The sequence below is a fragment of the Haemaphysalis longicornis genome, unplaced genomic scaffold (assembly GCF_048455015.1).
Source record: "Haemaphysalis longicornis isolate Haplotype H1 unplaced genomic scaffold, Haemaphysalis longicornis Haplotype H1 scaffold_4, whole genome shotgun sequence".
Taxonomy (NCBI): domain Eukaryota; kingdom Metazoa; phylum Arthropoda; class Arachnida; order Ixodida; family Ixodidae; genus Haemaphysalis; species Haemaphysalis longicornis.
This window is the reverse complement of record NW_027526361.1, coordinates 134,254,121-134,326,209: the sequence shown is the minus strand read 5'-3', so window position 1 is coordinate 134,326,209 and position 72,089 is coordinate 134,254,121. Positions and strand designations below refer to the sequence as shown.

At 47.8% G+C, this 72,089-nt stretch overlaps 1 protein-coding gene and 1 long non-coding RNA gene across 2 annotated transcripts; both read right to left on the bottom strand.

Moving 5' to 3' along the window:
* Positions 1–33,419: 33,419 nt before the first annotated feature.
* Positions 33,420–62,623, bottom strand: LOC144180583 (uncharacterized). Its single transcript, XR_013324460.1, has 3 exons — positions 62,476–62,623; positions 45,545–45,734; positions 33,420–33,687 (listed from the first exon to the last, which is right to left on the bottom strand). It is a non-coding gene; the product is annotated as an uncharacterized LOC144180583 (long non-coding RNA).
* LOC144178853 (uncharacterized) lies at positions 60,003–61,308 on the bottom strand. The gene has a single exon (XM_077706987.1). The coding sequence runs from the start codon at positions 61,188–61,190 to the stop codon at positions 60,003–60,005; it is 1,188 nt and encodes a 395-aa protein (XP_077563113.1). The 5' UTR covers positions 61,191–61,308.
* Positions 62,624–72,089: the final 9,466 nt, after the last annotated feature.

The window sequence follows — 72,089 nt, the reverse complement described above, 5'->3', positions numbered from 1 at the left end:
CCTTCACTTGCAGTTCACCGGTCGCAAGCATCTTTTTCGTCGCTTCGGGGCTGTTAAACGTTACCGCCCAGATGTGGTTTATCTGATATGCCCCCAAGGCAATTACCTCGGAAAGCATACCAGGCTTGACCAGCGTGTCCCCTAAATGTTCTACTCGAAAAGGTCGAGCGCGCACGTCACCATAAAGAAAAACTGTATTTAAAACGATACGCCCGGTATAGAGATGGCAAAATAATCTGATACTCTTCGTTATCATTTGCGTCGATCCTGTTTCCGCGGCTAGGATGCGCCGCAATTGCCGCCCCTTGGGAGCACATGACCATACGTCCTTTCACTACGGTGGCCGGAAGTAGAATGATTGGGCTTCGACCGTGAGTTACTACCCGGGAGTCAAACGGCTGACTCCCTCGCCTGTAACGGTTCGGAGTACCTTAGGACCTCCCAATGTCCGTCCGCGTCCATCCGCGCGCACACCCCCATCACGCGAAAATCAAGCGAAATTCGATTTCAGCCGTGAGTTGCTCTTTCATTTAGGGAATAACCAAGGTGGAACTCACGGCTCAAATCGAATGACGGTCGGGGCGCAAATCGGGTGCCACTCGGGGCGCAACTTGGATGTCATTTCGAGTCCCCGTACTCCGCACCCTCGCCATCATCCACGGAGTGGAGATGCTGCCATTTTTGAGTATATGAGGACAGACTTTAAATCGAAGCTTTAGTGTCCTTACTAATGCCGTTGTACGTCAATACGCCCTGCAGGAAAGCCAACTTTGTCTGACAATGATGATGAATGCATCGTGGATGAAGTGAAAGAAATAAAACGCTTCCTGTTGGCGGTATCGAACCTGGGTCCCTCTGGCCATTATGGAGCCCGCGTGTATCCGATTTCGACATGGTCAAAGCGAACGCCAAGCAGCAGGTGCCGATTTGCGCCGTACACCCCATCCCCAAACGTTAGGCCTACGGAGTGCACACCCGATAGTTGCTATGGGTATTCTAGAAAATTGGTGCGTACCTACAGAGTAGCACATACTGGCAGTATGGGATTGGCAACCAAACAATCCATCACGAGAAAGCTTTGTGTTCAGCCATCGTCGTCGTTAGACGGAGGAGTGCAAGATTTTTATTTTCTGTTCTGCATCCAGGTTTTCATATAAAAAAAAGCAAATTGTTAATCCCGATCGCTTATGTCGTCCTGTACACTGAAATAGATATGTAATTACGTAGGCTTCACCTAGTTCTGAGATTTTTTCTAACGCCTTCGCGCACACTGGTCGCAGGTATAACTTAACTGGTATATTTTGTGTCTGGTACCTCGCACAATGTCGACGTAGCGCAACATGAACTAGGCAAACGTAAAAACGGCATTTTTAGGCGCTAAAAAGCCGGCATGGGATTCAACCTTGAAATAGGCATTTATAAGCACAATTCGTTCGTGCTTATTTGGTAAATAGTCTTGACATGGTCGCAAGAAAAAAAGTAGCCATTTTTCCTTGAGGTCCGCTCTCTAGTTATCAGTGTGTTAAATGCACGCCATCGTTCAAGTGATACGAGAAACCGGAACAACAGGCACCACTAAATCGCCCAGTGTTGTTTCTTCCCAGTGGATTTGGTCAGCGGCCACCAATCGTACGAACAAAATTCTGTGACCTCATAAAGAACCCGCCAGAAAGTGGCTCGAGAGTCGGCACAATTCATCTGCTTTTCCTTATATGTAGATATATCATCTTTGGTTCGCAATAAAATTGGCACAACTGCTGTTTGGAAAAACTGATTGATTGATTGTGGGGTTTAACGCGCTGACGCAACGCAGGCGATGAGGCGCGCCGTAGTGGAGGGCTCAGGATTAATTTTGACCACCTGCTCTTAACACCTTTGCCGGGGCCCGGAGTATGTTCAATCTCTCGACCCGCTGCCTTCTCCGACCACGAAGACGACGAGGCAGTAGTAAAAGAAAGGAGAGCTCGTGCATCGAATCTGTCGGGGAACGGTTCGGAAACTGGCCGCATCGCCAATAAACAGTTTTCTTACGGCTTGAGTTTCGCTTTTCGGCACTCGTGCACGCTCAACAGGGGATCTTTAACGTGCGCCGAAATCTCGTACACACGGGCGTTTTTTGCTTTTCGTCTCCATCGGAAAAGCGGCCGCTGCGGCCGGAAATGGAACCCGCATCCTCGTGCTCAGCAGCGAAACGCCTTAGCCACTTAGCCACCGCAGCGGGTATTAGATGCAGAGCATCTGATTCACTCGCCTTGTCCCTCCGGCGTCGTCGTCGTTGTTGTCGGCGTTGTCCACCCCTCCCCCATTCTCCTCGCCGCGCCAGCTGCGCTCTCCGCCGCTCACCCCCTCTTCTCTCCGATAGCGAACACTCTCTCGCGAGGGGCATTGGATTGAATTCGATTGGATTGGATTGGATTGGATTGGATTGGCTTGGCTTGGCTTGGCTTGGCTTGGCTTGGATTGGATTTGGATTGGATTGGATTAAAGTGGATTGTGTTGGATTGTGTTGCGTCATAGCCGCGGCACGTTGCGTCATAGCCGCGGCAGACGCGCTGGGGCCGGCGCATGTGCAGTACTCTCTCCTCCGCGGTTTCCTCTCCTTCGGGCGTGCTGCGCATATAACCGGTGTGCCCTTCTCCGGCGAAGCAACATCCACGCTTGGCTCAAACACCTAGAGTCCACGCCGCTTTACAAGTAGGCAAACGTCGTCATCGACTGGGACCGGCTTACGCAATCCCCTCAACGTTATGCGCGCTTTAAAACGCGGTCCCTTCGCCGCTCCGCCAATGCGTCGCATCTACACAGGGGTTCCCGCGAGGGGAGGTGGGAGTTTTTGGAAAAAAGCAGCCTTTTAAATCAACTAAACTTGTATTTCGCCTTCATTGCCTTTTTTAAGGACTGTGCAACAGTTATTTACGGGGCCGGGCTGCCCATAATACGAGCTGGATCTTTGAGGCATAAAGGATGTGTGGGTGTGATGGACAATCTCTTTTGTCCCCATCCTGAGATATTTGTTTGGGTTTCTGAACATCCCTGATTGTAGCCGAACCTCGCGTCACCTAGTCATGTGTAGAACGTTTGTCGCAGCCACGCGCAGCACCGCGCTTCCGTGTGCCTACAAAGGTGCAGTCGGCGCTGTTGGTACTGGACGGAGTGGGATTTTCGAGCGCGATAGGTGGCACTCGTATGGCGCCGGCCAAGAAGGTACACATCACAAAATAGCATACGCTAGCAATTGCAGCGTAACGGAGATGGAAACAGACACTATGCAATCCAGCGAAGTGACTACTTGGAGGTTCGGATGGAGAGAAAAGATGCGACTATGGCATTGCAATGATCACTAGCTGTCGAAATACAATAGTTGCTGACGATGTGGCCACCCCGGTTCGTGACAGCGCGCAGTCACGACGTGAGAGTAACATTGCAGATTTGGGTTTGATATATTTAAAACTGCCGTCTTATATCTTTAGCGTGAGCGTGTCAGGAGTAAATCTGTGGCTGATAGCGGTAACCTTGCTACGAATAGATGTCGCTTCTCGCGTAGGTGTCGCCTTTTATAGTTTACATAGTATATAAAATATACGCAACTTGCTTGCTCTTAAATACTTATTTTTTATTACCAGGGGACAACATAGTAAAATATTTCCGAGATATAACAAGTGTGATATTTTATTTTCGGCAGTTGCGCAAATGTCTAGGAATGCTCATATTTCACTTTAGCGAAAAAGCGCAGATCCGCGCAATTAGTTGCGTTCTTTTGCCTTCGGTTTACAGCCACCTGCCTTAGGGACCATGGTGACGTATATGAGCGTTGCATTGCTTGTCAGCTGGTGTCCTCGTTAGTCCCAACCTAGAAACCTAGGGTGAAACCACATAAAAACAGAAAGCGCGAATAATGATAACAGCGCAGGCGTTATGGATTACTGCTGTGGATGCCAAAAACCTAAAATGGTAGGGAATATCACTGCTTTTCGGTTTTCCCACTTTCAAGAAACAGCTGAAGAACATAATTTTATACAAATAACTACTCCCTGAGCTTTCTCCATCCGCCACTTTTGAAATAATTTGTTTATTTCTGCTAGATTGGCCATGTGCAGCGTAACACTGTACAGCGTAAAATTGCGTTGCCTACTCGGCGTGGAGTATTTTCAAAAAAAAAAAAAAAAAGGTACATCGAATAAGCCTGCGTGCGTAACTACTATGGCAAAGTAAATATATGCTTGTGTCAATACCACCATTCCTTGCCACAACATACATAGCGATCTTCCGAGAGGAGCGCATGTAAATAGGGGGGGTGGAGGTGCTGCACGAATACAGATGTCGTGGCTAGCTTCGTTGGCCTGCGTATGTCGCCAAAAGTAAGTTCACGCCAGGAGCATGTGCAACCTGAGGTGTAAAAAAATATGGGGCCATCCCTTTTTCAAGGGCTTTACCTCCCTCACTTCCACGAGATGGGGTGTCCTTGAAGGGGTAATGTAGGCAACATGCAAGTTTCTTGTTTTCAAAGGCTCGGTGTTTTATTATACCCCCAGTGCGTTTTCGGCGGCAAATGATGCTTCATTCACTGAGAAATTTATTAATTGCTGATGTCGACAACTATCTGGTAGAAGGAAGTATCCAAAACAAAAAAAAAATAGTACGTTGACTGCGGCAGCCGCAATCCCAAAAACGTGCGTGTGGTTACTTTGGGTTACTGTAACGTTTTTAGATTAGGTTACTGTCCCCTTTCTTAGGTGCTGCAGCGATACCGGTAATCGCGCTCGGTATGCTGATGACTGGATCGGCACCAGCCGTATCGCTTGGTTTCTGCTCCAAAACATGCAAGCAGAATTAAATTCGCGACGAAATTTTTTCTCACTCTATGGCAAAAAAAAAAAAATGATGTTGCCCATCAACAGGTAGCACATACGCACGTGTTGAATACGTAAATAATGAGTAAAATGTACGAGCGCCGTGCTAGGAACACCAGTTTTCTTACATCCGCCCTTAATTCCGTTAAAGTTTGCTTACTAGGTCAAACAGTTCCTTTTCGCAGTTGGCGTTGTTTAAAGCTTCAATTGGAAATGTCAACTGTCAGTCTTTATGCAAAAGCAAGTTGCAAAGGTAAACCTGTTATCCACATTCTAGCCTAAACAGGTCATATTACAAGATATGTGCCGCAATGTGGAGGCTACATGTTGTCAACATTCCGCCCACTAAGCAGGCCTTGAAAGGACATTTCCTTCTCCCATCTCTGAAGGTGGAACCGCAGGTCCCCGGCGCCTTTTGTCGCTTCCTTGACGTTGAGTTAGGCGCCCTCAGTGGCCGGACTGTTGACACCAATGTAGACTCCACAGTGCTGCTCGTAGCTTGCGGTATGAACTACAGAATCTCGGTAAACAAATCAAATCAAATCACAGCAAAGCAAATCGTTTTTACTCAACATCGTTCTCCGTGATGTTGGGAGCACGGACGAAAAAACTGCACAGGAACGGCTTGACTGGGTCCACACCCCCTCAGGAAACTAAAAATCCTATAAATTCAACCAAAGTTGACTACGCAGCAGCGGACACAGCGGTAAATCATTTTACAGTGGTAATAATAGAAAAAGAAGAGGAAAAAAACACAGAAAAGACGAAGAAAAGAAAAAAAAAAGAAAAAAGAAATCGCTTAAATTGAATTAAGTCTTGAGAAGAATAAAAGCTTCGCGGTTGGTTGGTTTAGTATTTTAACGACTTAAAGAAAAGCTCTCGTTAATCGGAAATAAATTTTCTGACCGCTGCCTTACCGGAACAAAAAACGCAATCGAAAACGCGACTGCTTTGGAAACGTAGCGGTGCAGCGGTTTTCGTCATCCGTGGTTTCGGGTTTTCTCCTGCGCTCGGACCTCTGCTCCGGTGTGCTTGCCCTTGTGTTGAGGTGGCCTACAGCTTAGAACATTTGCTCGGTGCTGTATGTGACCATTCGTCGTTAAGTTACCATCCGATGACAGTGCGAAACGGCCGAACAATGCCCTTGCGTTGTAAGGTATATGCAGATCATCGACGAGTTCAGCTGACGCTGTTCGCTTAATGAAAACAGCGCTTTCGACTAAGTGCGTCGTCCCCAAGAACGTCATGAGTGTTTCTGCACAACCTGTGGAGTATGGGTGGCGCTATTGCGAAGATGGCCGTGAGGGTTAAAACAAGAAACCACAACGACGTTTCCCCCAATCAATCGCAGTTGCCGCTGTATTTGACAGGCAGAGTAAGTGAGTCATTGACATTTTTTAAATGTCCTGTAGTACTTCGAAAAACCATCCTCTGCTTACTTTTCCACAGTACAGTTTGTGCCCATAGTGTACTGCGGTACCGGGTATACCTAGGTATCGCATCGTGCGTTGCTGAACCTATTGGCCCCGCAAACGGAACTCCTGATAAGCGGAAAATATTTTCGCATTCCCGTGAAGTTCCGTTTATTGAGAGCCCACTTCACACATTTCTCCGAGTTAGTTCCGAACGCTGCTCTAAATACCGTAAAAAGTTTAGGCGTCCGCCTTCACATGACCCCCGGATTCTCATGAAGTTTACAGAACAAATTTTGCTGCAGCCTTTTTGGTAGAAATCGCGTCTTGTGTAGCACATAACGGTGTATGCTCTACTTTATTGACAGCCTTGTCGCAGTTAGGGTATGCTACTAGGCACACTGTAATAAACCATAACGAGCCCGCTCCAGCAAGCCACTCACCAGCAGCAGAAATGGCATCCCCAGTAATCACCGTAGCCTCTTTTTACGCACTTCTCTTTGACGGCAATGGCTTCGCACTCGAAGGTCTCTGTATTGTACAAATACCGTGGGAGCCCGGCTGTGTTTTTCTCCTCCTCGCACTCTTTCCTTGTATCTTCGCACCCGCAGCCAGAGGACAGGGTCAGGAGACCTTAATAATACGAGGAAAAAGCGGAGAGAGAGACCAATTAATAATATGCTAAAATGAAAGAACGTAAGTAACCCCAGCTTACTTTTATTACACGGAGCGGCAACGTTCTAGTACGTAACATCAGCAATGTGGCGCCTCTCAGTAGGTAAAAAGAACGTCGTTTGGTTATTTGCATGCTGACTGGTTACCATACCGCGTGACCGTGCCTTGCCCTATTTGTGATTGTATGCCCTCCACGACATGCGTGGGCTTGTACTGCTTGTGTACACTTCCTGACGAAGACGCCTGTCAGAGATTTCCAGCTGCCTCTGTCATGAGTTGGTCAAGTCCATTCTTCACATCCCAGTTTTCTTTGTTCAACCGCACACCGGATCGTTGCTCTTCCCCAGTTGGGTCTGCCATATCGGTGTAACCGCTCTTTTGAGCGGATACGCTTGTCTTTCATCCTCATTTCATGACGGGCCAACCCCATTTCTCTTGCTTAATTGAAACTAGGATATCTTCTCCGCCAGTTTCTTCCTTAATACACGATGCTATTTTTTTATCTCGAAGTTCTACACCTAGCGTTTTCCTTTTAATGGCTCGTCGTTCCAATCTCAGTTTGATTTCAGGGCGCTTAGTGAGACCCCATGTTTCCGCCCCATATATGTTATCACCGGACGTGCACATTCCTCGTATACCAAGCTTTTAGGGGAGAGGGTGGGTGACTGCAGTTTGTATATTAGCTAGCGAGGTTCCTGAAAAGTGTCTTATCGCAATCTGAAAAATGGCGAAGTGGGATAGGTAAATCCACGTATTACACGCGATGTGCATTTCTTGTGGCCGGGACTGTAGACTTTCAGCAGTGTCAGCAATGAACATGTACAGAATACAAGGCCAAGTTACCACTTCTTGTCCAAAGAGCCTTTGGAAATCGGTTGTGTGACTGGCACGGATGGTACCTTGGCTCTTAAGCGCTGTTGCATGCAGGACATCAGAACAACTGGGTCCGTGATCAAATACATTAGGTCGCACGTCGTGTTTACGACATTCTTCTGGGAACAGCACCCTGGCTGATAGGACACTTTTCGCATTTCAGAACTTCTTTTCTGTTTGTTCGGTTTACGATGCGGTCTCTGATAATACTTGGATACGAATAGACCGAACCACCCATTGGAAGAGATCCGTCTTGAGCTGTATAGGCCCTGACGTTCTCGACTGCTGCGCCAGCTGTTGAAGCTTTGCCGCAGCGCGAGCTAGGACATCACAGGGTATATTTCGCATCCATTAATGGTGTGTATGGGCTTTCTCTTGTCTTTTGTCTTCGCGCACTTACAGAAGTTGTAACGGCCTGTCTGTACACAAATAATACATTTCAGGCATGCCAAGGCTTGGTAGGGCGATCGAAAGCCAACAAAGGTTCTCCGAACGTGCGTTTGGCGGCTTTAATCTTCACCAGAGTTACTTACGATACTGGTAGATCATCGCAGTCCGGAGTGACTCGGCAGTGGCTTTATCGCCTTGTTTACAATATTTGGCTGTGGTGACCAGTTGGTTTAGAACAAGCATTTTTTTAGTTGTGAGGATAGGGGCCTCGTACAGGACATAGACGACCTAAACAATTTCACTGTGTGGAGCAGATGGCTCATTAAATGACCTGTGCTTTTTAAAGCCAAGCTTTTTTGGTTTTCTCCATACTTTGCCCACGCTTCGGCTACTGCCGAAGTCTTGCTGCGAGCTTGGGTATCTCACAACAGCAGATTACGTTTGCTTCCGTGTTTCACGGCCTCTAGGTGATCCCACGGCGCCGTTCCAAAAACACTGCCACGCATTGCGCTGCCAGCCAAAAAAAAAAAGGCCGAGCAAATTCTCGCTGACGCGTGGATGACGCGTGCGTTGCGCGAGTCAAGTGCTGGGATGTGGAGGTTGCTTTGGCCACCCTTGACATGAGTCCGGCAGCCTTACTAACGTGGAATAAAGACTTTCTCGCCCTGCGCTTTATGCAGCATGAACCGGGGACCGCGATTCCTGTTTTGTAATCAGCCACGAAACGGTGACACCGTTGTTTCTCACCCGAAACTCTGACGCCGAGTTTCAAAAACCCGCAAATAGGGTTACCGGCCTTCATAAAAAGTTATCTAATACGTAAGTCCTCTTAGATTTCACCCTTCCCACTGATGACTGCCAGCGTCCATAACGTACTGCGCGACCAGCCACGTGTTTGGCAAGGAATGGGTGGAGATCTTAAGTGTTTTTTCCTCCGCTGCGTATCTACCGGCGCACCGGCCAATGCTTCGGATTACGCCAAGTCCTACCTCTGTGTGCGTTAATAAATTTTGTTCTAAAGGTAAGCCACCATAAAAGCTAGATGCAGTGCAGGGATCTGCATCCTAATTATATGCACCCTCAGCTAAATATACCGATACCCACGTTCCAAATAATGAACGAAGGAAAGTTTCGAAAGTCTTAAAAGAGTGAAGAGTGTTCAATTCATGTCGACGTGACGCTCCAAATGAAGAAGGAACGAAAGTCAAGAAATCCACAAAATCTTAAAGCATGTAGAAAATTTTGTAAAGGAAAAGGAGACAAAACGTCATGCAGCGTCAAAAATGCTGGTGCCGCTTCGTGTCCTCTAAAGTCAAGCAATACTAATTAGAACGAAATATATGCTAAACCACTGTAAATCCAAAGTATCACCGGAAGCTTGAAATCATCCGCGTAAAACGGTACGTTCATTACTGAATCAACATTTTCGAAGGCACAGTCTACTGCTGCTTTCAATGAACCGCCGATTTCCAGGAGAGCAGTGTACACGTACAGGTGATCACACGCGGGTATTTGTTGGTGGGGTGACCGGCGTCACCTGTCGGCAGATTTTTTCAGGCCAAAATAGCTACGGGCAATTCCAAGGGCTCTCATTTTAGTCCGAGCCGTCTGTTTGTGCCATCCTCACATTTTTCCAAGAGGCTGTAAGACACGGATGGTGAACATTCACTGGCGCTACTGTGAGGTTAAGTCATCATGGAACAAAGCTCTCGCAATGTGCTCTTAAAGCATATATTCGTCTTGTTCAACTGAAAATTTCCGTAACACCTAGGAGAGCCTTGTATTATACTGTCGTTTTAACGATAGGGGAAAAAGTGAAGCAAGCCCACACTAACGCGTAAAACTTGAAAGTAGTGAAGCTGTACGCAACCTACACGACCATCACGAAGGTTTAAGTCCCCCATTGCAGCCGATTTGCTTCTTCATCGCTGCCGCAACGACCTTACCTCCATCGCTGTTGTGTGTACGAGATTTCGGCGCACGTTAAAGATCCCCAGGTGGTCAAAATTAATCCGGAGCCCTCCACTACGGCGCGCCTCATAGCCTGCGTTGCGTCGGTGCGTTAAACCCTACAATCAATCAATCTATCGCTGTTGCTATAAGTGTGTGCTTTCTTCCTTTTTCTGGAAGTGATAATCACTGGACATCACCTTGGAGGGGCAAACGCTATGACGTGTCTTTCTTGTTCCGACAAAGTGTTGCCACGATTACAACGAACGCTGAAGTTTTTTTTTGCCAATCTTAGCCAAGCTCCCTAAGTTGGTGTGCTTGGATTGAGTTTTTTGTAGTATTTGATTTTTACGTTTTGGCAAAACCAAGGGGAGGCTGAGACTAAAGGCGGACATGGCCTGACAGCGGCCTCAGCCACCCGATTTACAGCGTACATAATAACACGTCTGTTCACAAATTTCAGCATAATAACACAATCGTAATAGAGAAATAGCAGAAAGCAAAGTCATTACTACATTTTCTATGTATTATACAAAGCATAATTCTAAGATTGTGTAAGATTGTCCATAGGTCTAAGATAGGTCTAATTGACAAACGCGCTCAGGGAACCCTGGGCGGTAGTCGCGAGGCACGCACACACGAGCGCTAGGCATTTTATTGGTTTTGTTTTAACTGCCGGGCGGTGACCGCGAGACCCGCGCTGACGTGCACGCGCTCGTCAATTTCGTGGTATTTTTAACTCGGGGCACGAAAAATTACGATTGCCTAGACAGCTTCGCTGTTAGAAAGTGTCGGACATTATATGTAGGTTGAAACTGGCAATGAGTGCACTTGATAATGTACTCGAAAATATAATGTAGTGTACTCTGGTGGTCTAAAAAATACTGTTTAGTTATGCATTGCTAGCAAGATCAGAGACTGAGGAATCGCTGTCAGTTTCACATGTTATGCCAGCTTCATGAAACTCGCTTCGGCTGACGCCTAGCCCGTATGCAGGCAAAGTGGGCAGTTATAAATTGAGGAAAAATAATTCTATTCTCCCAAAAATAGCTTTTTTGGGGAGCAATGTCCCTACCCACATAAATGATATTTACCCAATCATACAAGTGATAAATCGCTACTATCCAGCATTCCATGTCCCATAAAACCACAATAAGAAAGAATAATGCCGCAGAAAAGCCGAATGTCACCAATAACAAAGACGGGACAAACCACTCACGTACACGAAAAAACGCCGTGAAATACCTGGAACGCCAATACTATGCCTTATGCGTGGTCGATAGTCACGTTGATCAGAGGAAGTTATCATCTATTTAAGCACCCACGTCCACGGGAGTTGAGAGGCTGGCTGCTCCGCTGGCAGTGACCACTATCACTGAGCTGGTGAAAAGCGTAACAGAATTGCAACAATTGTACCATAGTTTGTAACCAGCAACGCCGCACTATACGTATTCAGCACGTATCACCAACGGTTACAAGACATCAGGAACCCTGGAAACACGGCGGTACAAAAAAAACGGTCAAGCTTGCACTAAGTCGCCCAAGGCTTGAACCATAGCGAAGCCGAAGGATTTCTTTCTATGTAAGCACCGAAGAACACACCACCACGCATTGCACTAGGTTTGAAATTGTTGACTTGCATGTTCCGTCGTCGCTTTTCAGGGTGGTAGTAGTAGTCATCGTCATATCCACCTATATCGTCGTCTTCCTCCTGCATGACTTGCGGGCCCGGAACGTTTTGTCCACAGCCTTTCACATTTCTCTCAAAGTGGAACGCGTCAGCAAACGCTAGAACCGGCGGCAACCGGCTTCACGAACTGGGCGTCTGTATAGCGCGAGCTGTCTTCTGCAGTCCAGTCGACTACCATCTTTCGCCGACATTTGCTACGAGAGGAGCAGATACGTGGCCATTTTTTTATGACGCCGCTCACCGCAAACCTTACGGCCAGCAACAACAGCTCCGCCGTTAAATCAAAGTTGCTTACACCGCAGTCCGCGGGAATTTCCCGCAACCCCTTTTACCAGCCTCTGACATCGAAGACACTTAGAGGGAATGCCCGACACATTTCAGGACCTCCTAGAACACAACCGGAAGGAACGCCAAGAATACTCGACCCCACATCACAAGCTTGAGTGTGAAATATCCACCACTAGGCATCGCTTACAGAGAAGCCCGTTTCAGCATGCACTGTGCTACATGTAATTCTTCATGGACTCTACCAAATGTGATGCCATCAGAAACTATACCACAGCCAATGCCAATATAATGTCAAGGCCAGCGAAATAATCTCCAACACTTGTTGCAGAAGTGTCCCGACATGCCCAGAGCAGCCCGTGGTCACTACAGTCGTCTCAGCCACCCTACAGGCCGTCTGCCCAATCTTGCTTCATCCATGTACTGAATACTAAATTCTAATGCTCTCTGTGCATCAGAAATCCAGGTTTTGACAACAATGCACGGGAAAGCACTCGCAAACTGGGCAAGACTTTCAGAATTATAATAACTGCCTAATTAACCTTGAATAAACTTCCATTGAGGGAGGCTTTGACAAATGGTCACGACCACCGCTGTCAGTTTCTATCTCCGTCTGTGGCACCGTCATTTTGTGCGCTGTAACAACGAAAGAATGCCCATTCTTCAGGCGAGGTATCTGGCGGGGCGGCGGCGCTGAACAAAAATTGAAGTACTTTAGGCGGCGCCTAGACGAACTTGCTGACAGCGCAAGGAGTTGCTTGCCTTGAGCGCTCGTATCTCATCGACCTGCATTGCGTAACTCAGACAAAATAAATTGTGGCCTTTTTCTTCAGTATTCTACAGCTAGCGGCTTGCCGTAACCGCTATTTGTTGAATGTCGGCATCCTAGAAATGTCATGAATTACGTGGTAGTCTTGGATAAGAGGTGTGTATAACTGAATCAATCGATATAAATCAATCAATCAAGAACGTACACATTCTTGCTGACATCTTCAGAGTAGTGAAACAGCTGCTGAATCAGCTTAATAACCACCAAGCGGTCATTCTTACGTCACAAAGCACATGTGGTATACGTGTGCGTACTTTACGATAATCTGCAAGATACCGTGGTCTACCGAGTCGTTGCAAGCTTTTTTGTTTATAGCAAACGTATGGTACGGGGCTGTTATGCGAATTTTTTGCCATTCCTAAAATTTCCTCTCGTGTCGTCAAACCACCGCACGTAGCGCATCAAAGTACAAAAAGAAATGGTAGAAACGAAACGGCCTCATCCCAGAAAACATCGAACATTCGAAAATACTCTGATTGTTCGAGAAAAAAAAAGAACCACATGTCGCATTCTATATGGACGAACATCATGATGCTCTGATATTGGTTTTTATGGCTTCTGAATAAAATTAGTGTTCACTTCTCTTTGTGCAGTTCACTTTTTTACAGACACTTGCAAAACAAATGGCTTTAGGTTTCGTATCGCATGGATGTAAGGTACGATTACTTTGAAGGCGATAGCTCATCTTGGGCCACCTGAATGACGGATGTTTGGCTTCTGTGTCTGTCTATCCGTAACCCGAAGCAGTCAGAAATATTGGTGAGCCGGCTAAAAATGGGTGTCTGACTGAATGTGAATTATCGGGGGTTTTAGGGAGATAACTTGCGTGGAGGTCGTGAGGGGAAGCGGAAAAATGAGATACAGAAAGTGATGCGAATCGAGAAGGAAGACGGAGAATCGAGACAGAATTTTTTCGAAAAAATGTTAATCGGGAAGGGGGCGGGGAGGGTTGACTAGGAACAGGGAAGGAGTGTGATTGGAGGGAGTAACGAGGTGTGAGAAAAAGACGAGAAAGAGAATTTACTACGGGCATGGGATTCAAGAGACAGTGACGCGAACGTCACCATGATCCCCAACTTACAAACAGCCTGCCGACGGTTTGCATCCGGAGACATCACCGGCCTTGCAGCTACCGTCTTCCAACAACGACCACAACTGCCCCAGAAACCCAATTTATGAACCCCTTGGCGGGCTCGTAAAGCGAACCACTTGCACGAAACACACTTCGGCCATCCGTCTCTGCACACCCTGTTACAAAACTACTCCTAAATCCTCAATCGCATTCTCAAGCTGCCGGTCCCCATTAGGCTGCCGACCGAATTCCACCCCTAGCCCGTCGCATCCTACAATCAATCCCTAACCACCTGACCTCTACAATCTTTGAAACCCGGGAAATGCGTCTCTGGAGAAGAATGAGGCAAGTCATGGTGCTTCCCGCGCGCATATCTACCGGGAATTCCCCTCCAGCACCACGCGTTCACCGTCGGAACAACACCATGCCGTGCCTCAGACACATTAATACGTACTGCAATAAGACCGCCTCGAACGCCGTATTCTACCACCGGCCCACGATAAGCTGACTGAATGAGCTGACCACTACCTTCCGCCGCTCGAATGAACGTATACGCACACGGCACCCTTATCCGCGCCATCCGCCCTACCTCCTACTCCGCCACGTGCAAGTTCTGTCCCCAACGCTGCACACTATACCAAATGATCTGGCAGAGTTCCCTTACTCGTTCCATCACCCTCATCTTCTCTCCCATCCATGAGCAGTGGAAGGGCATGCCAGCCAGCCTGGACCTCGGAGACCAGATTCGACTGGTCGAAAGAGCCCGCCACGCAGCGACCTCCCAAGGACTTCTGGACTGTGAACACCCCCTATCGCCGTGGGTCCAGAAATTAGCTATTTTTTGGTGCACAGAAAATCTATTCCTCCTCCCCCTTCTCTATCCTCAAACGCAACCTAGTGTCGCGAAGGGCGCTGCCGTCCCCACATCCATCCCATGGTGTGGCAGATGCGCACATTTGGCGGCGACTTCAGGCCACCGTTTACTAGAACCACACCCTCCTCCAATGGGTTTCCCCTACGGTATACTCCTAAACTGCCCATTCTTCCCCGACACTCCAAATACAAAAACCCATTTGGTTTATTCTTTATTCTTTATTCGGTGAGTGCCCCGCTTTGCCAAAAAAGACGTTACAGCAGGGGGGTTACAGACTGGAATAAAACAATTCTTCGTTCATACAGCACACTTGCTTGTCTTGCAGCCGGTTCCAATCTCTAATGGTCATCACAAAAAAGGAATTGTAAAACATGGTTGTTCTAGCACGATACTCTTCTACTTTGTGTCGGTGGTCATGTCGACTAGATATGTAACTGGGTTCACTGAAATAGTTATGACGGTCAATTCCAGTGTTCCCATGAAAGACAGGAAAGAAAAACTTCAAACGCAGTTTTTTCCTGCGCAAAGAAAACAATTCCCAACCCAATTCAGCTTTCATAGCACTGCAGCTGTCTCTCCGCTTGTACCGCCCTAAAACAAACCGCGCAGCTCTGTTCTGTATTTTTTCGAGCTTATCAATCAAGTTCGCCTGCATCGGGTCCCACACAGGACATGCGTATTCCAAAATCGGTCTAATACATGTGAGGTAGGCTGTATTTTTTAATGTTTGGGGTGCCCATCTTAGGTTCCTCTGAATAAAGTTTAGAGCCCTTGCCGCTTTACCAACAACGTGATCAACATTGGCATTCCATGAGCAGTCATGCGACAAAACAACGCCAAGATAGTTGCGTGTTGGTTCGGTAGTAACAGTATGCGTATCTATGCTGTACGCCGTTACTATTGGTTTCTTTTTTTTTTTTTTTTTGGAAACACGCATGTGAACGCACTTTTAGGGGTTCAACGTCATTTGCCACTTTTGGCACCACCGTATAATGCAATCTAAATCGTTCTGCAAAGAAGCACCATCACCTTCGTTCCGAACCTGTCGATATAAAACACAATCGTCGGCAAATAAACGTATGCGCGACGAAATACCCACAGAAATATCATTTACAAAAATAAGAAATAAGAGCGGCCCAAGGACAGAGCCTTGGGGCACGCCTGATGTAACGTTAACATAGGATGAACGCTTCCCATTTAAAAGCACGCATTGACGCCTGTTCAGCAAGTAATTGGATATCCAGATGAGCACATTTTAGTCAAAATTTAGAGTCTGTAATTTAGCGAGGAGAAGAGAGTGCGACACGGTATCGAAGGCCTTTCGAAAATCTAAAAACACACAATCGGTTTGCCCACCTTCATCAACGTTGGAAGCCAGCTCGTGAAAGAACTCTACAAGTTGCGTCGTACAAGAAAAACCTTTACGAAAACCGTGCTGCTCATTTATCAATACATTATTAGCAGTAAGATGGATCAATATGTGCTAGAATAAAATGTGTTCGAAAATTTCGCATGACACTGACGTCAATGAAATGGGTCGGTAATTTGTTACATCTTTTTTTTGAGCCACACTTATGAACCGGAGCAACATGGGAAATTTTCCAATCTTCGGGTAGAGTTCCCGTTGAAAGGGATTTTGAATAAATTATATAAAGATATAGGGAAATTGGCGGTGCACATCGCTTTAGAATACGAGGAGAGATGCCATCAGGGCCAACTACTTTGGATTCATCTTGATCTTCTAGAAGAGAACATATGCCACGGACACTCAGTTCTACCGGGGGCATCGGCGGAATCGTGGTTGGGAGCGGTTTTGAAGGAACGTCAAGCTTGGGCAAGAACACGGATTGGAAATATTTGTTTAAACAAGTGGCTTTAGCTTCCTCATCAACTACAACCATATTATCAAATTTTAGTTCAGCCACTCCAACATGATCAGATTTACACTCTTTGATGTAATGCCAGAAAATCTTTGAATCAGTTTTCATTTTATTGCTGAGCCCTTCGAAATATTTCGCTTTTGCGCTTTCCACACATGATTTATACTGCTCCGTTAACGCTTTTAAAGCCTTCACGTGGTCATTGCTTCCAGATTTTTGTAATTTACCGAAAACCCGTCGTCTTTTCCGGGTTAATCTCAAAATACTGGACGTCATCCATGGCTTCTTGCGTTTACGAAGCTTTCCGGCTTGTTTCCTAGGTATATACTTATCTACGAGGGCTAAAAACTTGTCCTTACAGTTAAGCCATAAATAATTCACACTATAGTTTCCTGCTAGGCATTCAAACGCAGGCAAATGATCTTCTAGCTTTTCGACTATTCTTGTGTAGTCACCCCTACTGAACAGAAAAACCTTTCTTGCCGCACTATTTGAGGTGTTTTACTTTCTTTTTTGATTTCTGCAACAACAGCCATATGGTCACTGATTCCTGGAATAACATTGACATTATTCACCAAACTGGGTGAATTTGAGAACACAAGGTCAAGAACGTTATTTTTTCTAGTTGGGCAAGTAACAAACTGGGTAAGGCCGTAGTTGTCTATTATATTTTTCATTTCTATGTTTACGCGGCACCCAGCGCCTCGTACGCATATTCCATCACGCCATTCTAAGTCTGGCAGATTAAAATCACCAGCAAGAAGGAATGTTCGGCTTGAAACTTCCGAGATAATCTCATTTAACGACTGAAGTGTATTGTTGTCCGAGTTTGGGGGTCGATAAAATTCACCTACAGCGAATGAAGAATTATCATCTAGGGTAATCGTGCACCAAACAGATTCAATTTCGCACTAAATGTCTAGGGCAGCAGATTTCAAAGAACTTCGCACAAGTAAAAATACACCGCCCCCATGAATTGGTCTATCTTTGCGGTACGCGACAAAGTCGCTTGGAAACACCTCACAGTCGCTGATATAACAGTGCAGCCACGATTCCGTTCCGATAACTACGTCAGCTTTAACAGACTCGATAAGCCCCGCCAATTCGTCCGTCTTATTCGTTACGCTTCTACAATTCATTAAAACAGAGACAAAGCTGTGTCGGGTGACCCCAAACCATCCACCGCCGGCGGCGGCGGCGGCGGCGGCGTCCGCAGTGCTCCTCTACATTTAAAAAAGAAACAGCATCCGGCGCCAGGTTTCGATCCGAGGACTTTGCGGCCGCAGCGCGACGCTCTACCGACCAAGCCCCGGACGCGACGCTGATATCAGTGTTAGTGACGCGCCTTATATCTTTAACGCACTCAAACTACGTCGTCAGCGGCGTGCGTTGGCGACTCAGCGGCGTTATAGCGGCTTGATAACTGCGTGGTGTACACGTGATACTACAAACCCGATGGAAGAGATGGAAGAGAAGGCGGCGAGGCGGTGGGCTGCGGGGGCCGAGCGCAAGCGCCGCAAGCGGGCCGACAACCGTGCATTCGCACTTTCACATTCTCCCCCTCGGGGAAATGCGGGGGAATTTTTTTTTTCAGGCGTGCGTCATTTTTTTCGCAATGGAACGACTTCCATTGTTCATGGCTGTGGCCTGCCGTTGTTCGCCTCACCCTATGTAAAAATTGTACATGCTGATCGAGCGGCACAGTGTCACTTCATGAGCAAGCTTAAAAATGTGACGTGTTCGTTTAAATTACAAAGATTCGTATATATCGATGCCGAAAAGCCTGCCACACCTTAACGTGATCATTGAGCGGGCGAGTAGGTCACCATTATGGTAATGCAAGACAGGTACTCCGTATTCGCAGAAAGCCAGTTTGCATAAGGGAGAGAATGGGAAAGGACAAGGTTGTATTTAGCATAGCAGTGACATACTTGGAGCGTTAGATGCATGACAACTATGCGATGGACGCTAACATAAAGCTTCCAATGCGGAATTCAGCTTTTTACCATTACGGCTGCCAAAAAGAGTTAATTTCGAAATACACCAATGACCACACCTACGATCTAATATCACCGTCTTTATAAAATAGACTTTCAGAAACACGTGGCACCAACAATCTGTGTCCTACTGCCTTAAACTACTTTACGCACCTGCCAGAGAGCACATGAAGATGAGGTATGCACAAAACGGCCGCATAAGTAGTTGTGACGGGTTTCAAACTGTAGGTTGTCTGCAACATTCCTCATGATGCAAAACATTAAAGGTGTGGTCTATATTTTATACTACATTTACACTAAAACCCTTTCCTTTCTTGGCAGACACGGTTGATTTATACAGATGTGTGGGTTTCATTATTTTTTTGCTGGCATGTTTTCTCTTATCCATGTTCTAATTGGAGTGTTCGCGTGTGCTTATTTTTCATGACGAAGAGTTAACCTTCAATAAACAAGCCCAAAGAGATGTAGACACGCAACTATAAATAATAACAGTTCCTTTGACACCTTCGTCACATTCCAAAGTTGCTTATACCGAGAATGGTGCTTTTTTAATCGAACCGGAGGGTATAGAAATAAGAATTTCTGGCCAGAAATTATCTTCTGCGATTCATCCTGCACTTTTGGTTCCCTGTTTTCGTTGTTTACACTTTAAAGGAATGTGGCCTATTTTAAAATCGATCAAAAACCCTTTCCGTAACAATTTCCTTATTCTAAATATTCGTATTTATATTTTTTGATAAAGACAACACCAACGATCGTAAAACAAACTCCAGTGCTAATAATAATAACTGCAAAGGCTCAAAGGCTCCGATATGGAGGACCTAATTTTCCCGAAGGGGCCTGCCTCCATCCTACGGGAAGTTTTCGGCCAGCTGCTCCACTACGTTATTCCGTTTTACGTTCTTATACCAGGCCGCAACTTTATGTTAGATGTAAAACGTTTACCAAACGTGTTAATATGCCGCGCCCCACCTCTAAGCCTACCTAAACGATATGAAATCACCCTTATTTGCGAAAGTAACGATGCGCATACTTCAGCAAAGACAACATTTTACAATAAAATCAAATCAAGGGTCTCGGAAAAATCTTGGCAATGCTGCGGCTGAAACCCCGGGCGTTCGTTCCTACACCCGCGATTGTACCCCTAAACTTCTAAGGCAGAACTGCGGAGCCTCTTAGCGTTCGCAAAAAAATGTCGCAACCGAAGTAGATGGCACTGTGTGCGCACAGGAAATGCCAGGCTTCTACCCACGAGGAAACGGAATATCACTTCTACACTGCACACAATAACCTTTTACACCTTTATTTGCTGAAAAGGGTGTTTCTGTTCTTTCTTTTTAAAATTGTGAAGAACCCACTCAAAAGCGATACTCATCAATACTTAACGTATTTTTCTTCAGGTCATTCATCCCGCCACCGTCACTCGCTGAACTTAACCCCATTCCAGCCGAAAAACAATGTCTTTAAGTATTCTTGTTTTCCAAGAACAGTGAATGAATGGAATAGCCTTGAAAGTCATGTTGTCGAACAGACTGATATTAACAAATTTGAAAGCCTACTTGACTTTTAAACTTTTCTTTCTCGTTGTTCACAACTGATATGCGCATAACTTGTTCTGGTTCTCGGTGTATATTGTGTACGCGGGGTATTGATGTGTACTCTTCTTTTTGCAGTGTGTTGTTTCAATGCTTGTATCGGTTTCTTTTTTCTTTTTTGTGCCCTTCGCCAGATCTTATCAACGCACCACTGTGAATTGGCAACCAGTTCAATCTTGTTTTTCGCTTATGTTATGCTTTTTTTGCCTGTTTTATTGCGAAATGTATCACACTTTTCTTTCCACCCTGCTACGACCCCTTAACTGGGGTCAGCAGTATTGTAAATAAATAAATAAAAAAAAACATCTTGTCCCATGGCATGCACCTTTTAAAAGGTGTTTTGAATAAAAACGGGAGCGCTTGTGAACACCTAGAAATGAGGGTGTGGTAATGTGGATGGCCTGAGCGCGAAGCTCAATATATACATACATTCAACACGCACAAGTCACACTTAGACCCCAAATGAAGTGTAGTGCATACACTGAAGTGATGCGTGAAAAGAGCCAGCTATACTTACATTGCAGTACCCCTGCTCTTCTTGCTTTATAATAAAAGCCCAGACGAGGGATGACATTTCCAATGGTCGGTGGGCTTGTCGCAAAAAAAATAATATTTTGGCGCTAATTTTGAAATTATGTATTTATGTCAGCTTATACAACTCAGAGTGCAGATTATCAAAAACTTTTTAATCGTGATGATGAGGTGTGGGAAAAGCACTGTAGTTATTGTGTTCGAGAAATCATAATTTTTTTAACTACCACGCACCTATTCCACATGCTTTCCACACCCTCCAACAAGGTGTTCATGATTTCACCACCTATTTCTCTGTAAAACGATGTTGCCACAACAAAACGAAAGGTGTGGTCGCCTTGCAACAGTTTTCACTGCTTTTGGAAAGGACTAGAATTCAAAATGTTTATTGTGTGTATTCGGGGTATACATTTTTCAATATGCCCAGGCGTTCCAGTGCTATTCCTCGTCGCGCTTGTAGCACTGGCTCCGGTATTCACGTCCCTGTTAAGTTACCTGACGGCATCGAACGCCAAAACTTACTGTACCGCGCTGAACTGCCAGGCCTTCGCACTACTACGGAAATCAATCAACGCGACGGTGGCGCCGTCATTGCCGCTGTCATTTGCGGCGGCCGGCACAGGGAACAGCCCTACTCGGTGCTCGAACAGATCTATTGCAACGGCCTCGACTACATGGCCCGCCTTACCTGGGTAGTCAGGGTTCCGCGGGAAGGCCAGAGCGCGGTGCAGCAGGTGGCCGCCTTCTACCGCAGCTGCGACCAGCTCTACGAGACGGGGCGAGACGACACGCCGTTGGGGATGGAGGCCAAAGCCTGAGTCAAGTGGTCCACGTGGCTCGCCAACCCCAACGTCGTTCACATGCTCGTCGCGTTAAGGCTGCACCTGGGCTAGCGTCCTGGACATTGACGTCGAGACAGCTTCAGGGTGCGACCACACCACCTTGTCTTTCATGACTGCGCCCAGCTTTTATTTTCCTAATAGCACAAAACTGCCGACTGGCGAGCGGCTGGAGCACTTCAACCGTCTGCGGGATGATTTCGAGGATGGAGGCAATGGAACAGAAGTGTCGTACCACGACATCGAGCTTCTCGAGCAGGCCACGCTGGTCAAGCTCACAGGGCAGCTTTCATGCGGGACACGCGAATCTGCGGGGGCCGGCCGTTCTGCATCGGAGCCCAGCCGAATGGAGCGGCAGCATCACTCGCTTCCTCAGGGCCGGTCAGGAGGTAACATTCCAGACCACACGACCTGCTTACGCCAAAGCGTTCGCAGATGTCTGGAAGGCACACGGCGAGAAAGCCGCGCACCTGCTCGTGTCGTGGTACGCGGTGCGATTCGCCACCCACTTCGCCCGCTGAGACTTGGTGGATCCCACTACGGTGAAGCATGGCGACGATGCGTACAGCCGGCGAAGCATCTGCCTAGTGGCGCTTTACATGATGGCCTTCGGTGACATGGTGTTCGCTTCGAACAATGCCTACGCATTCACGGACAGGGCCCGAGACGACGAGGCGCACGGGGGGGAATACGTTATTGGCGCGCAGTTCTGTGGACGTTCGAGTTCTTCGGACCACTCCCAAGCGCTTCCTCCTTTCCGGAACGCTGTCCCGCTCTCGCATGTTCCAGATCAGTCACGGATCGATGGACTTCGTGGAGGTGCAGATGGCCCTTGCGTACACCATGTACGACAAGGCAGCCACGGTGGCAGTCAAGTACGGGGGCCTGGGCAGGCACGTCTTCCTGGCCTCGGCCCGCACAGTGCTGGGGCGCTTTAAGGGCGACAGCGACGACAAGGCACCGCACTTCCGCCAGCTTACCATGGCCACCTTCCCCGCGTGCATCGAGGTGGATGTGGATGGCCGCACTGAGACGCCACTCTACGACGTGGCGCAGGAGCTCGCTGGGCTGGTCGTACTCCTCGACACGTTTTTTGCAGTCGACTTGCAAGACTGACGCCGGCTAAGAGAGCTCCCAGAGTTCTCTTCCGTGCTGGTTTTCTTCGCCACGTGGTGCTTTATGCGGTGCACAGGACTGCTGTCCGAACCCGACGAGGTGGACCCTTGCTCGGCTGAACTGCGGCACGTGCAGGCCTTCGCCGAAGCGTTCCGGTGCGACAAAAGAACGCAACTGGATCCAGAGCGCAACTGCCGCCTCCTGTGATGGTGTGCGCATTGCGCATGGCTGGCTTGCAGTGGCGAGCGCGTCGATGACGCATCATCACATTTATATGATGATTACTTTCTAACCGCTATTTTAAACCCAATTTAATGGTGTTTTAATTTTTAAGGTATGTTTCTCGTATTTAGCTTGTGTGCATATTCACTTCAGTTCTCGTCTGCCCGTCTCTTGCATTGTTTACTCGACAAACGTGACTGTATTGCCTCTCGGGCAGTTATAAACAATACAACCAGTTTTATCGTTTATTTCTAAATGCCAGAGTTTGTTCACACTCTGGCATTTAAAAATAACGTAGAAAAACGAGCGCGAGCGGCGCGCATTGCATGGAAGCTCAAATTCTCTCACTGGACAAGAAAGGTGCGTAGCCTGAAACCTTGTACAAGAATTATGCATTCAATCTAATCCATCAGTAGTGGAAGGCGTTATAGGCTGACTCCTAATGGTGCAGGTAGGTGACGCCACGGACTACGTGCTCGTGAAGGCTGAAGCAGCTGGCACGCCATAAGGTTTGCAACATCGCCTTCGAGTCCTTGAATATAGCCCATTCTGCTTGTGGCTGACGAAGAATGTGTCGTAGGGCTTGTTTAAGGGCATGGAGCTCGGCAGACGTGGATGAGGTCGATCGTTGAAGGCAGTAGGACAGCGCTTGGCTGGTTGATGAAAGGAAAACGCCTGATGAACTACCCTGAGGCGTAGATGAGCCGTCAGTAAAAATGCGGGCCATATGTGAATATCGGGAATTGATGTGGGCAAGCGCGAGTAGCAGGAGGCAAATTTGTAGCAGAGTTTTCTTTGAGTCTAATTTTTACGCACAGGGGTGCGAGAGTCCAGAGAGGGAAATCGGACGGCGTGGTTTGTCGTGCTTTAGAGGGTATAGTTATGTTTGTGAGTTTATCGTTTCTGCGAAGCTGGAATTTTCATTGCGGTGTACAATACGAGTGAAGAAATCGGTTTTTGTAAGCAAACGATGCCTCATGAATATTCGAACTGTTTCCTGCAGCCGAAGCGCATCTAAGGGCGAGCAAGGGTAACTGCGCTGTCTTGCCACAATCCGCACTCACTCGCGAAACTAGGGTGCCAAGAGCTAAAAATGTCAGCCGTCTGCATCCTGTCAGCGTTCCAGCAGTGGGGGTTGTGTTTGGGTCGCCAATGCGAAGCCTCAATGTTTTCACTCACATACCCTCTGGAACTCGATAATTCCAATTGAGGGAAGGGCCATAACAGGAATGGTGCAGCTTATCTGAGCAAACGCCGGCGTTATTGCAGAGCATGCAAAATAGGATGCGAACTGGTTTTTTGAAATGGCGAGCACAAGGTGGCTGCGTCAAAGACTGGTGAAATAGCGCCTCAATAATGTTTGAGGACTATGATATAGCATTGTCTTCGACAGTGAGCACGTAGTGCGTAAGACCACGCTTGCTGTGATTTCCAGGCCCGCGTTGCTAGAACTGCTGCAATCGAGTCCGTTGCGGCACTCCGCGCCTACTACGGACAGAGGGAGCTCCACATCCAGACGTCGTCTGCGTAGAGGCAGATGTCGCGATACTGCAGCAACCTAATCTGGAGGCCTATAATGAAGACGATAAACATCGTAGGGGCTTAGCACCCCATTCACTCTGTGTAGGAGTGAGTCGCCTATGTCTGTAGACCTGTACACAGGCCTGCCGGTGACATTCCACCAGAAATCTAATTTTCAAGTTGTGACAAGTACCCATGCCAGCTACACCTGATCTATGTTCAGGTTGTTTGTCAAACTTAGAATTGCCTACCATGCAGTGGACTGCACAACACGGTAATATGGCGGGAGTTCCAACTTGCGCTTCTTACGCGCCGCGAAGATGAGTCTTATTCTTCGGAGCACCTGGGAACAGCGCTACCAATATTCGGTCCACAATATGATTGATTGGAAGGTTTAACGCGCCGACGCGGCGCAAGCGATTAGGCGCGCCGTAGTGGAGGGCTCCGGATTAATTTTGACCTCCTGGTAATCTTTAACGTGTGCCGAAACTCGAACACACTGGCGTTTTAGAGCGCAGCCCTTTGGCGCCCGTCCCTGGGCTGAGCAGCGCCGCCGACGTCGTTACCGAGAGAACGATGGCAAGTCCGAAGAGTGAAAGAAAGCAAAAGTGGAGGCTGTCGCGAGATTGGGAGGGGAGGGCGGTTCGCCGTGGCGGCGCGAGACGCTTCTCCGAAAGTGTGCCGGGGTGGGGAGGGAAGGGGGCAGTATGCTGTGCCCGCACGAGGCGCTCAACTGCGCGGTGCTTGGCGAAAACGTGAGGGCAGATCGCAGTTCGCGGTCTCTTCCTGAGCCGCACTTCGCGCCGCCGACACAGAGGCTCACCATAGCTGCCTTGGAGAGAATACACGAGCGAGTGCTGCGTCAGCGCACTGCTGCCACCAGGAGTGAGTGCTGAACGGCGAGTGAAGCAACCGGTCGTGCGTTTCGTCAGACGCTGCAGTTAACCAGAGCGGAGGCCCAGCACCACTGACGCCGGAAACACGAGTGAGTGGGGAACAATGAGCGAGGCAAGCGGTGCATGTGCGTCGTCAGCCACTGCAAATACAAGTTTTCGGTGACCATAAAAATATGTCCGTCTGACAATCTCCGCCCCAACATATTTTGAACAGTCAAAACGGCTAAACAGCTGCGCCCAAATATCACATTAGGCAGTATCCGAATTGCCAGCCAATTTTTCTGCTTTTCGCTTCTATCAGAGAAGCGGCCACAGTGGCCGGAAATCGAACCCGCGACCTCGTGCTCAAGCAGCACAACACCTTAGCCACTGAGCCGGCGGGTGGGGCCACAATCCGTATGACACCGGCTCCCGCTGCGCAGAGCACGAAACCTGGCGCCGAAGTGTATTCCCGCTTCAAAGACAGCGCTGTAAACACGCAGCAGATGGAATTAAAGATGCCGTTTTTTTTTTCTTCAGGCAGATTCAATAGAATGATGTATGACTCTTACCACGTGCGAAAATGGAACAGGCTCGAACCGCGCACAGCACAGTAGTAGATACCTATCTTGGTCGTCCATAATTAAACTGATGTAGCTCGGGCAGGTTCATGTGCGCCATGGATTTCCTGTCCAAATACCTCATGTGTTTATATATATAAGAAAACGCGAATCATGACATGTGTTAGTGCCAGTTAAAGTTAGGTCCCCAAGGAAGCGCTGCAGAACTTGTGGCGTGGTTGAACTCGGTTATAGGGAGTACTTTTCAACTACTAATTTCCAGAGCACTAGCGGATAAGTATCAGAACATACCTTTTTTTTTGGTTGAAACGCAACATGTCATGTAAGAAGATAAATTACGTTTCTTGTGTTATAACTAGGGTGTCGCACCGGAACCGAACGCGAAACGAAAACCGCAACCGAACCGGTATTTTTGCGCAAGTGAACCCAAACCCGAATCGACATTTTTTGAGCACGCTGAACCCGAACGGGAACTGAACTGAAAAAAATAACAGTTGCCGGTTCCGGACGAGGCGCTTTTTTCAAATCAAATCAAATCAGTTTATTTGCATCACAGTGATGCGGGCAGGGTCGGGCAAAAAGCGAACAGCTTTCAGTTGATGAAACCAGAGCCCCCCTTGGGTACAAGGCATACATCAAGGGCACATCTCCCACCTTCAGCAATACAGGCGCTTCATGTGACAAGGGCTTCATGCACTCAATTGGTAAAACAGATTGGTTAAAGACACTGTATTTATAAAGTAACTCCTATCACACAACTACTGAGACACCATGGACACTCATACATGATCTGAGTCAACCAAGAAATAGAACCTAATATATCATAATATATAGCAATGCACAACAGCAATATCTATGAAAACAAAATCTACATAAGAAGTGGCAGTTTTAAAACAGTAAAAGAAATGTTACAGGAAGTGCTCTCATGTAGCGCGAACACTAGCTCCTTCTAGGGAGAAACCGTCTGAAATGAAATCATTTAGCAGCCTCGGTGAGGCATATCTCATCATCTGCCGTCCATGCTCAGCACGGCAAAATGGAAGGTACCAAAATTGTTGCTTTCGAAACGTGTAACTTACGGCGTTTGGTTTAAAAGATAGCATTTGTAAGAAACTTTCTTAACAATTAGCAACACATTTTTTTATAACGCGTCGCCAGACGAAATTTATATAACCATCCGTTGTTGATATTGCGCGCAGTCAATACCATTCGGGCCTTTTTCTTACACGTACCATCAACTTCGTACCCTTTCACGCACTCTCGCCTCCAGGCCAATAAAAAAACTATTGCTCTTTTTGTGGTCGTAATGGGAGAAAGGAATGCGCACCAAGTTAACAATGACGCGTTGCTGCTGGTAGCTCGAGCAGAGTGGTGAAAGGCTGACCAAACGAAATGTCATTCTTGGCAGTTTGCAGACGTTATGAAACGCCTTTACCCTTCCCTTGCTGCTCCTTAATAGAAGTAATCGGGCTGCAGGAGCGCTCCACTGCGCATGGCCCACACCCGAATTGTGCAAACGTTTTTCATTCCATATTTTGTATAAAAAGGTCGGCACCTGGAAAGTGCAAACACTTGACAACTGTAACCCGCGGAGTTCCTCAGTGGCTGAGCCGTTTTCTGCTGTCCACAAGGATCTGGGTTCGATTGCTGTGGGTTCTCTGGGTTCTCTGCCGCTATGCAACATATGCTGCACCTCTAAGCAGAGGCATGAGACTCGCATATTTCGCAGCGTAAGCTACACTGGCCGAGGTTGAGCAGTTTCGCGTGGACCTTGAAGGGCCGTGTTGCGCAAGTGCGAGGAGCATTGGATTGGATTGGATTGGATTGCATTTGGATTGGATTGGATTAAATAGGATTGCGTTGGAAATCCAATCCATTTGGAGTACGGGTGTGTAGAGAATTCGGTCTGCACATTTGCCGGTCTGCGCATTCCAGGGGAGTGACGTCATAGCCGCAGCAGACGCACTGTCGCCGGCGCGTGCCCAGCTGTGCGCCTTCCTTGCGCAGTATCCAAGTCTGACGGTGCACCGGAGCCTCTTGATAGCCGTTTCGCGTGGCTCCTGGAGAGCCGTGCTCCGCATGCGCGAGGAGCAGTGATTGGACTGGACTGGACTGGACTGGACAGGACTGAAATGAATTGGCTTGGATTGAATTGTAAATCCTATTAGCAGCAGTGAGCATGATAATCAGCTAATCCTAGACAACCAGGAAACCTAAGAATAACCAGCTGAACCTTAGCTCACGGTACGTACAGTCAAACCCGATTATAACGAACCCGGATAGAGCGAATTATGCTATATATCGAACCAAAGCAAATCTGTTACGAAAATGCGCGTGAAGCATATTCCTTATAACGAAGTTCACATCGGATATATCGCACTCGGCGCGCCTACAATTTCCACCGAAATGTATGGTCTCGAAGTGGCAATTGATATGCTGATTTGGTATGCTGATATGACGATTGAGATGTTGAGCCTCGCATGGAGCGACGTGACGCCTGACACCTTCCGTAACTGTTTCCGACGCACGGTATTCCCGACGGAGCACATCCAGTCAGCGAGTACGGACCAAGACAGCATCATCGGCGCAGTGGCGTCCTTATGTTGAGGCCGGGGAGGCCCTGGGCCCCGGGTACCAGCCTCTTGGCCGACTGTACAGACCAGCGCTATAACGTGACCTCAGTCACTCCTGAAGAGGGAATCGAGATGGTTCCCAAATGACCTGTTTTTGGTTATTACTTTTGGTTGGAGAGTCCGATATTATTTCCTCAGCTACTGCGAAAAGGTTGATTCATCTAGGAGTCGTCTTGAGCTTGTCGACTGCACAACGACGTCAATGAAATCGTTGTCACCAACATATCGGGATGGGCGCGTCCGAACGGTTGTGAGCCAGTGCGTGGCGCCGATACACTCAGGCCCGATATTAAGTGCAGAGCACTTTAGGCGCTCGCCTTGTCGTCCTAGCTCGCTCGCTCGACGCAAGTACATAGACTACCAAGGCGGCGTCCCGGGGTTACGCTATTTTTCGTGGCGTACCCCAGACGCTTCGATAGCCAAATAGTCATAAGCGTTCGAAACGCGTGAAACGCTGGCGCTTGTCATACATCTTCCCATTGTTTAGCGCAAAGAAAACTATAGGTACATTTGAGGAAAAATATACGTAATTAATCGGCAGCGCCCGCCTTCCTTTAGTTAGGGACGCCCGTTGGGTTGGTTTTTACGATAGTAAACGCAAAATATGGCGTGCAACGCCGGCACGTGCGGGGAGAAAAGCACAAAGAGAACAGAACTTATGGCAGCAGCTTACTAAAAATGAACTGGAGGAATTTGTCGGTACCGGCTTAGATATTTTGATTACGTACATATACGGAGCCGTATATGAGTAATTTCAGCATGATAATATTTCATAAGTAACTTTAGCGTGAGTAATTTTGACAACTAAGTGAGGAAAAGTATGTTAAAAAGTATCTTGTTCTTATTTGGCGTTTGAAAATAGCGTCATCGCTGGCATTTACTAAACTTCTCATGGTATAGCGCTGCCATAACAGAGGGCGCGGTAGCAGTATCAAGTTATACGCAATGCGAATGCGCGTATATATCTTTACCAGATGCACCTGCCAACTTTGTTACGGGACACAACCACCACGACTTGGCTGATCCTAAACACGCAGACAGTTACTTTCTGAAAATATTGCATCACCTCTTAGTCTCGACGCGACCACCAAATCTCCGTGAACGTCGCCGACTGCGGCAGTGCCAGCTCCCAGATGGCGCATCAAATGTTTTGATGACGACGAAACCGTAGGCCACCTTGTATTTCAGAACACCTATGACCACGTTGGAGGTCCCTTTTCGGCCAGACTTTTTTACCAGTGTCGGGAAGTACGTCAGATCATAAGCACCCTGACTTTCGAAGGGTCTGATTCTTCTAGCCTGTTTTGTCCAAGCTAGCCAATTCACGTGGTTACTATTGATTAGTGTGGTCTCCTACTAGCGACAGCAACCGAGAACCTGGCGTTCTCCTAAAGCACCGCTGCAAAACCCTTTTATAGATCCGTGACGACGTTCTTTTTGCATTTAATACCTTGCATAAATTGCGAACAGCCTCACCGAACGCTGTCACCGGAGTTTTTATAACGTAATATGGATGCATCTACTAATTGGCCGCCAGCGCCGGCCACTGTCTACGCAGCACGACACAGCTTCCTTTCTCTCGCGAGGACAGTTGTGCCCTTAGCTCTCGAACTGGGGGGACATAGAAAATGTCGAAGTGGCCGGTCCCTCGTAGTAGATATCAACCTCTGCATGCCATTGACCCTCCCTGCGAATTCCGTTTTGTACCCTACAAACACAAAAGGCCTGAATGAATTGTGCATCGCCTGCGCTTCAACGTGGCTTACGCCCTAAGCTTCAATATATAATTGGGGGGGTGGGGGGTGGGGGTTCACCACTGTGCCTCGCGTGCACTGTGCGCAAGACTACGGATAACTTGTGCATTTTCCCGTGATTTGCCGCTGCATGAGTAATAGCGGCTGGCTTTCTGTCTCGTGTACAACGTGGAGCAAGGTTTCAGTTGTGTCACTTGCTTATACTCTGGTCGAACAATGATGATTCATCTTTATAGACGGCAATTTCGCTTCGTTTATTTCGGGACTATGTACTAGAAAAACTTGTCGCAGCTTGCACTTGTGGCGCAAGGCTGGAGAAACAGCACAGCTGGCGGCCCCTCTCTCTTCATTGAAAACCCGGCTGTTGAATTTCACATGGATTTCGGAACTTGCCGCTGAAAGTTCTCCATGACTGGCAGGCCCGGATCGTTTTGTCCACGCGCTTTCACATATTTCTCAAAGCAGACTGCGTTATCACGCGCTAGAACCAGCGGCAACTAGCTTTGCGAACTCGGCGTCTGTAGGATGAGCAGTTTTGTGCTCTCCACTTGAGGCGCGAACGTGCGTGAACTGGCGAGAGGACCACCACGGGAGACGTCACGCCACGAACGCTGGGAAGAGTGTTCTCGATGGTCGAGCTGGCCCGTCGCTTGTCCAATCCCAATGTTTTCCCAGGGCATAGGACGGGCCTGCTGACCAACTCCCATCATGCTGACCACATCTTTCTAGTCACCCGTGCCAGGGTCTACAGGCGTCGATAATCCATTTGCTGCTCACTTTTATGAAACAGGCAGCAGCGTATCTTATGGTTGAAGAGGAAGAAACAAAAAGTAAACATTTAATGGCTCTCGCAGGTCAAAACGCTGAGCAATGTGTATTTCCCCAGAACCAGTACGTAACCCTCCGCATGACACAGAACGGCGGCTAGAAAAGAGACTAGAACGTCCCTGACACCAGCTGCTTGCTGGCCAAATGAACAGGCTTATCTAACCTCACCCCTTCAGCATTACAATACATGACAGAGGTACATTATCTCAGACTGGATAACTTATTTTGTAGCCATTTATCATTACCGTGAACCCGTAATATCGCCACAACTTTATTCGTGCCTGTGCATTCATGTATCAAGAAACCTCTAGACCGCGCGAGACAGTGCTCGCCTGTAAAGCAAACATTTTGCAAAAACGAATTGACGAAATAAAAAAATACGCATATTTTACATCAACGGCGATTGAACTAAAGAAGCCCAGGAAAGTAGGTTGGAAATACGAATAAAAAATACTGCAAACGAGCCAACCTTAACGCCCTGAATATTAACAAAAACGACCAATTGGCGGAAGTAACCCATTTATTTGTTATAGTAGTGCGAATGGCTATAGTTCGTCTAACGGAATTTTGAAGAAACAAAAAACCAAAAATAGAAAAATGAAAATTTTGCAAAAATCAACTGACGAAATCAAAAATGTGTAACGCATACAAGCATACGTCTTCAAAAAAGGATTACAGAACTAAACAAACACCAGAGAAGAACCATGGAAATACGAATAAAAGAACAGTGAAAATGAGCTAAAACGTGTAACGCCCTGCGTTTCCACAGAAATGCACAATTGTCCGAAGTAACATGTTTATTCCTTATAATAGTGTAAATGGAGGTAATCGGTCGAACGGAATTTTGAAACACCAGACAGTACAGAAATACAAAAAATTGCAAAAGTGAACCAACAAAATCAAAAATTAACTTCAAAACAATATGTTATCCATAAAACGGAAACTAAAATAAAAGCCTAGAAAAAAACGACAAAAAGCCGACTAAAAATATCGCAAAGACGGACCTACGCTGCACTGGGCTTCAAACAAGTGGAAAAATGCATACTTGGCGAACTAATGGCACTCAAATGCTGTGATCGGGGAAATTACATCATTGAAGAAAAGGAAGTAAGTAGAGCCTAAAAACAACAAAAGTATTAAGACTATTTGTGCACTAATAGCCAAATCTGTCCGTATAAAACGCATGACGTAGATAAGCGGCGTAAAAATGTTAAGCGTTAGAAGATAATTCTCCGAGTTTCTGCCGACTTTTTAGGCATAAAGGCTGTGTGAATACGATAGACAATCTGTGTGATTCACTCCCTGATATACTTCATTTGTGTCCTAGAAAACCCAGATTACAGCCGGTCCTCTCGTCCACGGAGCAAGAACAAGATATGAGGAGAAACGACGTTTTCTAGGCCGATCAGATAACGTCATAAGCCCTTGGTTTAGGTTAAGGTAGCGGCAGCTGTTTGGACATTTAATTGTGCACCCCCAGATAAGTTGTCGCTATTGTCACATCGTGCATCATGTGCTGCTTCCCTCTCGCTCGGCGTCACAGCCACGAAACATCGTAGTTCATTGTTACGTCATGTGGTCGCTCGCACGCGCCCGCCGCAATGGTCCATTTCGCCCCCATTACATAATCTTGCTTGCTCCGTGCTCACGTCACCCCGCCTTACAAAAAACATGTATCGAAGCCACGCACAGCACCCCGCTTTAAACTACCCGCGACACTCCGAGGGTGCAGTTGGTGCTGTTTGAACTGAATGCAGTCGAAGTTGCGAGCACGATAGGTGGCACGCCCATAGCCCACGGCCAACGCGGCCGTTTGAGGCTTGTACGTCATAAACAGACACGATACATTTCAGCGGAGTGACTACTGGCAGGTTCGGAGGGAAATAAATGCTGCGTCTATAAAATTTATATAATCATTTAATGTTTAACTACGATTTGTGAAGGTACGACCACCCGCGTGTCGTATGTGAAAGTAGCATGCCGTGTGAGTATCCTTTTGGATTTGATTTTACTTAGTTAAAAACTGCCGCTTTACCTTAAGCATGATAACTCCAGGAGTAACGCTGTGGCTGATAGTGGCAATCGTAATACGAACTGAACTGGCTTTAGACGAATATGCCACACAATAAATCTCACGGCAAAGAAAATTTGGGCAATATGGTTGAAGCAATTTATTTTTATTTCCAGGTGAACACATCTAAGGAGGTATAATTGGTGTAAAGACGTGAGATATGTTATTTTATGGGTTAGAATGACGCGGATGTTGACATTTTATTTTAGGAAAAAAGCGTAACACCGCGCAGTCAGTTGTGTTCTTCCGTCATCGATTGCCAGCCGCCAGGTTTCACGACCATGGTGATGTACTTCATCATTGCACTGCTTGCCGGCTAGCCTCCTTGTAGGTCTCAACCCAGACTGAAACAACATAAAACAAGAATCGCAGATAGTAATAAGAACGCAGAAATGATGCATGACTTCTCTGAATGTCGAACACTAAATATGCAAGGAGTTATGCCAGGTTTCGGGTTGTTGCAAGTTTTTACACTGTCAGCTATTCACCTGGCGCTCTCCGACCGCCATCTTAGAAGTAGTCTACCCATTTTTTTTTATTTAGAATAGGATTTATACTTTAAGTGTCATCTCCTACTTCGCTCGGGATAATTTCAAAAACAAAAAAAGGAAAATTAAATCTAATGCAGCTAATACGTACGCCCTGCATTGTTGCTAGGGAAAGTGATGCAATATACGTTTGTCCATATCAACACGAATTTATCCCAGGAGTTTTGCAATCTCCAGAGAGGCAGCACGTCGAGAATGGAGGGTGTAGCGTTCATACAGATGTTTTCTGCTATTTGAAAGCCTTGTCGGTCCGATCGCATCGCCTGTAAGTAATTCCCCGCCGTGGTTATGTGCAAATCCTTCTCAAGGGTGTTTATCCTCTTCCCTTCGACTAAATGGAGTGTCCTTACAAAACATACGCGTATTTATTGATGCACTACAATTTTAAACACCGACTAAGCTAGATTGCTTGGGCTCCCTGAAAAAGTGGCAGCATTGTTAGCATGCCACACGAGCTTGTCATTCGGGTCCTCGCGGTACAGAAGAGGCGATGCAGTCAGAAGGCCAACGGTTGGCGTTCCTAATGCTTCAACGTGATTATTGTTCTTTTTTCAGGCTTTATATACCGTGCAAACAACTATGACCGGGCAACAGTCAGGTACAAATCAAACAGGCTGTTTTTACTGAAATCTACATACTTGGTTAGCACGCAGTTGTCAATTGAAGACTTCGGAAAAACGATATTATTGGCAACGTCATTACTGACACGTGGGCTGGCAGCCGTGATCTCAGCAACAAGAAAAAACAGTGTTACCGCGCATGATAAAGTTAAACTCACGTCGCTTACAAACCATGGTCACCGGGGGAAGTTTTTTATCGGGTTTCAGAGCAAGTTCGGTGGAACATACGGTTGCACGTAAAGGAACATGCCAACCAAAAATACCCTAGGTCATTTTTCCTAAGCACGAAGACTTGTGATAGCCCTCTACCTTTAAACCCCTAAAATTTATGTTTCTCGCACAAAAACATAAAAAAAACAATTGGGAAAAGTCTCAGGCACCGACACGGGCTGCTAATTACCCCGGGAGTGTCCGTGAGTATAAACAGTTCAACCACATCACCTCTCAGCAGCGTTTAGGTCTAACCTAGCTCCTCTTCGGGCGGAGTGTGCCGTACCGCAAAAGGGTTTCTAGGGTTCCGCAAAAAGGATTTCCTTAAACATAACCTGCTAGAGCAAATGGACCCGGCGTCGCACATGGTGTTCGACCTTGCTCTTCAAAAGTCTCTACCTCTGACGCCCAAGGGTGACGGCAGCTATCTTATTGATGCTAGCAACGACTCTCCTATGCCGCAAAAGCCCAAAAAAATGTCACCGGTGAGTTTATAGGACCTCCATGCAAACGCCTCCTCACCCAGACTTCTCGCTTTCAAAACGGTGCAATCTCCTAGCTCCCAAAGATGACCACGATGATATTGCAGATCCGGCTTCTGTCACACCACTTATGAGTTCGACTTCAAACATCCAGATCATGCGAATGCGTCATCCTCGTCTGCTCTCCTGTGTTCAAGAGACCCAACAGAATTTACCTGACCTAGAAGAGATTGATCTGCGTCTGCAGGCATTACAAACGGAGCGCGAAAATTTGGTCAACCGTCGCGCTTGGTTGCTACCATGCAGGCGCTCAAAGCAGGTTTCTGAAAAAGAGAAATTATGTGGGGCTACAGCTGCTGTGTCAACGTCTTCATTGCCTCCAACTCTTGCAGCATCAACTCCAGCAGCAGCATCGATGAGTCAGCATGTGATGCACGCTGTAGACTTAAAGATGTTGTACACCAACTACAAATATTAACCACGACTCTGGAAGCTCATGGCCACTAAATTCCACTCTCATCGTACGCGAGACTGACACTACGCCACAATGGAATTGCCGGGGCCAGCCTCAAAGCCTGGGTGAACTTAAGGAACACCTTCGCCTAGGCTCACTCCGCGCATGGGCTCTACTGCTCCAGGAAGCGAACGGCCCACCCCGTATCCCCTCTGAATAACTACGTGTCTGAACGATTGTGGGGTCACCGCGGGCAATGTTTCATTCGTAATTTGGCTTATTTACATGTTATATTTTAGGCTTTACTATTTTCCATCGTTTTGTTTTTGTAGTTGCCTCTACTTCTTATTTTCTCACTCCTCAAGCTCCACTTATCTTTTATATACCTTTTTCGTTCTCTTTACAACCCTCCTTTCACACTTCCCATGTCCAGGGTATCCAACCGGACTCTTCCCTGGTTAGCGCCCTCCATTTCATGTACACTCTTACCCTTCATATATCCTACGCGTCTCCAGTAATCATTTACTACCGTCGCATACCAGCGATTCCACTCGGTAAAGCTGTGGTTTATGTCCTTACGCGCCGTCGCCTAACTTTTTTTACATCTGTTGACCTTCAAAGCTGGTGAGTTAGACCAACTCACCGCCTTAACCTCCTGGGTTTGGACACAGGCAATGCTGCCGCTACTGAACGCTTCTTGAAACTCTCGACTGTTCGTGGCATTTCTGTCAAAGCTTACGAACATCGCCCCAAGAACTGTGCAGTGGGGGGATCATGGACGTTCCTGTACACCTGTCAAAGTCTTCATTCCTGGAAGCACTCTGACAGAGGGTCCCCTTTACGTCATATCGACGCTTAGGAGAAAAATCTAGGAATGTGCGAATTCTGTTCTGCACAGAGACTACTCCGGAACATGTAATCTTGGGCTATGCCCGGTTCCGAGTATACGAGTACCATGATACTTCAAGACAGGCACGAAGTGTCAGCGTTACGGTCATCTGGCTAGCCTCTGCAGGCTTTCGCAGTGATGCCTCGTTGCGGTGAGGATAACGAGCATGCTGCCCGCGTCACTGAGAACCTGAGAAGTGGGGACAGACGCATGAATAGACAGATTCTCATTCCTCTGTGTGGCAAAAAAAGAAAGCCTTCTTGAAGCTGAAAACCTAAAAAAATATGGACTACATGGCGGCAGAAGCTGCATTGCAGAAGCCGCGTGTTTTTCTACTCAATGATGCGTCAGCCCCTGCTAGAAAGGCAAGCAAGCAGACTTGGGTGAGGCCCATGTCTCCAAAGCAAGATGTTCAAAATTTTTCTCCACTATCACCGCCTCAGCCTGAGTAAGCACCTGCAGAACAAGTCGTGACTATGCCTACACAGGTCCTCGGTCGGGAACTGCTGAAACCTGCACCTCGCAGGCGATCCAAACAGTCGCGCGATCAAAGGAGGCACCATAGCTCGACAAATGTCTTCCGTTTGGTGGGAATGATACTGGACACCCTTCACAACTTCCTCACTCGTCCTTCCTCCCCAGTGGCTCAAGCCGTACTTACTCTCATTAATTTAATCTCGCCGATATTATCTGCATGGCGGTAAGAACGACTTCTACATTTCTGGCACTTTTTTTGCGGGAGTTTGCCTTGCGGCATAACATCTGTATGTACAACATCACATTTGTGTCACGCAGAAACGTAAGCAGAGACCGGTACTCAGGGCCCCAGATCCACCGCTGTAGATCAGGGGGTCTCCCAGGATGGAGCCCTGTGCCTCGGAGGTGTTGCAGGCGAGATATTTGCAGGGCAGGGCAGGTCCATAGAAGGTGGCTCGTGTCGGCTTCGGACGCAGGGACCGTACAAAAGGGACAGGTGTCCGAAAACGGTGAATGATAGTGGGCAGGCCAAGCGTGGGTCACTGCTGGGGATAAGGCCACCCCAACTCTAAGCCTCCGCAGCAGCACCTCCTCCCAGCGAGCGAGCCCACTGGGGAGGTCAGTTCCACGCGGTGGATGTAAAGCATGCGTGGTGCGGCGGAGGTTCTCCTTTTCCACCAGCAGTTCTTCTAGATTGGACACTGGAAGAAGTGGTAGCGGCCGTAATAGGTCTATACGGTGACAGGCGCGATCCGCCGCTATGTGGGCAGGAAGCATGTCCCGGCGAACCCACAAAACACGCAGAGGGCATGGGTATGTGTCCAGGGTCGCGTGAATACGTGCCGACATGCTGGTGCTACGCGCAACGCGACGTAGATCACGTATCGCTGTCGTTGAGTCCGTGTAAATTTCCAGTTTCACGCCGGTAGTTACTGTCGATGCAAGTGCTTGGAGACCATCCCGAATAGCAATAAGTTCTGCCAACAGGCTTGGTAGAGGTCGGAGAGTCTCGTAGGCGCAGCTCTGGATTAAGATTGGGTGAGAGGGACAAGCCAAGGCTGTGGTTACGAGGGAGTCGTGTTCCCCGGCGTCCACAAAAGCCTGCATGACTTGTGGCCGCGTCGCAGGCGCCCAGTGACCGACATGAAGTAGGGCTGCATCCGGAGGTTGATGAAGGCCAGAGGTTCGGACACGTAGCCTTGCTAGAGGCTTGTTGTCCGTCACCTGATGGTAGAGCCAGGGCGGCCTTGCGGCGGAAAAGGCTGGCATCCTATTCGGTGGCCGGCCCATGTACGCGGCGAGAGCTGCCGCCTCTGGAACCAGCCCACGTTTCAGCAGGCGTGCGGAACGACGCTGATGAATGAGTTCATCAAGCGTGTTTAGCTGGGCTTCGGCTTGTAGTGGTGAAATTGGTGTTATGTGAGGGAGGCCAGTAATGGTGCACATGGCGGCCCTGTTGATGGCGTCAAGTCGAGCCCAGTCCACTTGCGTCATGTGCTGGAACTGTGCCTGATACACAAGCCGTGGCGGCGCGCACTAGGAGACGGGCAATCGTCCAGCAGGCCGCGCCAGACTTCTGTGAGATGCAGAGAACGAGGTGGAGCATCTACCCGGCTTTCTGTCGAGCGGATCATAGCGACTGAGCTGCTGACCCTGATGACGATATTTCTAGTCCTAGGTCCCGAAGGCGGTCAACCGTGGGGATGTCGTTCCCATTCAGTTGCAGTGAAATGGGAGACACAGCAAGGAGGCGGCGGCCTCAAGCGTTGGCCACGGGAAGTAAAGCAGTCTTCTCTTGCGAGGGAGTGAGGCCCGCATACTCGCACCACCTCTGGCAGTCTATTGGTGCTTGCTGGAGGCACTCGGCTTGTCGTGACAGGTCTGGATGTACTGACCACACCGTAATGTCATCCGCGTACATAAGGAAATATAGATCTCGGATTGAAGCAAGGTGCCAAGCTAGCGGCAACATGACGATGTTGAAAAGAAGCGGAGAGAGAACAGACCCTTCTGGTACGCCTCGGACTGGTGTAAAGTGACCGAAACTTGCTTCGTTGATGCGGATGGAAAAAGAACGGTGTTGAAGGAAGTATCGGACGAAATCGCAGACTTTGTCTGGAAGGTGGAGTCCATTGAGAACTTGTAGGATGGCAGCGTGACTAACGTTGTCATACCCCTTGCATATGTCCATGGCGAGCACAGATCTCACACGACGGCATCGGCCTCCAACTAAAGCCATAGATGAGAGGTATTACAACCCATCCTCAGTACTGAGATAGGGCCTGAATCCAATTTGCGCCGGGTGATACCATGGGAAGGTATCAAGTCACCACTGAAGCCGTGTTGCAAGTATTCGCTCTAAGAACTTGCACAGCGTGGATGTCAGGGCGATGGGGCGCAAGTTCTGAAGTACATGTGGTGGTTTCCCGGGATTTGGAATGGGAACAATATCCGCCCGAAGCCAAGAGTCAGGTAGTTGACCGGAGAGCCACACCTGATTAACCGAGTCCAAAAGCGGCACGAGGGCTGGGTCGTTGATGTTCTTGTACACCTCGTAAGTCATGCCGTCGGGACCCGGAGCAGTCCGCTGTTTAGCGTGATCGATCGCTGCCAGGAATTCAGCCACTGTGAACGGTGCTTGAATTCCCAAAGCGGCTTTATGAGTAGGCCGTACTCCAACATCGTTCGGCAGGGGGAACAGAGACGGCATGGCCACTGGGACAACATCAAATGCACGAAACAAGGCCCGAGCAACGTCGGGGATGAATTGTGCCGGATCGTTGTTTGACGCAATACAAGCGCTGGCAGCTGCATCCGGAGGGCGACTGCCCGATTCCATGGCGCGAAACGTGCGCCAGACAGACGCCGTTGAGGAAGATGGGCCTAGAGAGGCGCACCAGTCAAGCCAGCGCTGCCTCGACAGTCTTTTTTCGTGCCGTCTGGCAGCAGCGGTAAGGCGCTGGTACTGAAGCCTGCCGGTTTGGACGAAGGATCCTGTGCGGAAATTTCTTAAGCTTGCTTGCGCTGAGCCCGAAGCTGCAGGAGCCGAAGATCGGGCTTTGGGCGGGACTCCTCCACCCACGTATGTTGAGAGGCGTCCATGAGGACACGCACCTGTACTGAATCAAATTCGTAGCAATACTGTCTTACAATGAAACGCGCAATATCTCCGTAGCCGCCTCTTAGATCTCCGGCAATTCGTCCAAAAGCACTGCTTCCCAATTATAGCTATTTCAGAGTCCCGGCTGTCGCCTCAAATTCGGCTTTCTGGATACTCGATTTTTCAGTCCGCTCAGGCGCAGACCAAAGCAGGATTCTACTTGCGCTTCGGTATGACTTCACCTTTATATCGCACACTGTGGCGGAGGACTCCTCGAATGAGTATTTCGCAGCTACGGTGCAACATAAATATATAACGTTCATTGCAATCGCGGCATATGTATCACCCCGCGCCACGTTTGACGCCAAACGGCTTAGTACCTTAATCACGGGTATCCAGCCGCCACACTGGGTAACAGACGACTTTAATGCTCACCACCCTGCTTGAGCAAGTGACAAATTCACCGTGAGGGATCGTCGCCTACTGGACATGGCCAGTCAGGCAGGACTGGTGGTGGGCAACACTCTAACCCCGACATTCTTTTGTGGCACGATCGCCAGTGCATTGGACGTCACAATGGCCTCTTCCTCGTTCATGAGCTCTCTTACCTGGCACGCCGACTTTGAAAACCTTGGAAGCGATCATGTACAAAGCTATATCATTATCAAGGGTCTCCGCGGGGGATCATTTCGACCCAAAGCGGCCAGCTAGGATAGATTGGAATGGCCACAGAGCTCATTTAGAGGCTTGCAGCGACCAAATCGAAACCCACAAAGAGCTTGTAGAGATTATAACAAAAACTACTGCCGTAAGAACAGTTCACGTTCACCTGTTGGTGCAATGCTCTGTGGCGGACGCTGAATGCAAGCGACTTCCAGCCATCGGCGCCGAGCAGAACGCCGTGCTTTAACGACGTTATCGCCAGACGACATCCGTGCTGCCCGGCGCGCACAAAAGCACGTGCGAAAACCCATAGACAAGCTCGGCAAGGAGCAATGGGGGCTGTTCTGCTCGCGGCTTGACGCACGCAAGCCTCTCTCGCGCATCTGGTGCGTTGTCAGAAGCTTCAAATTGGAGCCCTGTCAGATGCAAGCCTTTCCATCAGTGGCTCTACCTAGCAGACTCAGTCAGATTGAAGGGGCGGAAGCGTACTGCAAAAACATCCCTTCCCCTTCCATTTCCACTGCAGTGTATATTTTTGCGATATCTGGAATCAACTTCCACTGCTGTGATTTTGGAATGTCCTTTCACCATGCGGCAGCTTAGCGTCTGCGAACCAATCACTCTGCCGATCGGGAAACACTCTTCCCAGGGTTCGTGACGTCAACTCTCGAGTGATGTTCTCCTCGCCGGTGGTTCGCATTCGTTCGCGCCTCACGTGGAAAGTACAGAAAAGTTAGCTCTAGAGACGCCGTGTTCGCGAAGCCGGTTGCCGCTGGTTCCTGCGCGTGCTAAAGCGGTCCACTTTAGCGGAGATGTGAAAGCCTGCAGACGAAACGATCCGGGCCTGCCAGTCATGGGGAACATTCAGCGGCAAGTCCCGAAATCCATGTGAGGTGCAACTGCCGGGACTGCGACGAAGAGAGAGGTGGGCGCACACAAGAAGTGTGTCGCTTCCAAAGAAGAGGAAGCGCGATGCGAAAGCAGCCGCGCCCCTACTCGAGAACGGTTGCGACGACTTCGGTCCAATCTCGAATATCGCGCGGGTGAAGCGGTGGCGAGACGTCAGCGAGTTGCAGGAGATCCGGAGGTACGAGCTCGCGTACATTGTACCTACATACTTTAGTGACCGGGTGTTCATTGATTTCTGAGATGCTAAGGAAGACACCACCCAGAAAACTTGACGGAGTCTCTCGAAGTATAACCACGCAGAAAACGTGGCCTAGTGTCCAAGCATAACCACGAATAAACTTCGCTGAACCAAGAACAAGCTAGCTGAGTGGGCCGCCAGCTGCGCTCGTTGTCCAGTTTTTGCGCCACTAGCGCGAAGCTACCCAAATTTTTTCTGTGGTGGTGTGGCTACATTCCATGAAATGGGTGGTCCAAAATCTTTTTCTCAGGGGAAGGGCCTCTCTGATTTCTTCAAAAATACTATAAGACAATATTTAAGGACCTTTGCGGGTCGCTGCGTATTTATAATTTGCCGCCAACGTATTGATGATGATACAAGTACCGACAACGAAGCGGCACGTTTACTCGCACGAAAATCGTCACAGGCACGCGCAGGAGTTGGGAATGCTGGCGCTTGGTCACCCTGACCGGCTTGGCAGCGCTCTTGAGCGGCGCAACAAGCGCTGAATATCGGCTTTCTCTTCCGTATGTTGAGGCTTTAGATCGTGAAAATTTGGAGGTCTAGGGCTGCCTTATATGCTGTCCTGATGATGATGTTTATTTGGCTTTCTTCAGTGCGGCTAATTTTTTGGAACGCCAAGCTGTGCGATATCAGGCTCATGATCAGTGCCTGCACAAGTTTCGTCCTTCCGTTTTTAATTCCTGACCTTAGTCTAGGCGTTTTCCAGTGTTTGCCGAATGTTGAAAAATTGTGCATTTTGGCGATGGTGCGACCGGCTGTGCCGTTTCTTCGTAGGGCCATGTCGAGAGTTTTTACATGACTGTGCGGAGCATTACACGCTGACTATTTTTGGAGTTTTATGGCAAAAGCAACATTGTCCTAGTCCAGCAACTTTCCCCGCGTGTTTATAAGTTTAACCTTGAAGTGATACCGCTTGACTCGCCGCCCCGCGATTGCTGCTCCTCCCTCCTTTACGCCGAAGCGCCGTGAAGGAGGAAGCGAGAACGCTGGCCCATCTGTGCCGAAATTGTCTGCGCGGTCCCACTGGCGAATGCGGCAAACTACGTCGGACCATACTGCAGATGACGCTCGGCTTGGTAATACCTTAAACAAGAAATTTTAGAACGACCGCGATAAGCGGCAGGATGGAACGTCGAATTTTTCCCTCTCTGACAATTAGACGTGAAATTGGACAGATTTGCCTCTTCCACAAACTGTATTATCACTTTCACCATCTCCGCAATTCCCTCCTGCTCACAACTTCCCGTTGCTCACGCTGTCTGTTCAATTCCATCAGCATACAACGATTGCATGGTTCATCTAACGCATTCAATACGTCATTCCTACCACGTGTCATCGAAGAATGGAACAAGCTGCCAGACTCTGTTGTCCGTGAACGCAATCCGGCCTAATTCAAAGAAGTATTTTTATCTCACCTTAGCCTTTAATTTCATATAATCCCCAAGACTTTCCGCTGCTGCCTTTTTTAGTTTATTATTATTTTGGTTCCTCTTAAATTCTCTAATTAAATTTGTTGTTGTATAAATTTTCGAATGAACCGTATTTTTCTTGTGCCACATATGTACTACGATGACTCCCCCCCCCCCCTTATGTAATACCCCTCTGAGGTCTTTAAGGGTTTAATAAATGATGATGATGAAGAACGGGAACTTCAGCGAGCTCAGCATCGGAACAATGTTGAAACACGGCCGTGGCGAGCCTTGCAGACGGCAACAGAAGCCTCGCCTTCGGCTTCGAAGACGGCTACGCCAATTGACGAAACAACGGTAGTGTGTGCTCGCAGCTCGCAGTACGGAAAGTTCGACTAGCCATATAGTTTGGTTCGCAAACTGTGCATCGACTCCTTTCGCTTGCATGGCCGGGCCTAGCGGAGCTAAGCCGCAGACATTTATTTTAATTGGCCTGGTGATGCCATTCAATGTTTGCCGCAAACAGCTTGCAGCGGTTACAGAGCTGCGAGAACTGAAAATTAATAAAATAATTATTGTAATTAGACGCCATATACCCGGTTTTCTTTTATTGAGAGACGTGTTATTTCGATTCTGATTATATCCTTGGCTTTTCGTGGTTATTGAGAGCCCGGTATTATTATTTCGCCCCTCATCTAAGTAGGTGACACAATGTTAGCGCCGGTATCAGTTTCCGTTGTGGATGCGCTTTGGTTAGCGTAAGTTGCCGGCAGGGCAGACACGGTCGTCTGCCGTGCCGACAACTTACGTTACGACTGCCGGCATGCGACTACCAATGGCGCATAGAATTAACTTCACTGCGCAGACGCGGGGCTACTGAAATCGTGTATCTTTGATTTCGTCTCGGATTACCATTGCCCTTTTTTCCGCAATCCTATTTCCGCCGCTCTGTACTCTTGATTCCGGCGAGCCATGCCGTACTTCCGCGGACACTAGATGAACACGGCTGATAGCGGAGGGCTAGCAGGCATAGAACAATCGAAATATGAGCGTAATAACAATATCTCTTTAGGAAAACGCGGGAAACAGCACTTAATTTGGCTTGGTTATGTAGGATTTTTATTTGTTCCTGTGAATCCCAAATTAAGTCCTAAGTACAGTTTTGTCAACATGTGCGGCCGGGAGGGGAGTAGGGGGTTTCAACGCGTTACACGCTCACGCTGTTGCTGCGCCTGCAGGCAAAAGGTTCCCGCTACGAGCTTGAAGCTAACTTCTCGGCTTTCTTGTAAAAGAAGCTGGCTTCTTCGGAGGCTTTAGGAAACGACTGTCTCGCAGACCGATTGGGTAAAGTTGTTCGCTATAGAGGACCGATGGAACGCAGCTGGGGTACAAGTGCCCGGCCACCATACGTCCTAGTTCACACTCCGCTCTCTTCGCCCTTGACGGGCTCACTGTCGCTGCAGGCAGGCCGTCGTTTGCCCTCAACTGGTCAGCGCCCAGCACTCGCATGTGCGTAAGGCGGTAGCCCTTTGCGAGTGACCGCGCAACATATCTTGGTTGCGTTGTTTTCAGCTTGCGTATTGCCTGTCCTCCATTCATCGTATCTTGCTGTCTCTTTAAAACAAAGATACTCGCTATCAGGTGTCCCCGCGGGAAACATGCATTCCGTGCATCCAATGCTATGACGGAACAATCGACTGATAGTTCGCATGACTACGCGTCTAATGTGGCATTTTAGAGCTAAATAAATATTTTTCTCAATAGTAAAGACAACTGCTGCTGCATATCTCTGCGTACCCAGCCGTTCTTTACGTTCTTTCGTATTTTTCTGCCCAATCAAAGGGGTAGATTTTACAGCATATGCTGTTTAAAGTTTCACCGAGTAAATTTGAACTGTCACTGCATACTTAAACGCAACTTACAAAGACAAAACTTTTCTTAGTGTTCTGGCCTACATGAACAATTCGCAAACTTAGTACCAAACCCTGTACTCAAAAATTGTGGCAAAGATTTGTGTTTTCATGTGTCCACGAGCCCCGTTTTGCGCAGTGCGGGTGCTTTGGTACAAATAATGTCATGTGTCGCACATAATGGTGAGTGGCTTACTCCTCATGGCTGAGTTCCTCGTCGTTGGTGCATTGCACAAAAAATTTCTTATAAAAATTATGGGGACTGATCATAAATAACTACGGTACTCACCGACAGCACAAATGACATCTCCACCAGTCCGCGTAGCCTTTACTTTTGCACTCGTCGTTCGCGGCAACCCGTACGCAATCGTATGTTGCGGGATCGTACATAAACCGTAGGAGACCGGCTTCGTCCTTGCCTACTTGGCAGTTTTCCTTTCTGTCTGTGCACCCGCAGCCGAACGACAGTGTCATTAGACCTTGAGAAATCGATGGGTAAAGACAGCAGAAAAGGAACGGTTACAAGTCGCAGTCATGTATTGCAATGACAAGTGCCACGCCAGAATCATTTTAGGGGCGAAGCTCCTTAAGTCATGGGTCTGTCCATCCCTTGTGTCTCGTGGTACGTGACCGCCGCATGCTTTCGGAGATGTCGCAAAGTGGGCCGCGTTGCACGCGCAAGAACTGGCTGCAACCGGCAGCGCAAACTCGGCACCGGGAGCGCGAGCTTGTCTGTGTTCGCCAACGGAGGCGCGAGCGCACGTGCACTGCGAGGGGGAGATCACGCAAGAGATCACGCCACGAACGCAGGCAGTCGTTCTCGGACATCGAACGAGACGCAAGGACCTTTGCTCGTTTGCTCTCGTCTTGTTCGGGCACAAGTTCGCCCTAAATAAAAGTTCTTTCTTTACCGTTGTGTCCTATCCTACGTGACAAATTGTGGTGGAGGTGCGGGGTAGTCCTCGATGACGTGGGGTCTTTCACCAGGTCTGGGCCTGGGAGCATTGACTCCGAAAATAAAAGTTGATTTGTACAATGTACGCACACAGTCTTGCGTCTTTCTTAATGATGTAATGGGCGAACTTTCACGGGAGAGTTACGGTTACCGATGATCTCCCCCTCTCGAGCTTCGCCCCACTTATCATCATTCATTCCGTGGATATGGCGTGATTTTTTTTATCATGCAGTGCGTAAGCGGTTTTGCAAGCAACGTCAGCTGAGTGATGCCTTTCAGCATATAAACTTAACTTATTCAGATAATTTGCATGCTAACTTGTTCCTATGCCCGTGAACTTGCCTTGCCGCACTTGTGTCTTGCCTGGTCCCCTCGACAAATGGGATCTTGTAGGTTACGCCATTCATGTTATTCCTGTTGTGAATGACTACTCCAGATTTTCGAACAAACGTCATACGGCAATCTGTTGAAAATGCCAGATCTGGCTCGGTTAATTCACCTGTTATAAGCAAGGAGAATTTGTACGGGTCTTGCTAACAGTTTCAGAAGTGTCGGCAATGAATATTTGCGGAATACCAGGCGAAGTTTTCACCCCGTGTACAACGAGAATTTTGGGCACTGGCTATGCGACTGGTCAAGCGACCAGCGCGTTCAGAGTCCTCCAGCACTGAACAGGATGAAGACGACAGCTTCGGGAGCTTGTCCAGCGGCGAAAGCTCACGTGCGCTCCTATTGGCGAAATAAATCCGTTCGAGCTTAAACAACGACGTGCCTGATTGGCTCTGTGCTATTCGTGTCATAATTGTTGAAGTGAACCGAACTCGCCCCTTTTAACCACATTACTTACGACCCTTTGGCCCCAGCGTACTCTGCGAGTCAGCTACAGAAGCACCGCGCTTGCTCCGTTTCGCAAGCGAAACTTCTTACAAGGAATAATTTATTACCCGGAGGGCGGTAGCGTGACTCAGTTGTCTTTTTTAATTGACATGTTTTTTTCCCGTGGTGTTCAACAGGTAGTGTATGACTATACTCGCCTTCAGAACGACGGTTGATTTCTTTGAGATCTCGTATTCCTCAGTGATGGCCCTATTATGAGACCTTACGAAGTAGGGATTTTGCCGGTAATATCTTGCCATTTTATTCCTAGCCTTGGTCTGACCAGAAACCAACATCGTCGTAACATTAATACCGCTTCATGACGAACATAGCTGACGACACAGCCGTACTTGACGAGTTAGACTTATGCTACGGACCCTGGAGCATTGTCGCCAGCCTAGGGTGGGTGTAAACCATTTATAGCTGGGGTTTAAATCTATAGTTCTAAAATAAATAGCCGAATACGTCCCTTCGCAAGCAAAAGGAAGCGAATAGCTAATCCCTGAATTACGTTCATTGATTGAATCTTTTATTGGAGCAAGGAGGGTGTGTGCCGTACGGTTGGGAGAGGGATCGAAGGAAGGGGATTACTAATTAAGGACTGTATTGCAAGAGAAATAATTCGCTTAAAAAGAAACTTTAAATGATGTAGAACAAAGCAACGCTGAAATTCAAATGTAGTTATGAAGGATGAAGTTTCCACCTTACGTTTTGAACCGAAAAATCGCAAAACAGAGTCCAAACATCGGTACTTCAATATAACGATGCACCAGTTTCTTCGGAATTTCCCTCAAAAGCTTTGGGGGCACCTCACTAAAAAAAGAAAACTGTCTTGCAGCTCCATAGGAATAAAGGTACTATTACAGGCGATTTACAGATTACAGGACATTAAATAGATTCTTTACCGGCGTTTTCACAAAAACTGAAGGTTTACAAACAGAACTTAGCATTACGTGTTAAATTCCTGTTGTCAATAAATTTGCTGTTATTAGAGCCTGGTATACTGTCCTTTCCAGCTGATCTTGAAATCACGTCCTCGATTGTTCCGGACGGCATTCCTAATTGATTTCTCAAAATATACGCAGAATGTGTAGCTATATATCTTTTAGTAATCTTTAATAAATCTCTTTTTACCAACTCTATTCCGGACCATTGGAAACCTAGTAAAATAATTCCTATACCGAAAAGTGGTGAAGCTAACTGCCCCTCTAAATATAGACCGATACTCCTGGCGTCTACGTCCCGAAAAATATTACATAATACGGTAGTAAGCGTGTTCGGCAATCTTTAGCTCACATCTGTTTTTGAAATCAAAATCCACATGGTTTTCTTGAGGGTGTCTCTCGACTGTAAGCCAGCTTGTGGAAACAATGCACTATTTCCGCGAATCAGCTGACCAAAAGGGTAGCTTGATATATTTCTGGATTTTATGAAGGCGTTCGACAAAGTAAGCCATCAAATTCTTCTGATAAAATTGCAACCCAGTTTAGGGAATACTCCTGTTTTTCAGTGGATAGAGGAATTTCTCACTAATCGAATACAGGTTTGTTACTGCAGGGGGCAAAACGTCGTCTTTGTCTCATGTCAACTCGGGGTACTGCAGTGATCAGTGCTTGGTCCTCTTCATTTAGTCTTCATAAATGTCCTTACTTATGACCCACCACTTCAAGCTAGAGTATTATTTGCAGACGACTGCATTATTTGCTCTAAAGTCGAATCTGTGGCCGATGAGGTTAAACTAAATTATTATCTCTATAAAATTAATTATTGGTGTGGAAAATGACAATTGCCCCTGAATCTATTAAATTTGGTTTGTGAAGTTAGAATTTCACCTTCAATCAGATGTCGTTTAGTCTTTTCCTTGAACATGATTCCAGATAAAAAACTCATCAGCAAAGGGGAATTTGTTTAGCGTGCTGGGCACTTGAAAACTCAGTTTTTTTTCACTATATTTCGTCCGCGCTCGCGGAACTCTTAGTTTTACCATGCGAAGATTGTAACCTATGTTGCTATCAGGAACATAGTACAAGCGATTCCGGTGAATGTATTGAAGCAGCCGCAGATAATACACTTGATCGGCTTTTAATATGCAGTGTTTAACAAACAATGGTTGCCGTACGCAAGTTTCGTGATACACCATAATATCCCTCAATAGCACGCAAGGCTACTTTTTGCAGGACTTTTGATGCTCGCGCCCCAAATACGATTACAATAATAGACACTTTCAACCGAATAGGCAGTAGATTAGAAATAGGCCAACAATTTTACTTAGTTCCGAAATATGAACAGACCACGAAACATTTTTATTAAACCACACACCGAGAAATTTCTGTGAAGAAACCTGATTTATTGTTATACTGTAATAATGAATATGTATAGAATTAGTTTTCATGGTGTTGATGGGTTTGGAAATAATATATTTCAACTACGCTTATTTAAGTGTAACCAATCACGAATGTTGATTAAATAAGCATTGACCATATTTTGAAGCGCCGATAATGAACAGGAAGAGAAGAAAAGACAAGTGTCATCAGCGTACATTACCAGATCGGGAGAGTTATGTATGCCGACTAGGTCATTGATATATGTAATGAATAATAACGGCCCCAGTATTGATCCCTGCGGGACACCATGCTTAACTACCTGTGTACCGAAGGATATGTTAGTTTTTCGAAGATACTGGGACCTATTACTCAGATGACACCGCAATAGGTTCAACGCGATACCTCGAACCCCATAGTTACAAAGCTTCTTAAGAAGAGTCTCATGATTTACACGATATATTTCCTTGCGAAAATCTAAAAATAGTCAAAGGGTAAATTTTTGTCTTCAATATTATCTGTTATTTTGTCTAGCAACTAACAGTGCTTGCTTTGTGGACGTATTCTTTGTGAACCCATGTTTGAATCAACAATGACACTGTATTTGTGCAGAAAATCGCCTATCCTAGAATTTATAACACCCTCAAACATTTTTGACAACACAGGCAGAACGGAGATTGGTCGGTAATTCGATAGTTCTTTTATGTCTCCTCCTTTATGTACTGGAACGACTCCGGCCAATTTGAGATTCTCTGGGAAAACACCAGTTGACAACATCATATTTGCAATGTGTGACAAGACATCGCATATAACGGTGCAGACGTACTTTAACGAGATCACTTTTATATCATCATATTGTCACGTAGCCAGAACGACGCAGTTGTCTTCAAGGAATAGAAGTTTATTGGAGTGAACATCTGCCCCCCTAATAATTCAAAAAATACACAGGCGGCGAAACAGCAGTCAACAAAGTGACGTGCGCAGACTGGTGTCGGTGAACCGAATGCCGCGGCGTCTATTCTGTGTTCATTTATCTCTCGGTACGAGGGCTTCTCCAACAGTCGAATTGCATCCGGAACACTGTAGATCATACAAGATTATTCTAAATTAGTTCGCGACACTCTCACTATCAAATGAGATAACACGTGCGGCATAAAGAATAGAACACGCTTCCTTGGCCCACAAATAACACAGATAAGATAGCCCGGTGTAGCCGGTCGGGAAAAACAAAACATAAATAAACAAATCCGAAACATTGTTCGTGGTATTACCCCCCCCCCCTAAGAGGGCATCGACCCGATGCTAAAAAATTAAAGCCAGTCCTGACAAACAACAAAAAAAGTTCGTCATCGTGCGTAGCAAGGTTTCAGGCGAACCACGTGGACAACTTCGATGCGCGTGAGTTGTAATGATCTTCCGGAATCACCATCTGGGATCACCTCGTAGTTAAGTTGGCCAACACGTTGTAGAATCTTATAGGTTCCGAAATACCGCCGCAGAAGCTTCTCACTGAGTCCACGTCGTCGTATGGGAGTCCAAACCCACACACGATCCACTGGGCGGTACTCGGTGTCTCGGCGTCGGAGGTTGTAGCGTCCGGCATTCACCAGCTGCTGGTTCGTTGTGGGAACTAGAGCGAGCTGGCGGGCCTCTTCCGCACGCTGAAGGTATCCTTGGACGTCGACGTTGATTTCGTCGTCTTCTACGTGCGGAAGCATGGCGTCAAGCATTGTAGTCTCCCGTCTTCCGTAGACAAGCTGGAACGGTGTCATCTGCGTAGTTTCTTGGATAGCTGTGTTGTGCGCAAACGTGACACGCTTATCTCTCCGTACGAAGCTCGCCTGGCTTCCGCGTAGGGATTCGGGGACACGTGTCAATTTCATGGCTAAAAGGGGCTTTTTGAGAACGCTGCCTATTTTTTTTTCGACAATGTCAACAGGATCCTCGCCTGAGCTGATGCACTTTATTTCCAAGTTATTTAACATTGCGTACTGCTGCAGCTCTTCAATTCTCTTTTGACAATGTAAACAGGATCCTCGTCTTATCTGACGCACTTTATTTCCAAGTTATTTAACCTTGTGTACTGCTGCAGCTCGTCAACTCTCTTTTGACAATGTCAACTGGATGCTCGTCTGAGCTGATGCACCTTATTTCCAAGTTATTTAACGTTGTGTACTGCTGCAGCTCGTCAACTCACTTTTGACAATGTCAACAGGATCTGATGCACTTTATTTCCGAGTTATTTAACCTTGTGTACTGCTGCAGCTCGTCAACTCTCCGCGTTAAGCGCGTTTTCGTTTTGAAGGCCTTCATTAGCTTTGAGCTGATCACGTATTTCCTGTCGAAGCACTTTCAGGTCCTCACCGATCGCTTTTGCTTCGCCACATGTATCACTACAAAATTTAACAGACTTTCGCGCTCCGCAACTCTTTCCTCATTTCTCGTTTGGAATCTTCAAGAGCCTTCATAATGTGTTAGCATTGCCAGCCATGCTCGAAGGTTACATGCACAGGCGCAGTCAAAGTTAAAGTTTGGCAGCAGCGCGCAGCAATTTAACAAGGGATACTGTTTCAACAACGCCAAATTCTTACTTGCGCAAAACGGGCAGGTTAGCTAACTTGGAGACCTCTTGCGCACCGGTAACAAACTGAGATGCCACCCGTGATGCCGTCCCTTATAAAGGCAGCCGATGGTAGCCTCCCACGCTGGTTGGTAGGCCATGCGACGATGCTCAAAGTAGCGTTGAAAGCCGGGCTGTTCAACAATTTCGAATCCGGCCAACAATTTCGAATCCGGCCGGATGCTTCAGCGACTGCTCCTTCCAAGTTCGCTGTCAAACCACTACATTCAAGAAAAACGCGGGAGTCATCCAACCGACTGCACATGGTGCAACACTGTTGCGAAGTGAACAACTAGCTGCGATGCCCAGTTCTCATAGACAGGCACTGCGTTGCTCGTTGTCGGCACTCGAACCACACCTCCACTTCAGTGTCGCGAACCCTCTTGACACAGGTGCCAGAAGCATGGGAGATTGCATAGCAGCCAAGTCAAACTCCAAGTTTCGCCAAACTTAGCAGAAGCTGAAGTCTGTACTGTCAACACTGGTACCTTCAAACTCCAAGATGGCTGTGCCCATACGTATGACAATTACTCATAAGTGAAGTCTATAAAATTTCACTACAAACTTCAAACTGCCCTTTTAGCCAAAATTAGCGAGTACGAGTCCTTAATGGTAAATATTACTTTTGACCTGACCTGGACAAACCACTGCAATAACAAAGTTAATAAGGCGAATAAAAAAGTAGGCGGCATTCCGCGCCCACCCAAACTTGCCTCACCTGAAACAAACCTTACGGCTGAAAAATCTTAGTGCGAACGATGTTGGAATATTCCAGCGAAGTTTGGGATTCGCATGTAAAGAAATTGGTATTTAAACTGAAGAGTGTCCAAAGATCTACACTCCGCTTAATTTACTCTCGATAACGGAGGTAAGATTCGGTTTCCTTTTTGTATGACTAAGGCCACCTCGAGCTCCTACAAATCGGTAGTAAACATAAGAAGGTACGTATATTTTACAGTAATAATAATAACCAGGTACACGTGCAGTAGAATCGATATATAAAGGAAAACGCGTCGAGGATAAAACAAAACAAGCATTATAGGCACATAGCTGAAATACGGTTCAAAAAGGATAGCTTCAAATATTCCTACTTCTTGCAAACTGCGCGTGATTTGAACTAACTACCTGAAAGCGCTGTAAGCGTAACGCATCATGGAGATTTCGTGTCTAATTGCTTGAGTTTCAGTCGCAACAGTGAATCTTCTGACTGTGAAGTTGCTGTATTGCTGTGTGCATACTTTAGCGTGAATAGACTTTCCGGAGGTTTTACAAATGTGTTTGCTTCAGCTTGTTTTCCGTGTAAAGCCATGATCATTGAGATTGTTTTATATTGAATGCACCTTGGTTGTTGAAATTATTTTCCTCCTCTATCGTGGTCCTGTACAGGGCGGATAGTATGTTCAGATAAAAAAAAAACGTGCGGAATCGGTTCGCTCAAGTTGAAAACCGCTTTTGTCTCCATCGCATCATCAGCCAGAAGATGAAATACAACAGTGTTGTGACCTCCTACCAAGTATCATCACGGTCGTGCTTCCCGATTCTGTGGATACCCTACATTCGGTAATACGGTACGACTACCGAAGGGCTAGGATAATTCACCGCCGGTACGAGTCGGAGCTCAGAAGACTGCAGCACCTTTTGAACACCAAGGAGCTAGGCGACAGCTGCTGCATGGCATGTGGCAGATAGTTGGCAATCAAGGCCAGTACCTTCACGACACACTGCTCCTGAAACATTTTTTGCAGCGCCTCCTCTTCCTGCGCGCCGGTTATGGTTCGCTGCTTTTTGGGAACTTCCTTTTTTTAGAACTCACTTGAACAACAAACGAATTAGGGTTGCGTATCGAATCGATGTAAGGGAGAATTCTTTAAAAGACGATAGTCGATCTTAGACCCCATAAACGAAACAAAAACGTTCCCCTCTGTGTCTATCTGTATCTCGAACTGGTCAGAAATGTTACAGGTAAAAAGTTGACGACCTTAAGAGTTGACTAAAGAGTTGAAGAGTTTGTCGGTCAGCGATCATTGATGGGAATAAGAGTGTTAATATGTAAGATGAATAGTGAAGGGTGCACAAAGGAAGTTAAGGAGAATTGAGGAGGTAGGCGGAGAATTGACATGGAGAAGACCACCTTAAAGAAAACTTGTAGCGGAAAGGGGATGGCAAGGAGTCACGGAACTTGAAGGAGTGCGATTGGAGTGAGGTCGTAAGGAAAGGGAAAAGGCGGGAAAAAGAATTTGCGATGATGAACGAATTATAGGAGAGAGACAAGGAGGGGAATAGGACTTTAGCGGAAAGGCAAAGGAAAAGGAGCGGGGTGATGGCAGAGAAAAAAAGGAAGGAAGGGGAACAGGGAGCGAAAGGTGGAGTAGATGGTGGTGGGGTCGGCTAAAGGAGGTAAGATAGTTGGGTGTTGGAGGTGGGCGAGTGTGATTGGGTAATTGAAAATGACGAAACATGGGGAGCTGGCCAGAGAGAGGAAAGGAAGTGGTGAAGAAAATTTGAGAAAAAAATATAAAGAAAGGCGCGAGGTGGAGGGGAAAATCATAACGGCGGAGAGCCGGAAAGACACAGGCAAGTGACAGGGGGATAAGCAAAAAAGGTTGAGGATAAATCTCACGGAATAAAGATATATAAATTTGATTAATGAAAGATGAAAAAGATTAGGTATTGAGAGGGAGGGTGATATGAAAAGGAATATGCATGAGCGAGCGAAGGTAGGTAAAAAGGAAGGGACAGAAAGGTGGAGAATGCGGGAAAGGGGGTACAGATTAAAACTTGAAGGAAAACAGGAAGGCGACTAAGTTTAAAGTGCAGAGATGATAGGAAAGGGGGGGGGGAAGTGTTGATTTGTTTTGGAAGTTAGGTCGCCGAAGCTAACCTGGGATAGGGGGCGTGCCGTGGTAGAGGGCTCCGGGTGAAATTTCACTACCCGGAGATCATTTATGTGCGCCGGAACCTTGGCACACAGGCGCTTCAACCTCCATCACCCGTGTCCTAGGGCTCAGCAGCCCAACGCCTTAGCCATTCAGCCACCGCGGCGGAGTGAGACAGGGAAGAGAAGAGGAATGGAGTCACGTGGAACAAAAGGCAAGAGGGGAAAGCAAATTGCGAATAGGGTGAACATTAAGAAGCGTAGAAGGGCTATCGTCGGTCGACGTCATTCACAGAAAAGCAAGTAGGTTAAAGGGACACTGAAGTGAATTTGTCAAGCTCCCGTTTTTGCTTGCACTGCGTAGACTGGCTCAAATTAGCACACTTTTCATCGTTTATCCGGTTGAGAAATCGGTAATTATTTTACGAAGCGCGAAAGAAGAAAAACTACCATGCGCGGTTTGCGGCGGCCGCACCAACTAAGGCTCTACCGTTGGGAGGAGGGGCGCCGTGATTGGACAATGCCCAAGGTTAGCAATCACACAAGTTTCGGTTTCGGTTTCGGTTCTGTAAAACATAACCAATGGCGTTGTTGGATGGGCATTCTCAATAACTCAGTAATCATCGTACCGCGCTTCTGCCATGTTGTCAGCTGTAAAAATGCATAAAGATAAGCCTCCCAGGACGGCTTGGAATCGTAGCATTCACTAGCCGAGGCCTACGCAGTGCATGGACGCCCTCCGCGTACCCGCAGACGCCCAAATCTCATGCGCTTTTCCCCCATATTTGGAGCTTGTCTCACTCATGCCTGTACCGTAAAAAGCGTGTTCGCACCAGGCCAAGGGTCTGTTGATTCTGGCCTGTGCCCATTGCCCGCAAGCAGTCGGTGCTTATGGCAACAGCACGCCAACGAGAACTCGCTAGCGCGCCAGTGCCAGCCTGCGCGCGTTCTGTGAACTAGTTCGTGGAGGCATGAACGTTGCGGCCCAAAAAAAAAAGGTGAACTAAATGTAGAAAACATCGGCAGAAAACGAAAAAGTTAACTTACAAAAAAAAAAAGCACGTACCCGCGGGGACTCGAACTCGTGACTTGCAAAACACTTGCGGCAACATACCTGGCGCCTCAGAGCACTCGACCACTTTTTTTTTTTATTGCAATATTTCAGCACAAGACAAGCACCATCAAACAAAAAAACTGCAACGATAAAACTGCTAGTCATCACCTTGCCAGCAGAAAAACGATTAAAATTGTTTGAGGTTGGTCAGTGTTTCCATCACAGGCAACCACTCTGGAGGCTCAGGCTGAGCCCTCCACACTTCAATAATCATGCGCATTGAATCTACGAAATATTCCCTTGACCATTTAGCGTCAACGTCCCTATGGCGTATGGCCATGCGGGATTTCCAAATTGCATGTAGGGCCAGGACCATCACGAGGTCGTAAGGTACTTCGTCACTCTCAATCGGTAAAAACCTAATGCCGTGAGCGTCCAGAGGGAAATCTTTTTTGAGGGTCCGCTGAAGCACGTCCCAAAAAAAGACCCCGTCCCAGCAGTCCAAAAATACGTGTTCTACAGTCTCGGGTTTTCTGCACGGGTAGCAGTCCACCCCACCCGGCAAAAACATTCCCTTTTCCTTCTGCCACGTTTTCACATCAAGGACGCCCGAGTGAAGTTTAAAGAAAAAAGTCTTAACGCATGGGCCAATCGCCATACGTTTCACACTCTTAAGCACATCCTGTCCTGGCCCTACACGGTAGAGCGATCTATACAATGGAACGGGAAGTACGGAATCAATGAGGTCATTATACAATCTTTTACGCGTCACACTAGATAAGTACTCTATCGTGAAGCGTGCACGCAAAAACATGGTGGCTTGTATCACCTCACGGAAGTAGCCTTTCGTTGCGCCAAACGAAAAAGAAGCTGACGTTACAACAAAATCAGGAAGCGCTCTGGCCAACTTCACCTGACACACAGTGCGCAAAAAGGGGTCCTTCACATCCCGAAGAAACAAAAAACGATTTACCACTTGACGCAAAAACAGATGCGATAATGACAGGCCACCAAGACGCACGCGCCGAAACAGGTTCGTACGGCTGGTTCTCTCCCATGACGACTCCCAAATCAACACAGCAAAAACTCGGTGCAAGGCCTGTACATGTGCCCGCGAACAATGCAACACCTGTAGAACGTACCACAGTTTGCTAATTAAAAACACATTACACACTGAGGTCCTCGCAAATATTGAAAGTCCGCTACCCTTCCATTTCTCGGCCTTTTCACGCAATTCGACTGTTTGACTGCGCCGATAAGGGTCGCTGTCTACATAGTTCTCGAGGGGCACTCCCAAGTACTTCACCGGCGTCGTCTGCCAGCTGATACACTCGAAAACACTAGGCGTACTGTCCCACTGGCCATGCCAGAAGCCTAGACATTTCTGCCAATTAACACCACTGGCACTGTACTTACAAAACATTTTCAAGGTGTTTACAGCAATACTTATGCTTCTCCTATCAACAAAAAAGAGAGCAATGTCGTAGCGTAAGCTAACACCCGCACTTCACACGACTGAAGTTTAAAACCTTTGACGTCTTCGCTCCTGATTACACTTAAACAAAAGGCTTCAATGTACAAACAAAAAAGCAACGGAGACAATGGGCAACCCTGACGAACGGCACGTTGAACAGGTACGGGTGTGCCGATCGTTTTGTTAATAACAAGCCTCGTAAAACACCCAGTGTACGCCATGCGCACACCATTAAGAATAACAGAACCAACATTCACGTGTTCCAACATATTTAACAAAAGTTCGTGAGACACCTGATCGAAGGCTTTAGCCATGTCTACCTGGAGCATTGCCAAAGTTCCTTGCATGGCGTCACAACACTCGAGAACACTTCGGGCAGTATGAATATTTGTAACTATCGACCGCCCTTTGATCCCGCACGTTTGATGCGGCCCTACCACGTCCTTTATGACAGTCTGTAAGCGGCTAGCCAATATTTTCATTAAAACCTTATAGTCGACATTTGTCAGACTAATAGGACGATACCCAGGGATCTGTCTGAGTTTCGCAACCTCCTCCGATTTCGGTATAAACACAGTGTGAGACACAAGAAAAGAAGGTGGCAGCACACCTTTGTGGTACGCCTCAGAGTAAACTTTACATAAAACCGGGCTGATGTCACCCTTAAACGCCTTGTAGAAAGCGGCGCTCAGGCCATCAGGGCCCGGCGTCTTCCCTGGGCTCAACTCGTCGATAGCGCCGCGTATCTCTTCTACTGTAATATCTCTTTCGAGATGCGCCTTAACTTCCTCGTCTAAGCACGGTAACAAAGACGTAAACTCTTCTCTAAACTTGACGGCATTGACAGGATGACAAGAAAACAAATTTTTATAAAAGTAACAAAAACAACGCTCTATATTAGCCTGGTCACTATAAACCACACCTTCGGCTTCAATTTCCACTATCGCATTTCTGCGAGCATACTTTTTTTCCGCGCTGAACGCTCTTTTAGACGGCGCTTCCCCGTGCAAAAATCGTTCAGCTCTTGCGCGCACAAGCGCACCCTCATACTTCTCTTTATCTATTACTTCGAGCTGCGCTTTTAGTCCTCTAATGTCATCCTTCAACGCCCCAGGCGATTCACACTCTTCCTTAACGTAAACGTCCAGGGTACTTCGTAACCAGGCTTCTCTTTGCTTCTCGTCGTATTTGATTGCGGATGATCTTTCAATGGCCTTTAACTTAACTTCTTGTTTGAAGAGCTCCCAATTGAGCGTAAAGTTAAGGTTCTCTTCACCACAGAAAAACGTCCGTGCGCATGCGTTAACGGCCTCAGTGAAAAGTTCATCCTGCAGCAGCTTGTTATTAAGCTTCCAAAGCCCCCAACAGAACGCGTTGCCTGGTTTTGCAATTCTACCAACGATTACGGTCACAAGGCAGTGATCGCTGAAGGAAACGGGGGAGACTCGGTAGCTATCACACTCCGGCAGAATCTCTGACGAAACATACACTCTGTCGAGACGCGCATGACTGCTGCCCTGGAAGTGTGTATAGCGAACGGAACCGCTACTGCCGAGGCTATCACCCACATCTTCCAGCGCAAAGTCAGCGACGATATCAGTTAAAACTATCGTACTCGCATCGCGGAACCTTGTCGAGCTACTTTTGTCTTGCGCGGAACATACTCAATTAAAGTCGCCAAGTAAAATAACAAGCCTCTCCGTATCGCAAAGCCCGCGAACATCCTCAAAAAAATCTTTCCTTTCCGCTGCCTTTGTGGGCGCGTACACACAGATCAAGCGCCATTCGCTTGACGATAAAACGAAATCGCACACAACAAAACGCCCACACTCGGACGCGGTGACGGTCTCTAGGGTTGCCCCCAAACTCCTTCGTACCAACAGGGCAACACCCGCAGACATCCCGACCGCGTGAGCAACGCACACGTCATACCTCGACGCAAACGGGCGCACCATACGATCTGTCTGCTCCTCTCTCTCAACCTTCGTTTCTTGTACCGCCACTATATCCAAGTCCTGTTCGGTCACTAAACGATACAACTGATTCTGCCGTCTCCTGTCAGCAAGCCCCCTGACGTTAAGCGTGGCAATACGGATTGGCGTGTTTAAATACACCAGGTTAAGAGAGAAAACAAACAGATCCCAAAACATTTACACTGGTACATTTGAAAAGAAAAAAAAAAACAAAATACCGTAAAACGACGAAAACAACCCCCCCCCCCCCCCCCCCAAAAAAAAAAAAACGGATCCAATTTGAGCCCGTTGAGAGAGCTTCACTTGACACGCGTACATACAAAAACACCCCAAACCCCCGCCCTGGCACGAAGGAAGAACTCTTCGACACCCGACACGCCCCCCCAAAAAAAACGCAATGACCGCAAGGAAAACCCTTCGACACCCGACACAGAACCAAAAACCCACGTAATACAACCAACGACCTTACGCCCATCACTAGAACACGCCCTGCACTTTCCTTGCTTTTCAACGACACACAAAGACAATTTAAAAATACTTTTAGCAGTCCGAAAGCGGAGTCAAGGATGGCGTTCTTACGCATTCTTTGTTGCCGTGGGTCATCTGTCGTAGGGCGTGTTAAGCTTCGGCTTGAAGCTCGAGCGCCGCGACGTAGGTCCCACACTCACCGACCCCACCGCTACGGAACCATCCCCCCCTCCCCGTTGCCCGACACTGTCTTGACCAAGGAGGTTGTCTTGACGCGGCCGCTTGGCCACAGACTGGTCCTGGTCGCCAGTTTTCAAGTCGACGCCCTGTTGGGGGGCGGGAGTTTCCAACGCCGGAAACTGACCCGCCATGCTCACCGGGCTCTCACCGTCGCCATCGTACGTCAGCTGGTCTCCTTCGCTGGCACTTTGCGCACGTAGCACTACGACAGCGACCGACTCCTTCACCTCAGCGCTCTTTTCAGGCGGCGCGTCCCCCGTCACCGGGTCTCCGCCGCCCCCTGCTGCAGCCGCCTCCGCCTCCTCCTCGTCCATGATGTTCTCCGTTCGGTCTACATCCCCCACCGGTCCGGCCACCTTCGCGTACGTCCGCACGCACTCGTTCGCTTCATGACCGAAGCGGCGGCAGAGAGTGCAGCGCGGCACCTTGCAGTCGCGCCTCATGTGCCCCGTGCCAGAGCAGCGAAGGCACTGCGGGGCCCTGCCGGGCACGACCACGAGCGCCTGCTCGCCTGCGACACGGAGCTGGTGGGGCAGGTCCTCAGCCCTCACGCCCGCGTTGAGCTTGAGGGTCACGGACCGCGTCGTCGAGCCCTTGTCGTGGACGCCTTGTACACGCCAGCGCTCCCGTGAAACGTCGCTGACCCTCCCGTAGGGAGTCAGCGTAACTCGAACGTCGTCCTCGGTCACGTTGTAAAGCAGCCAGTGGAGCTTCAGCCGCAGGTCCTGGTTGGCAGGGTCGATGACGAGGCAGTGTCGACCTTTGACTTGAAGCTCCTTTGCTTCCAAGATCTTTTTGACGCCTTGCTCCGATTTGAACGTCACCGCCCATACGTGACTCATTTGGAACGCCCCCAAGGCAAGCACCTCAGGGAGCAATTCCAGCCGAGCCAAAGTATCGCGGAAATCTTCAACGCGATACGGGCGGGCGCGCATGTCACCGTGCAAAAAAACTGTGTTAAAAACGATACGTCCTGTAGGCAATGTCGGCAACGAAACTTGATAACTATCGTCCTGAGCAAACATCCTGTTTCCGCGGCCAACATGGGCCGCATTAACCGCTCCTGAGGAGCCCTGCATCCTGCGTCCGTTCACTGCGGTGGCCGGAAGCAGAATCAGAGCACTCGACCACGGAACGGGCTCTTCTGACCTTACTAATATAAGGTATATATTGTACAACAAGTTTACACTTTTATTTAGTTTTGGCATTTCAAGCAGCTTAGGTGACTATTTGTTGTATTGCGCTCGTGCAGTAAGCGTCCCTCGAGTTTCCACAATAGCTCAGGTCTAGCAATTGCATTTCGTAGACGGAAAAGCGTTCGCAGATGCGTAGTCGTGCTGCTGACCGCTGTGCTTGTTCGCCCAGCGCAAAAAAGTACTTTCCGCACCCTATTTTTACGCTGTACGGTAAAAATATCAGTTGATTTTATTTCCTTAGTACCTATATTGACATCGCTGACTCTTCTCACGCCTTCAAGAGGCCTTATATTTCCCTACAGGCGTACCAGTCAGCGAAGCGTCGCATGTGCACTTGTGCAGCGCTTGTGTGAAGCGACCTTGACTTGGAGCTAGATACAGTGTAAAAACTAACCAAGTAAAGAAAGGCCCATTCTTCCATTCACAAACGTGTCCTGGCTTCGTTTCAACTGAGCGAACGAATTGCGACGACCCGTCGGCGGCCGGCGGACGAAACGCTGGGCCGACTGACTCTGTCTGAAGGCCGGGGAGCCGTGCAGTAGCGCAGCCAATTGCGAGCTCGGCTCCTCTCGACGTCACACGAAAACGCCGCAGAAAATGGGCGAGCGTAAAGAGAGGAGGACAGCATTTTCGAATTAATTTTTCTACTAAATAAAATCGCGTAAACGCGCCCAGAGTGGTCGAAACATGGTCTGGGGACTCCGGACTACAATTTGCGCTAGTAATCCTGCAATGTTTACATATCACTTCAGTGTCCCTTTAACATGCGGCGTATTTGTCCCGTTATCAAGATTTCCGTTATACCGAGGACCCAAAGACTGCCACATCTTATTGCGATCACTGAGGATATGAGTTCACTATTTTTTTATGCAATGTAGTTGCTTGGTATGCGTAAAAAACAGTTCTACATAAATAAATGGTTGTGAACGGCAAGGGTTCACTTAAAAAAGGCAGCGTACCAACCAAACTATCAGCGTAGCGTCAAACTTTGAAGGCCGAATGCATTTGTTACCTCTACGGCAGCCAGAAATAGTTTATTGCAAAATACATCATGAACACAGCTATGATATAGGCCTACCTGCTTTGCAAAGCAAACTGCCAGCTGTATCTGAAAAAGCACGCGACAGCAAATGAGGCGTACTAGTTCCTTAAACTAAGCATTACATACCTGCGGTAGAGCACATGAAAATGAGGTGCACACGTAATGATGGCATAAGTATCTGCCGTGGTTAGGGACTGTATATTGTATCAAATGTTACTCGCAATGTAGCATTCGAAAGTTTCGCAAACATATTAAACCATATTTTCCCCAAAGCCCTTCCCTTTTTTCTGAGTCACGCTTATTTATAACGGCGTGGGTTTCATTAGGTTTGTTGCTGACGTGTTCTATGTCGTCGGTGTTGTGTTTGGATTGTTCGTTTGGGCTTAGCGTGCGTGATGGATTGCTCACTTTCGATAAATACGAAAGTCTACTATATTTTTCAGTCTTTAAAATCTCCATGACACTCCATAGTTGCCGTTGAATGGTGCTTTTTTTAGCTGAGCCCTATGATATAGAAATAATGTATTTTGGTGACAAATTATGTCTCGCTGATTCTGTGACTTCTCGCGCATTTCTGGTGCACAATTGTGGTCCTCTAGACCTTGGAGGAATGTGTAAAATATTAAAGTCAATCAGAAAACCATTCTGCTCACAATACACCTATTTGTAAATACCGATATTAATATCAAAATCAAGCTTAAACCCACCACCCAAAAACAACTCCTAGTCGTAACATTATTAAGCATAACATCGATGATGTTAACTCGTAATTTATCTCCGAATCCATTAAGAAGCGCCGCGTAAAAGTAGCGCAGTGTCGCAGCTCAGCATAAAACCTGCCGACGCCCACACAAAAATTTTACGGGGCACATCCGGCTTCTAAAGGTAGGAAGAAAAATGTTCCACCAATAGAAAACACAAAACAAAAACCACACCAACAAGAATTAAGCGCAATGATGTAGCGCCGTTGTACCTGACACAGCACACACCTTGTAGAGCGAACAAAATTTATTATTTAATAGCTGTTGTTTCCAGGAATAACTAAACTACAGTGTTCTTCATTGTGGGTGCTGCACGACAGCGCGTTTTGTGAAAATGGGAAGGCTTCTCAAAAGTTTTGCCAATTCTTACAAAACTTTCATTATTCGTAAGCTCTCACTGGCATGACACGTAAGACACCGATGGCTGGTATGTGGAGAACAGCACACTTGGATTCCGAAAATCTTGAACTGCGAAAATAGCAACAGGGCTGTTTGACGTTCGCTTCGAGTCTAATTCTTCGGAAGTCGCTTCTTGTATTACGTGGCCAGTAAAATCAAATGAGGAAACCGAAACAGCGTTTTGAAACACACTTTATTACAACATGTTATTAAAGATCGTTTCCCCGAAGTCCGGTGTCGATCAAGAACCCAATCGCCCGGGCTCCGGTTGATTTGGCAGGAGGCTGGCATGGCGATGGTGTTGAAGTTCTTGGAGACGGCGGTCGAATTAACGAACTCGAGGCGTTGAAGTTGATTAAGTGAAACGAAAGTTTATGTACAGCTATTTACAGTAGGATAACTGCGTACATGAGTAATAAAAAGAAAAACTTCAAGCTGCAGCTAGACGCTAGCTCCAAGTGCGCACAAATCACTTGAGCTTCTCAACTTCGTCTAACCCTCCTATCCTCGGAGCGTACAGAAACCGCTCGAGAAACGACGGCCGAGACTCTGCCTCGCCGCAAGATCCGTCTAGTTGCCCGGTACGGCGCTGCACTCTCAACTTCCGACACGATCTTAACCTCTAGGATAGGGGGCTCACAAATCCCAACCTAGCTTTAATGGTCGAGACTCCTTGTCCCTCCGGGAAATGCCCAGCTCAGCGCTCAGACAGCAACGATTGCCAACGGCCAAGTTCGGCCTTATAAAACCTCGAGATCACCCTCTCTCGGGAACGCCCCTGTAGCTTTCGTACACGCGTAAGGGAGTGCCCAAATTTACGTAGACAGCTGTCACTCAGCACGCCACGGAATATTCAATGAGGCGCCGCCATCTTTGGGTCAACGGCACGCTCGCAAACGAGCAGGTGCGTACGACCCCGCGGGGTGAGAGCGAAAGGCGGCAACAGTGCACTGTGCCGGCCGGGGCGCGTTAACGATGGTGTCTCACGCGGAGCGCGCTTCGACTCCGGTAATCCCACCACCTCCGCTCGTCAAGTCGACGGTTCCCGGAATCCGGCGGCGCCGTCTGCTTTCTCAATGGGGGATCATTCCCGTGGCATTCGGTGGACCAGACAATCCGTCTCCCGTGCGCGCCGTGACGAATTGGCGACGGCTGCGTCGTAGAGTCCCCAGTGCTGGGCCCCCAGACAGAGTAGCGGGTTCTCACGCGAAGCCCAGGCGCCTGGCCGCTGATCTCATAGGTGGACCTTACAATGTTCTTGTGTGAGTTTATGACTCCAAATTTTGTCTCGTTTAGTAGAATGCCAATACCATGAGTGGTAAATTCGCTATATAGTTCAATTCCCAAACGCCCTCCCTAACATAAACACTATCCCGCATTTTAAATAGTACCTTCTGTAGCCAGTAATGATAGACTCAAAAGAGATATTCCCGGAAGCCCCAACGGTCGCCTACCGAAGAAATAAAAACGTAAAAGACATTTTACTGCTCCCCTAAGTTGGTCGTTTTGAGCAACCAGTGATAAGCTCCTGTCCCCCTCCTGGATGCAAGACTTTCAAGCATGTGCAGATGTACTATTTTTAATTATACCACCAGCAACACATTCACAAGATCTATTCAAGTTTCTCGTGCAACTCTTTAAGCATTGCCTATATGCTAGAATGCTCATGTTGTCCACATGCGGCGCATTGATGAATGTAGGCAGCCTATCAGCTCACGCTTTCATGGATAATGTGCAGAGACTTAAAGGGGGCCTCAGATGGATTTCAAAGTGTTTTTGTTTGTGTCAGAAAACTCCTCTATAGTTCTTGTAGAAACAAGTCCGAAAATAGTAAGCATATTCGCTCACGCTAACAAAAGTTATTACCCCGACGAGACAAAACTATTTGTTGGCTCGGCGGCTTTCGATGACGACATAGTCCGACCTCGTCCGAGGCGAAGCACTCATTTCATGGTTGGCCGCCGGAATGTCCGCGATTTTTGACGGCGGCGGTCGTTGGTTTACAGCGTCGTCGTTACCATGGTTACTTCAGCGAGTGGGTCGCACGTGAGACGACGACGCCCTTTTTTTTACGCTACCTTTTCAGTCTTTACGGACTTTGAGCAGGAGGTACTGGTGATTGCGGAAGTCCACCTTGCATGCACGAGAGTTTCCGTGAACGGTAACTTATTTTTACCGTCGCTACATAACTATACAGCGGCTCGAATTTCTAGCGACTGTAACAGCGAGCTCCCTGCCCCGGCGAAATGTACGCTCGCGTCTCGATTAGATTACCGTAAAGTTCCCAGAGAACGCCCTCAACCGAAACATCGCCCACCTCCTTTTACGGGTGAGATATTCAATTTACTGAAAAACGCGCCCACCCCTTAAAATCTATGGCTTTAGCGCCGATGAGTGCACAAAACAAACCCGGGGCCCTATTCTCGACTGCACAAATTGCCGGCATTTCGCCCATGTTTTTTTGCGTAAGCACGACGTAAGCAATCAGTGACGTGCTGCACCTATAGTTATGACGACATGCAGTGTAATTTGACGAGTCACCCATAAAGATCGCTACCAAGGTATCAAATATTGTGCAAGAAAGATATAAAAACACTTGGCATGTACTATAAAAATTAAGACGGTAGCTGAGGCTGACAAAAGAAACACATTTCTGGAGGTCAAATTTCGCGTCAACACCACAAGGCGATCGAGTAACGTTGATCCAAAAGCGAGCGACAGGCGGATGTCGAGCTAAAGAACATCGCAAAATTTTTTTACCATATCTATTTATTTCTTTCAATCGCTTTTAGTAACATAGCTGGGCTCTCTGCTTCAATGCAAGCTTTGTTGCGTTACCAGAGTTTCAATAAAGTGGATCTCTCTCTCTCTCTCTTGCGTTATCACCTTCCCTGCCGCCACCGCCGCCACGCCATCGTCTGCTGCCATGTTACAAGTTTATTGCGTGATCACAGAAAAAGACGGCCGCGACCATCGCTTCTATGACACATGAGAGCAGCGAAGCGCTACGCCTGATAACCGCGGAGCGCACCGATGTCACCGATTCACTCATTCGTCAAGCACGACTGCAATCAGCGCTGTAATGAACTAAATAGTCGCTTTTCTTTGTTATTTTTCTCTTGAGTTCGATCATGTGACCCAACAGCTTACTAGGACAACTATGGACAAATGCCATGCATTGGGCTCTCTTTGTCATGGAGAGGCTTGTACGGCCCTCTTATCAGAGTTACTCAATATAGACAGTTGCGAAACTCCGCTTCAGAATCCGGGCGGCGCTAGCCCCCCCACTCCGTGGAAGCTGAGGGGCAAGTCGACGCGCGCGGCACCTAGGAGATAAAAAAGGAACTTCGCTAAACTATTATTATTCAAAATTTTTCTGTAAAATAAAAATTGCTTTTTAAATTAGAACACAATAATTACGTAAAATTTACTTGTGTTTTTGCGGCTTTTCTTTTTATGACTTACGGCAGCAGCCGCAAGAAGCACTTGAGTACTGCTTCAACGTCCTGCCGACAGACGACAGGCTAGTCAACTTGCCCCGTGCTTGCCCCGGCGCAGGGGGGCAACCGAAGACCGGCTTTCGATACATGGGGCCTATGGGGAGTTTCGCAACTGTCTATATCCAGTAACTCTGCCTCTTATGTTGCGGTTACGCAAACAAATAATTTTTATTTCATTGTCAAACATAAAAGCAAAATACTGCATGTTATTTGTATGTTCAATGATCGCTGACTTAGAAGCAGTTGAAACTACAATTTGTTTCGGTAGGAAACATGTTTTAAACAGCGCGCATGCGAAACTGCGCCTGCTGCAAATTGCCGCACATTCCGCGGCGCCGTAAGCCGGGGCAATATTTCGCCCTATTTTGCTTGTATTTTGCGACAAAAACAGCCGCCATTTTCAAGCTGTTACGTAGCATTACGTCACATTTACGCAGCTGAAGTTGCCAATGCATGACGTAATCGTTCCCGCCAACTGTTTAAATTACGTCACGCCTTCTCAGCCAATCACAGAGGGGGTGTGTATTGCAAGCAGTATTGTTGTTGAATAGCAAAGACAGGCTTACGTTGCCATGTCCGCTGCATTTAGTCTGGTTTTTCATTGCCGGTCAAGAATTATGCGCCTTTAGTAACGAGAAATAAGACAAACTTTAGAACTGGTGTCCGTAAACGACATGAAACGTCAAAATGACGACAGCACACCCAACCGCTTTGTCAACCGGAAGCACGTGACCAAAATTTAAAGCCAATCAGAAAAGACTTCCGGAAAATTGCCTGAATTGCCGGCAATTTGTGCAGTCGAGAATAGGGCCCCCGAATCATCTCTTCATGTGTAGATGCGGTCACTTATTCGCCTTTTCCGCGCTTGACCCAGAAGTTCGCCAGTCTCTAATTTTTTCTTGACATCTCCGCAGTTTTGGTTGGCGGTGCGGCCACCTTTTCGTAGTTTTTCGCACCTGACCCGAAAGTTCGCCCATCTCGTATTTTTTTTAAATTTGGGTGGGCGTTCTTCCGGAACTTTACGGCACAGCAAATGCGCTGCGCTCGGCACTTCATGCAAGCAATCTTAGTTGGTGTTGTTTACTACATTCTTGCTAAATGATGATCAGGAGCACGATAAATGACATTTTTTTTTCAGAATGAGCAAGCAAAATCTCCGCCCCTACTCCAGCCTCCCACGCTTCCAATGGTTCAGATGCCTTTATGAACTAGCATAGCTCTTTTATGCTTGTAAAATCGTGTTGGGCAAGGTAATATAGGTAACTGCGGACTCGTTACAATATATCTTACTCATTTTATATCGAAATATTTCGCAGAGGCGTGAATTCTTGTAATGCAATACTTGGTCCTAATTGTTCCCACTAGATGGCGGCGCCAACGTCGTGTTTTCTATTTTTTAAGCTCTACAGCAGAAGTACACGGGTCTTTTTAAAAAAATTATTGTATTGTGAGAGTTCAATCCGAAACGTTCAAGATTCAAGCTATTTCAAGCGTAAGCAAACAGCTCTGGGCCACTCTGGACAACAAACTTTTGTGCCATTTGCTTTGAGACAAATTCGCCAGATGTCGCTACTTGGCAGAGCCGGAATGCAGAAACCGCTGAGTGCAATCCTTTCGTTTGCAGCGGCAAACGGCTACTCTTGCTTCATTTAACACGGTAAACGGTAAAGCGCGCTAAGGACACTAGGCAACAGGTTCATTAGAAGGCCGGTGCAGCAAACCACGCTTTCCTGCGATCACGACTTGATGGGAAGCAATGAAATGAAACTCTTTGGCAGGTGTTGTCGTTACGGGATGCGCATGCTCTTGCCCTTGTCGCGACCGGTTCAGAGAATCAGCTGCGACAGCGTTTGGGCTTGAACTGATTTATTCAGCCCGCGTGAGCGCGCTTGAGCGTGCGCCTCGTGATCACGAGCAGTGCCCGGCGTCGTCCAAGCGCTGCGTGCGGAGCTCCGCGTCCGTCGTCGGCACGGCGCTCCCTTGGCGCGCCGTTCGTTACCATCTCATAACTGAAACAACGTCGAGGCTACGCTCGAAACACAGATGGCGCAAAGAATCCTTTCAGGTACAGCGTCCAAGAAAGCAAATGCAAAGAAAACTGATGATACTCTTACACCAGACACAGAGCGCTGAGCGATAACGCTGCAAGCGTCGTTGCTCCTGCGCTCACTGTATCCTTCCGCCGAGAACGGAGGAGCGTCAAGCCCGGTTTGGCCCGGTGTGTAAGTGCTTTACACTCCGGTATAAAATAAATATGTGCGACTATGTAAACGCACACACAAACAAAAGATGGTTTTTGTAGCTTTCTGATGTTTTTACGCTCGTAAAAAATTGATTAAATCAAGAGCGCACTAACACGTCACGATTAGTTCAAGAAATAGCCGTTGTGCTCCGATACCATCGACCTCCCAAAAAACCCCATCTCAGGGGCCCTTTAAGAAAGCCTCAATAGCATACGTGCAATACAACGCCTAAAAAACTATGTTTCTTATAGAGGCATAACTAGAGTACCTGCTATGGCTTGATGTGTTTACTGTTGTATTATCGCAGTTCGTAGGCACCTTGTAATGATGGAGGAGAACCTCCCCCGACCACCTGCTTTTCTCATGGCGTTCCCAAAAGCCTCGCTTGCTCTAATAATGCATAACTGGCCCACTGAGCCCCCGAGGTCAGTGCAGCTCCGACACCATTTATCACCTTTCAGGACATTACTCAATTTTATCGGGCCACCAGACAAAAATTCCCATGCCTTCTCCCATCCTTCAGGAACTCAGGAAATAACACTCCGACAATTACAAGCCGGGACGTACCTACACCCGCTTCGAATCAATTTGTTGCTTCCCACAAAACACACCGCACTATGCAAATTTCGTCCACAGCTAGGTACCCCCCTCCATCACATAATTCTAGAATGCGCTCACAACCCAGCCCTACCACACCTCTCCACCCGTTCCTTTCCTGAGCTGTGGGAAACACTGTTGACCAGCTGTCAACGGAGGACCAGAATCTCCTTGTGACACGGGTAAAGAAGGATAGGAAAACTCATGGATTCCCGGTCTAGCGTTCCACTCTCACTTTTTAACTCATTAACATGTTTTCTCTCTCCTCCTATCCAACGCTTTCTGCCCCTGATCTTCAAAAACCCTTGTCCGACCTTGCTCTCCCTCTCGCAAGCTCTCGCTCATGTAGAAGTACATCCGCGTTTCACTCTCCGTGTTTCGCTCCCCTCAAAAAGATCCTGCTCTCACACTTCGCCTCGTGTTTCTCGAGTGTCCTCTTGCTATCATCCTGTGTCTTGTCGTTTGCGCCGTGGTTCAACATGCATCACCAACTCGCCCAAGTTTTCACGTTGCTCACACTTAGCATTTCTCTCGTAACTACGCCCTCTGTCACTCATTTTCACCTGTTTATACACTGTGCCAACGATGGCCGTGGTTTCCTTGACGAAGGCAAGTCTTCCTGGCGAAATGGCAGCACCAGACGGAGGCCGCTACATTGTACAAAGCTTTGTATATTTTGTCTCTGTGTGCGCGTACGTGCGTGTGTGTGCGCGCGTGTGTTGGGGTAGGGAACATCTTAGTAAATTGTAAATCCCTAACGAAGGGATGATGCGATGACCCGTCTTCCATCCTCATTCAAAGTAACCACGGGGACATAAGGTTGCGATGTATAATCGGTGAGCACTGCCGCCATTTCTTGTTTTGCTCAATCTCTTCGCGTGAATTAAACGTTTTGCTTCGCCACTATCATGTGGATGTCCCAGTGCAATTCGTGACAATTGATAAACTTCTGGATGCGAGCCAAAAATTCCAAAGGGGGGGGGGGGGTGGAGGGGAGAGTGTCCTTTCTTTTTCAGTGGTTGCGAGCATTCCGCCGCTCTGCATATCCCGCCCAAAGCTTGCCGGCCGGTCACGAGATTCCGCCGCCGTGCATATCCCGCCCAACGAGACCATCTCTCCGGGTGGTCACGAGATGGATTTGGTCTGCGAAAGCTGAACGAACTTAGCCAGCTTTGATTTCCGGCCGAGTGCTTTTTTGTGCCCGTGAGGCCTGGCTGCCACTGCAACATATAGTGGCCAAGTGGTGCAGGTCACCAGAGCTTGCTAATCTGGCCTCATCTTGGAGGTGTTGCTACGTCGCCGCGCCGAAAATGGGAAAAGTTCCTACCATGGGATGGCCAGCACTTATGCCATAGGGCAGCTGGTAGTTCAAGACCGATTTCGTATGTGGCCCTTATTAACAGCGATGATCGTTAAGCTGGCGTTGGGCCAGCGAACGTCCGTAGGAAGACCTCGCTGTGCGATGACGTCTTCGTGACCGCCGGCCCCGCTCGACCTTCGAGAACCCTCTGCCCAGTGTTTGTGGCGGGATCTCCCGCATGCTCTTCTCCTCACAAATTCATGTGCATTCGCGCCTCAAGTTGGAAGCACAGAAAAGCTCGTGCTACAGACGGCGATTTCGCGAAGCCGGTTGCTGCCGGGTCTAGCGCGGGCTAACGCGGTCCACTATGGGAGCGACGTGAAAGGCTGCGGACAAAACGATGCCGGCCTCCCAATCATGGAGAACTTTCAGCGGCAAGTTAGGAAATCTATGGAGGAGCACAGCCGGGTCTCTGACGAAGGGAGAGATTGGGCAACATAAGAAGACCATCGCTCTCAAAGGAGAGGAAACGCAGCGCGAAAGCCGCCGCGCCGCTAATCGTGAACGGATGCGACGACTTTGTTTCAATACCGAACATTGCGCGGCGGCGAAATGTCAGCGAGTCGCAGAAGATCCGGACTGACGACTTCGCATACATGGTATATATTTTAATGACCCAGTGTTCACTGCTTTTGGGTGGGTGGTACGACGGCACGATTAAGAAAACTTGACCGAGTCTCGAAGCCTAACCACTCAGAAAACTTGGCCGAGTCTCACACCATAACCACGCATAAACTTAGCCGAACCAAGAATAAGCTAGGTGGGGCCGCCAGCTTCGTTATTTGCCCTGTCTTCGGGGCCACTAGTGCAAACCTGCCCCAAAACGTTTTTAAGGAGGTGCAGTGGCGTTCACCATGTTACATTGCACAACATACCGCAA

Bases quoted from the DNA above. Each gene is read 5' to 3' on its own strand.
- LOC144178853 (XM_077706987.1), bottom strand. From the start codon at position 61,190: ATGCAGGGCTCCTCAGGAGCGGTTAATGCGGCCCATGTTGGCCGCGGA.